This window comes from Chelmon rostratus, chromosome 20, assembly GCF_017976325.1.
Source record: "Chelmon rostratus isolate fCheRos1 chromosome 20, fCheRos1.pri, whole genome shotgun sequence".
Lineage (NCBI taxonomy): Eukaryota > Metazoa > Chordata > Actinopteri > Chaetodontiformes > Chaetodontidae > Chelmon > Chelmon rostratus.
The window spans coordinates 62,501-117,500 of NC_055677.1; the positions used below are offsets into that span (position 1 = coordinate 62,501).

The 55,000-nt window shown below is 43.8% G+C and overlaps 3 protein-coding genes across 6 annotated transcripts in view; 2 read left to right on the forward strand and 1 right to left on the reverse strand.

Annotated features, from left to right (window-relative positions):
• Positions 1 to 913, forward strand: part of lama1 (laminin, alpha 1) — a 45,449-nt gene extending 44,536 nt beyond the window's left edge. The window contains exons 61-63 of the mRNA XM_041961286.1: positions 24 to 157; positions 313 to 526; positions 640 to 913. Coding sequence (XP_041817220.1) covers positions 24 to 157; positions 313 to 526; positions 640 to 794 — 503 coding nt within the window. The 3' untranslated portion in view covers positions 795 to 913. The remainder of the gene's footprint in view (positions 1 to 23; positions 158 to 312; positions 527 to 639) is intronic.
• A 5,659-nt stretch (positions 914 to 6,572) lies between these two features.
• On the reverse strand, positions 6,573 to 35,950 carry epb41l3a (erythrocyte membrane protein band 4.1-like 3a). The gene is made up of 25 exons (XM_041961041.1): positions 35,861 to 35,950; positions 35,591 to 35,770; positions 32,676 to 32,780; positions 32,552 to 32,594; positions 32,331 to 32,406; positions 32,118 to 32,239; positions 30,836 to 30,932; positions 30,641 to 30,728; positions 24,054 to 24,098; positions 22,272 to 22,424; positions 21,688 to 21,785; positions 21,148 to 21,323; positions 20,090 to 20,167; positions 18,476 to 18,580; positions 18,226 to 18,377; positions 17,323 to 17,370; positions 16,823 to 16,852; positions 16,545 to 16,739; positions 14,550 to 15,032; positions 11,760 to 11,855; positions 9,956 to 10,033; positions 8,891 to 8,935; positions 7,395 to 7,493; positions 6,914 to 6,994; positions 6,573 to 6,683 (listed from the first exon to the last, which is right to left on the reverse strand). The coding sequence occupies exons 1-25, from the start codon at positions 35,948 to 35,950 to the stop codon at positions 6,573 to 6,575; spliced, it is 2,874 nt and encodes a 957-aa protein (XP_041816975.1).
• Positions 35,951 to 50,472: 14,522 nt separating this feature from the next.
• LOC121623840 (piezo-type mechanosensitive ion channel component 2-like) overlaps positions 50,473 to 55,000 on the forward strand; it is a 53,278-nt gene continuing 48,750 nt past the window's right edge. For all 4 annotated transcript variants that reach the window (XM_041961319.1, XM_041961322.1, XM_041961320.1 and 1 more), the window contains exons 1-2: positions 50,473 to 51,125; positions 53,911 to 54,006. In XM_041961319.1, coding sequence (XP_041817253.1) covers positions 51,062 to 51,125; positions 53,911 to 54,006 — 160 coding nt within the window. In that variant the 5' untranslated portion in view covers positions 50,473 to 51,061. The remainder of the gene's footprint in view (positions 51,126 to 53,910; positions 54,007 to 55,000) is intronic.

A 55,000-nucleotide genomic window follows, 5' to 3' on the forward strand; every position in this document is an offset into this window, starting at 1 on the left:
GTTGTGTGTGTGTGTGTGTGTAGTGCGTGATGGTTATAAGGTTGGCTCAGATGTGTCAGTGTCTCTGGAGTTTCGAACAAGTCAATCCGAAGGAGTATTTCTGGGAATCAGTAGTTCTAAGGTCGACGCCATCGGACTGGAGATGATCAATGGACAGGTGAGCAGAGAGTTATCTGTGTGTGTGTGTGAATAATGATTTAACTGTATTGTTTATTACAAATAATTCCATATGTGTGTGTATATATATGCACACACACACACATATATATACATGATATGATAATAGAAGGATTTACCTGTGTTTTTCTGTAGGTGGTGTTTAATGTGAATAATGGGGCGGGTCGAGTGTCGGTGCGTTCGATTGGTCAGATGTTGTGTGATGGACAGTGGCACCGCCTGCTGGCCAGGAAAACTAAACACACCCTGAGCCTGACTGTAAATGAGCGGAGTTACACCACACCCAACCCTTACCCACAGTCCACCTCTGCTGAGACCAACAACCCTGTTTACCTGGGAGGCTATCCAGGTGAGCAGTAACTCTGAACTGTGTCACTCAAACATAAATAGAATCATTATGACGTGCGTTAATGGCTGATGCTACCTTGTTTGTCTCTCTCTCTACCTGTCTGTCTGCAACAGTTGGCGTAAAGCAGAACTGCCTTTCGATAAGCTCCAGGTTCAGAGGTTGCCTGAGGAACCTGCAGCTTGTCAAGTCTCACCTGACTGACTCGCTTGACCTGAGCTCCGCGCACTTCCGTTTGGGTGTCACTCCTAACTCGTGTCCTGTTGCCTAGCAATGCTCAGACAGGCTCTGATTGGTCCACAGACATCCACAGCTTCAGTGTTTCTCCACAGAACAGAGAATAAAGATGAATCTGTAGTCTGAAACATTTCGTAAACAGCCGAAGGTATTTCCAGCTTCACTGTGACTCTGATCTGTTTCTGCCAAATCATTAAAGATCATCTGAGAACCCATTTATTCAGTCTTCTCAAGTTCATTCATTAATTGTCCAAGCATCACATTCATTAAACATGAACAAGCAGAGAAGACGCTGTCTCAAATAGACAGCAGCAGCAATGAAGGCTTACAAGACTCATGCCTGAATGTCTGTGTTCCTTTTACAACTTCTTCTAACTGAACACAAACCTCAGTGGCATCAGAAATTACTTGACCAGATACTGTTTCATGTATCTTCTTGTTGTCAAATGCAGATGAACAAGGCCAAGCTGGTTAAGTTCAATAATTCATTAGGACAAACTGACAAATAACAAAGAAAGTGAGGCAGGTGAAGGTCAAAACCAAAATAAAAGCCTAATGCAGCAAACAAAATCCTAAACAAAAGCAGTCCAAATATAAGAAAACCTGGAAAACCAAAACAGAAGTCTAAAATCTCACAAATACTGCCGAAACACTCTCAAAGGTGCAAATGCTTGAAACGAGTGGCAGGAAGCCAATCTGGGAAAGACTGAGGGAAACACGTGTGAGAGCAGACTAACCAGGCACAGGCGACAACTAACACAGGAAGTAAAGCAACAGATGACACATCGAGCAAACTTTCAACATAAAACAGGAAAATGATACCACTCCACCATGAACCATGACACGTCGAAAGACTTTTCTGTTAAAGGATTCTTTAGTTTAAATTATTTTCTGTTAAAGGATTCTTTAGTTTGTGGATTCTTTTATTTACTGATTGTCCAGTTAAAGAATTGTTGTCTTTATGGATATATCTCTGTTCAGGGAGTCTTTACACACACACACACACAGTAAAAAGTTATTGAGTAAAAAGGTCAATAACAAGAGGGGAGTCACCTCAGAGACACAGGAGAACTAAAATTAATAAAAGTTCAGTAAAAAGGCTGGCCAATACAATTCGGGATAAAAAACAGGTTGTCTGTCGTCGACTGTGCCCGGTCTGTTCTCTCACGGCACCCGGAGCTAGCGCCCTGCTATCCTTGCGCGGCGGCGGCAGCGGTCCTCTCGGCTTGCCGAGTCATCAGCTCCCCACTCCGTGGTGTCCCTCCCTCTCCTGCTCCTCTGCTGCTGCTAAAAAACGTTTCTATCAGTACAATTATAACTATATAACGACATAAGACAATAAGACAAGCTTGTCAAAAAACACAATTTCTACTTGGAACCCACTCGACCACCTCGGGGTGCCTACATGCACTTCATTTTGGCCAAGATGCCCCAATAAATTTGTATTTATCAAAGGCCAAAGCAGCCTTGCCCTAAAATGAATGAATGCAATACCTGATGGAGTTAATGTCCTGGTTATCTGTATCTTACTCTCAGTCACTTACTGTTTCCTTGTTTCACTGCTTTCCATCCTGAGTCCATTCTTCGTCATTGGTAATTTGTGCATTATGATATCAACACAAGTATGGTGTTATTATGCAGACTGCGGAATTATATAAAACAAATAATTAGAGTGTCACATCTAACAGTTCCTATTTAATGGCATATTTCCACATACAAAAATACATTTATTTTTCTCGTGTTTTATCTGTTGACTGTGTCCACAAATCTGCAGTGTGCTAGACAATATTATCCAACATTAGCCTGCAAGGTACCATGATGATTCATGTCAAATGCTAACAGGACAGTTTGTATGGTTGGGTGAAGATAGAGGCAGGGACTGCTTATATTCATGCAAACTTTATAAAGGCGAAGGTGTAGGGTCACATCTAAGCCAATGTAAGGGATAGGGGAGGGAAAAATGTCTAATTTCAATGAAAAACAAGGTTTTTAGGGGTTTAATCACTGCCTGGAGAGGAACTTTCACTTTAGAAGGGCCACATGAAATAAATATTTTTCCCTTTCATGTGTGTTGGGAGCCATCAGAAAGTCTCAAACGTGCATGCTTGTGCTACTTTCATGGGAGTAAAGGGGCTTCCATCTTTAAATGTGGTATCCAGTCTGTGGCTGGCTCTGTGGTTGGGTAATGTAGGTGTGACCGTCACATTTAATGATAAAACCTTTTTCACTGCACTGACAGTCATCTGAGTGAGGAACACTTCAGTGAAACCAGTAAAACAAACACAACACAAAGGAAATAACATGTAAAACTGATTCCTGATTAACTTGTATTACAGACGTATTACAGAGTGCACGTGCAGAGTAAATGCAGAACAGTTACACTCAGGGTCCAGATCTCTGATCCACCAGTCATATCTCTGCTGTGGATCTTCAAAATAAGCATTTTTCTGCTGACAGAGAGAAATACAGAAAGTCAGGTCGTTTATTTATCGTTTTATTTGATTTTAGTGGGTAAAGACACATTCAGCAAGTTTTAATTTATCAGTAAGAAAATAAGACAGGATTTTTGTTGAGTGACAGCAGGGGGAGTGGTCAGTCTATAATATGACAGCAGGGGGAGTGGTCAGTCTATGATACGACATTAGGGGCAGTGGTCAGTCTATGATACGACATTAGGGGGAGTGGTCAGTCTATAATATGACAGCAAGGGGAGTGGTCAGTCTGTGACATGACAGCAGGGGGAGTGGTCAGTCTGTGACATGACAGCAGGGGGAGTGGTCAGTCTACAATATGACAGCAGGGGGAGTGGTCAGTCTATAATATGACAGCAAGGGGAGTGGTCAGTCTATAATACGACATTAGGGCGAGTGGTCAGTCTATAATATGACAGCAAGGGGAGTGGTCAGTCTGTGACATGACAGCAGGGGGAGTGGTCAGTCTATAATATGACAGCAGGGGGGGTGGTCAGTCTATAATACGACATTAGGGGGAGTGGTCAGTCTGTGACATGACAGCAGGGGGAGTGGTCAGTCTATGATATGACATTAGGGGGAGTGGTCAGTCTATAATACGACATTAGGGGGAGTGGTCAGTATGTAATATGACATTAGGGGGAGTGGTCAGTCTGTGACATGACAGCAGGGGGAGTGGTCAGTCTATATGACATTAGGGGGAGTGGTCAGTCTATATGACATTAGGGGGAGTGGTCAGTCTATAATATGACAGCAGGGGGAGTGGTCAGTCTGTAATATGACAGCTGGGGGAGTGGTCAGTCTATAATATGACAGCAGGGGGAGTGGTCAGTCTGTAATATGACAGCTGGGGGAGTGGTCAGTCTGTAATATGAAACATGGAGGAGTGGTCAGTCTGTGATGTGACAGCAGGGGGAGTGGTCAGTCTGTGACGTGACAGCAGGGGGAGTGGTCAGTCTGTGACATGACAGCAGGGGGAGTGGTCAGTCTATAATATGACAGTAGGGGGAGTGGTCAGTCTGTGACGTGACAGCAGGGGGAGTGGTCAGTCATTCTAGGATTACAGACAAGCAGACCAATAAATATATAAAAAGACAAAAACCAATAATTATGTAGACAAATGAGTAAAATAATTCATATTGAGGGCTTCCATGGTGAGATGAGATAATGGCACATTACTATTGCATTATGGGTAAATACAGAGCTGAATTTTACTGCTATACAGTGAGTGGTTACAGTGCTAGCAATCATGCTATTTTACATGTCAGACAGGAAACAATTTGCACCAGACTGTCAGAATAAAAGGTCCAGTTCCCCACCAGGTGAGACAGATAAGAGTCAGGAGACTCCACCAGGAGAGACAGGTAAAGTAAGAGGTCATCATCACAGATCTCTCAGATGTGATTCCAACTGTTACTGAATGTTTCACAAAGCTGCTGTCTCCCATCATACATAATCAGGATCAAATACACCTGAGTCAACAAACAATCAGATGTCTCCTTTATCCTGTCAGGGTGTCAGGCGTATGTGAGTGCGTGGCTTGTTTAAGTAGGAAGTAAATACAGCAACAGGTCAAGTTTTGGTGCTTATTTGCAGTGAAAGTTCATCTGAGGCTGAGTCCAGCTCTAGTTGTCTGGTTGCTATGGGAATATACTGATGGCATCATAGCAGCACCCTCTGTCTGTTTCTCACCTGTCTATGTTGTATAAATGCTTTATTCCTGTTCCTATTCCTGAAAATACCATTATGACACCTTCAACTAAATCTAATCACACAATCAAACTAATGCTTTGGAGCTAGCTTAGCCACTGACCCTGGCTCTGGCCAAACAGACAGGTGCTGCTGTGTATGCACAAGTGTGCATGCATATATGTGTGTTTGTGTGTGTGTGTATATGTGTGGCCATAAATCAGTTCCAATATTATCCACTTGGTGTCGCTGCAGTGTCTTTGTTGGCTCAGTAGTCTGGACTATAACTCCCAGCAGCGGCTTCGACACTCAGTCCTGAAAGAGAGACCAAAGCAGCTATAAGAATAGATAGAACAGAACCGAATATATTGGTCTATTAGTCGTCTAAAGGTCTTAATCTTTGTCATGTGATCTTCAGGATCATATTTTTACATATTATTTAATTATTCTGTGATGTTTTGGTGCAGCTCCATGTTTTTATGATTACATTAATATTGGAGAAAAAAATAATCATGAAGACATTGCTTCAAATGTGAAAGAAAATAAAATGCTGTTGTATACATCCTGAGGGACAGAGTCGGCCTCTAGTGGTGACATTCCCAATTCGCAAAAAGTCGGCATTTAAATAAATAAATGAAATGAATGAAACAAGTGACAGAAAATCAAAATTTACAGAAAACGTAACTTTACACTTTATTTTGATTTGAGTGAAATTTGATTCAGATTTTATAGGTGCAGGCACAATGTTTTTCACATTTTTCATTGATCAGTTTCATAATAACTTAGAGCACATATCCTCATATCCATCACACAGGAAGTGAGAGTAAAGAGCCGACTGACACTCAGCTGTGACAACAGACCAAGTGAGCTCAGTATTTCAGGGTAAAACTGAAGCAGCTCAGTACTTTCATAACAGCTGCCTAGCTAGGCTAAGATAGCTAGGACAACTCCATGCTCATGCTAATTAGCATAACAGCACAGTACAACAAGCTTCAAAGCATGGTCCAGAATGCCAGCATGTTAATGTCACCACTGTCCTCTTAACAGTTTCTGATGCTGTCCAGTGATGAACTTCACATCTGGATTCAGTTTTCTTTCTTAAAATTATGCATTTAATTCCTGAACACTGCAGACTGAGTTTGCATAAAATCAGTGGTGGATTGAGGTGGACAGCGGGGGGCAGGGCCACACTCTCTGATTTGAGCTAGAGAATTATGCCACACTTGAGAGGACAGTGAAACTTGTTAACACAGCACGTTAGCATAGCACTAATGGTCAACAGTTATGTTGACCAATAATGTCAACATAACTGCAATGTGCTGTGGTGACTCATTAGTGATCCACTTGATTGATTCATTGCTGATCAAGAAGGTTTTACATTTCCTCCTTATGCTTAATGAAGCGTGTAGTTCCTCCAAAGCATTTTATCCAATCACAAGACTTCTTTTTCTGTGTTCTCCTAACCAATCAGAACCTCTGAGCTCCTGGTCATCCAGTGTTTGTCTAACTTGGTTAAATTTCATGTTTCTAAACACAAAACATGCAAACACAATGCAATGAATGCTGCCATGCACCAGCCAGCCAATCAGCATCCTGCTTGAAACTCCACCTTTTGGGGCAGGGTATGACCCTTCCTGTTACCTGTGATGTCTCTAATTAATCACATGATCAGGAGTGACCTCTGTTTCTTTATGGACGACAACTCGCGTGACGGACAGCTCAGGATGCTGCCGCCGCGCCTCGCTGAGCGCCGCTGCCAGAGCCTTCAAGAGAGACATGAGGGTCAGAACCTGGTCCACGTCAGGATTAACCCAGGACACACTAGCCCCTGGCGTTGTCTGACCAGAACTGCCCCATGATAATCTAGGTCTGTCCCGGGTTAATCTAGGGCTGTTCCCTTTTAATCAGGTTTGGTTTCATTGTTTTCTGTGTCAAGTCTCCTTTACAAAGGTAAGTAATAATGATGTGTTATTGTGACGAGTCAGACACTTACCTGGTCATGGTCGATTTCCGTGTCTCCAGAAATCACGATTCTCTTCTCTATTCTGGTTTCTGAAATTCCTCCTTTTACTGTCTGAAGAGAGTCCGAGACAGTGAAAGTCAGACAACAGAATTTGATATAATGAAGCATCCTTATTGTATCCTCTGTCTGAGTGCTGCCTCAGTTCTACTTCATGTCTTCCAATATTCTCATAGTTCTAATCCCTCGATTGTCTCTTATTTATCTAATGTCCAGCAAAAATCACGTGGTCTGGAAACGTCTGATTGACTGCAGTGCCACTGTAGTGGTTTGTGTTATTGTGGTGAGATAAGATAAAACTTTATTTATCCCCAGCCGGGGAAATTTGGGCATTACAGCGGCTGGAAGAAAAATAGCAAAAGAGATAGAGAAATTAAAAAAAACTAAATAAAAAAAACTATATACATGTTCATATTATACAATAGGTGTGTGTTACCATGATGACAGGTGTTACCTTGGTAATGTGTGTGGTGGTGGTGGTGTTGGAGGTCTCTGCAGTGAAGGTCTGGGAGCTCAGCAACAAACCAGCAGGAGGATCAGAGTCCACTTGGCTCTGAAACACACAAACACACATGTTGCATATGCATAGGTTGAATACATGAAGAGAATGAAAATGTAAATTTGTGCAAGATATTTCGTGTATGTGGTTGTAGGCTGAAGCAAACATAAATCACACATTAGTGCAAAAACAGTCGGAATATGGACTCAGTGCTACATTATCCAACGCTAGAGTTGAACACAGGACTTGCGGTAGCGGAGCAAAGTGCCAGGACAAGAGAAGACAGTATAAACCATCCATACCGTCTCTTATTATGTGGAACGTAAGAAAAGATGGAAGAGCTAACAGTGCTAACCAGACTGCAGTGGGAGTACCGGGAGTGCAGTATCATGTGCTTCATGGAGACGTGGCTGAACGAACTCCTGCCAGACAAGCATGTCACCTTGAACAGATTTCATCTGCTGAGAGCGGTCAGGTGAGCGACAGAGAGCGAAAAGTAGAAGGTTGGGGGTATGGTGATGTTTGTGAACAACAGATGTGTAACCCAAGGCACATCAGTGTTAAGGAGCAGCGCTGCACGAGAGACATAGAACTGATAGCTGTTAGCATTTGGGCATGTTACTTCCCAAGGGAATTCTCAAACGTCATCGTTAACGGCCCCCCTCGGCCAAAGCTGCAGCAGCAAGGAAGTTCCTGCACACTGTAGCTTCACAGCTGCAGACATCAAACCCCCAGGCCTTCCTTCTCAACTCTGGAGACTCCAATCATGCTTCAACTCACTTCTTCAACTCACCCCACCTTCACCCAGTATGTTAAATGCCACACAGGAGACAATAAAACACTGGGCTTACTGTCAGCAAACACTAAGGATGCTAAAAGGTCTTCACCCCTCCCCCCACAGGGCCGATCTGATCACACGCTGGTTCATCTACTCCCTGCCTATATACCCTTGGTAAATAAGGTCAACCATTAGGCATGTGAGAAGATGGTCAGAGGAGTCCAGTATTGACCACTGACGGGGAAGTCTGAGGACAAAACTGAGCTAAAGATGGTGCAGAGGGAGCTGAAGAAGGAGATTACGAGAGGCGAGGACAACTACGGGGGGAAGCTGGAGGAGCACCTTCAGGGGAACAACGCCAGAGAAGTTTGGAGGGGCCTGAAAACCATCTAAGGCCACAGCAGTGGCAGCGGCAGGGGCCCTGAATCTGGTGATCAGGAATGGTCAAATGAACTGACTATTTTTCAACAGATTTGATTTTGCATCACTGACACCAGCAGCTCTGTCCTCACACCCCTTCACCCTACTTCACTCCACTCCACCTGTTTTTGACAAATTAATGATGTTTAAAGGAATTATTAATTATCTTTTCATGATCTACTCTCATGAATGATAGTAAAACTCATCTGTTACATGCTATACAAATAACAAGACACATAAAGACTGTCCTCACCCCCGGAGCTTCATAGGTGAGAGTCTTCCTCATCACTGGGACCTCCTGATAGTGAAAGAGAGAACATTTATAAGTCAAAAAACATTTTTTATTAACTTCCTGATTAGGTTGTAATTCTTAAAATTTCCTAAAATTACAACTGATCTGTACTGCCTTCATATCATCAGCAGATGGGGCAGGAGTCACAGGGGCAGGAGTCACCTGGGCAGAAGTCAATGGGACAGGAATAGCTGGGGCAGAAGTCAATGGGACAGGAGTCACCTGGGCAGGGGTCAATGGGACAGGAATAGCTGGGGCAGAAGTCAATGGGACAGGGGTCACCTGGGTAGTGCTTAATGAGACAGGAGTCGGGTAGGAGTTGCTGGAACAGGGACCACTGGGGCAGGTTTAATTTCGGCATGTTTCTATCTTACGTGTTACCTCCTTCAGAGGTTCAGACTCATCGTTATCGTCGTCACTGTGGTCGGATGGCTGTGTCTGATTGACCAAACAGGGAGAACACCTGGAGGTGGGCCGGGGTAAAGAGGGAGGAGGGGAGTTTTCTCTGAACCACCACCCTCCCTCATCCTCTGAGTCATCGGCGACCTCGTCGTCATGGTAACGCTGATTCCCAGTGGGTTGACAACCCAGAACAGAACGGGTTCCGGTGCTGGGGCTGTTGTTAGCTTCCAGGCTAGTTAGCTCCTGCTCACTGTGACTAATTGCAAAGTTAGCATTAATGCCATCCTGATTAGCATCATTAACACCTAGGCTATGAGCATGTCTAACAGCAGCCTCCATGGCTTCCTCCACTGCTGCCTGTGCTAACACACTGATAGCATCTTCACTAGCATCACTAGCATCGTCATCACTAGCCTGGCTACTAGGCTCATCATCACTGACATCAGCATCAATGATGTCATGTTTTTCTGTAGGACTGTTAGCCTGGTTAGTATCATTAGCACTGTTCCCGTCATCACCACTAGCCCATTCTTCTGTGACTTCATCAGCATGACTCATGCAGGCCCCCGGTGGAGGAGGCGGGGGGGTACTGGGGGGCAGGCCCAGAAGATTTCCCGTTGCTACCTGAGGCTGGTCTGCCATTGGCTTGTCCTGGTCACATGGCTCCGTCATCAAGAAGACCGTTTCCATCTTCTCCGATGTCTGAAAAAGGAAGTGAAAAGAAGAACAAATTGTTCAGGTACACAGGTGGTAGGGGGCGGAGCAACAGCTCATTACCACTCAGGGTTTCACAGGCACGCACTTGTAATATTAACCAGGGTTTACTAAATAGTAAGCACCAGTGGGTACTTACCCAAAGTACCCTCACAAGTACCACAAAGCAGGGTTAATGGGTTAGCAGGTTTGTTCAGCTGTCATGTCGTCAGGTCTGTTGATGTGTCTGTTCACAGCGTCACGTCTTGTTATACACTTCCTATTTTATTGTGAAACCCTAACTCTCCTCTCGTTTCAGACCCTTGACTTCCTGGTGTCCTTCCCGCCTGTCTGATTGTCTGCCCCGCCCTGATTGTCTCCACCTGTTCATTGTTACATCATGTATATATAGTCTGCGTCTCCCTTTGCCCCTGTTGTTATTGCTACCCCTGTCATAGTGTTACCAGAGTCTTGTCTTGTCCTGTTCTTTTGCCTTTTTGAACCTCAGTGCCTTTTGTTGTCTGATTTTTGGAAAGAACCTTTTGTGAATAAACCAGCCTGTGAGCTCGCCTTTAATTCGTGTCTGTGTTCTGCCTGTGAAGCCGTGTGATCCCAGCAGAACAAACTGAAGCTTCATGTTGTGGTTTTTAGTCACAGGAACCTTCATCGTTCAGTCGTTGATGCAGAAAATCATTTTTCCTGTTTGCTTCAGGTGATATTAACACTTTAAATCTGACTCAGCTGATCTTCAGCACACTAAAAGAGTGACGAAGGCACAGAAACTAGAGAGCGCTTTGGATCCTGGTTTATGTTTGGTCTGTTTTACACTGCTGGTGCTGAAGCTGCTAGAAGACCGATTAGAAAACCGATGAGTCTATTGATAATAATCACAGATAATATTCAATCAATAAAGTTCATTTCACTTTGACTCGTGCAGAAACCGAAGCGACCTCCTCGTGTCCTCCACTAGGGGACAGAGTCAGACCTGAATCCAGGTCCTGAGTCTCATGTTTAAATGTGCTGCATCAGTTGAAAGCCTCAGAACGTGCAGTTAGAAATAAACAGGAGGCTCTGAGAGCGACTGAGAGCTCAAAGAAACAGATGAGCTGATGAGTTTCAGCAGCAGCAGCTTCCTGACACCCCCCCCTCTCAGATTACTGACAGCAGTGTTGCTGTTTGCTCTAATGACTCTTTCTGTTCTTCATCGCTCTCCATTATAACAACCTGTTCCTCTGGCTGAAGGAGGCAGCTCGTGACTCTTTATATGAACACACACACAGTCTGATGAAAAAAAAAATGGGTTAACAAAGAAAGTTGATGGCCTCTGTCCTGATACCATCATCTCTGACTGTGTCGTGGAGATGCAGTTCATGAAAGCCTGGCTATGTTGAATTTGCTAGCACCCCCCTCAGTCATCATTTATCTAACAACAGTTCTAATTACAGATGATTTTTAACATTTTGCTGTTAATCCTCTTCAAAAACAGATCACACTGAACACTGGAACTTACACAGTCTTTGCCAAATATTAATATACTGTTTGTGAAAATCTGAATATCTAAACATGTCCTGACCTGATGTCTCAAGGATGATAGTGAAGCACAGAATTGTTAAATTTAGCTCCAAAGAGTTTGTAATGGATGTGTTGTGTATGAACAGCTAGACCAGGATCAGTGATGTATCCATGCTGCTGGGACCTTTAGAACACACAGGTAGACAGACAGTTAGACTGGCACCTTCAGCAGGTTGTGTTCTCTGAAGGTTTTTTGTTCTCTGGCCGACCTCAGCAGAGCAGTCAGCTCAGGAGACATTTCATCGAATGTCGGTTTGGGCTGCACACAAACACGCACACAAACAAACACGAACAAAGGTTAGAAAGACAGAAACAAGAGGCAGAAACTTAGGATCTATTTTTGATTCTCAGTAGAAACTCAGAGCCAGGCTGCAGCCATGCAGGGGGTGTGACAATAGGGGGTGAGACCAAAGGGACATGATCTGATATGGCGTTGAGCGTAGATTTGTTAGTTATTAGTCTATAATTACTAACCAGTGTTTGTTAGTTGGCAAGCTATAGTGAACGAGTGTAATTCAAAACTGATTTTACGATGAAGACGAGGCAGATCGCAGGGTCCGCTGGACAGCGTGCCAGACCAGCCCCCCTTACTAAACTAAGAGAGGAAATCCCAACATAAAAGTAGCTTCTAACGGAAAACATCCAGAGTGAAGACGCGCTCCCACAGCTTATCCAGCAAGCCATTTCATAGACATGCATGTCTGCCCTTAGTCAAGGCCTCACCAACCACACAATGTAATGACTTCAGCACAGCTAAATATGAACAAAAATTCTATGAGGTCTTCAACTCCCACCTCAGGAAGAATTTGCCATGCATCCCGGGGAAGTGTGGGAATATGGAATCCAAATTAGGCCTTTTCAAAGCCACCATTGTTGAGGCAGCTGGGGGGAGCTGTGGTCAGAAAGTTGTTGGTGTCTGTAGTAGCAGCTACCTATGAACCTGCTCATGGACACCAATGGTGAAGCAGACCGTCAAGCTGAAGAAGGAGACCTCTGGGGCTCGCTTGGCCCAGAGGTCTCCTGAAGGAGCAGACATGTACCAGGAGGCCAGAAGGGCAGCAGCTTCGGTGATCGCCACAGCAAAAATACTTGTGAGGAAGAGGTTCAGGGAGGCTATAGAGAAGGAGATTTAGTCGGCCTCAAGGACGTTCTGGAAAACCGAGACGACACAGGCAGGGAAAGCAGAGCTTGGCTCAGGCTGTGGTCAGTCGTGGAGGAGAACTGCTGATCCTGACTGGGAATATTGCTGAGCTGGGGAAAGAGCACTTTGAGGAGGTGTGGAAGAGATTTATCCTGAGCTGAAGGCTCTGGTTTCTGTAGGGCTGACTTGGTTGATGTGCTTCTTCATGGAGGTCAGGGGCAGAGCATGTGACGTGGCAGACCACTGTGGTGGTTTTTAAAGGGACGGTGTGCTGCAATTATTGAGGTATCACACTTGCTCAGCCTCCTAGAGAAGCGGTTTGTCGTACCTGGATTGCTGTATCTGGAAAGTGTTGCTGAGGAGAGAGATGTCTGGACAACTTTCCTTAGGCCAGCCCTGTTATGTTGTATTGATCCATATTAGCCAATGCCAGTTTAACTAACTAGTCTTTTTGTCATAACTTGAGTCGAAGTCACATGTCTTTGCGTCTACACCTCTGGTTGTAAAAACAAAGATCTGAAGCATTGTAGATCAAGGTTTACAGCTGTATCTTCTAGCACAGGGTTAGGGGTTAGGGTTAGGGGTTAGGCTCTTTCATCCCTCTGATGCGGCTCCTAATTAATGAGCATTTATTTAAACTGTATTTTATTTTAGTCCGTTGGTTTCTAAACAAATCGCTCACGCTCACAGATGACAGCTTATGATCCTGTGTAAACATTTTATTTGCCTATTATTTAGCATATATTCATATTTTTTCATTGTTCAGTGAAATAGTTCTTTTATTATTCAGGTTGACGGCTGACTGCACGCAGGATGACGGCACGCAGAGAGTGGACGGCAGACATTGAGAATTTTACTTGGAAGAACCTTCAACCCAACGTCTTTTTGTCGGACTTCAAAATGTTTTAGTTGCACTCAGAAATGTCATTTTGTTTTCTCTGCAGTCGTTCAGTGATTTCATAGATGCAACACATTATAGTTTGTTTGTACAAATCATATAAAGGCAAAAAACGTTGTCTGCAGTGTTATTTCATTTTAAATGTCAAAGGGTTTTGTGGCTCCCAGTGTTTTCTTTACTGTGGGAAACGGGTCCAAATGGCTCTTTGAGTGGTAAAGGTTGCCGACCCCTGTTCTAGCCACTGAGAATCGAAGATTTTCTGGGTTCTTGAAAACCCTTCAAACAATGAAAAAAGCTTAAAGCCAAAGGAACCAATCAAAACAAATCGACCGACAAGGAGTGAAGTGCAGTACAACAGAAATAAGCCCTGCTCAGCAGCCAAAAAACTGCAAAAAACACTGGATAAATGAACCCAACAAACAAGAGAAAGCAAAAAAGACATGAACAAAATCTGTTGTTGCTCCCTTTGCACCATTTTGATCAGAGGAGGAACAGAAACAAAATGGTATCTGGGAGAAAGTGAAGGGGGAAGCTGCTGGGAGTTTAAACTGAACACTGCAGTTCCACACTGCCCCCTGCTGGAGGAGAAACACTGACGTCCAAACAGCAGAACAGGATGTCTGAAGTCTCACTGTTCACTGACTGATGAAACCTCTGACAGAAAAACACGTCTTCAGATTAAAGTGCTGAAAGTATTCACGTGACCAACATGTAACACCTGATGTCCACCTGGTTTATCAGATTCCTGCAGTTTTTTGGAGCTGAGGTGTTCAGTTTGAACTGGCTCAGATGAGCCTTTGTTGAGCCACATTTCCTGTTTTAGCACTGCGGGGGTTAATGTGTCACTGCCAGGTCGCTGTATTTGCTCCTCATGCTTGTTTCCATGCTGACCAACAACCAACAAATCAGCGTACCACTCTGGAGAAGGAGGGCGATGTCCTGCCTGTCAGACCTGGTGAGGGAGCAGGGCTCGGGTTTGACTCATCCAAGGGGGATTTAGGAGGGACGGGTGGGGTCAAACATGAGATCACAGAGGCTCCACCCCCATGGAGGTCCAGACTTCTGACTCCACCTCCTCTAGTGTCATTCCCACTAGTTACATCATTGATGAAGTCACTGACACCGAGCGGTAGCTCAGACGGAGAGGTTGGCGTCTTCACCTCACGGATCGTGATTAATGGTCCCCCTGTGATGACATCATCGGCAGTCGACAGTGGAATGATTCTGACCTGCATGTCCATCTCGATGCTCCCTGTTGTCGTGGTAACATCAGAGCTGTCGTCCCTTGTTGTCATGGTGATGACCCTGCCAGAGGTAGTGTCATAGCTACGCCCTACAGTATAGCTCTTCTCTCTGATTGGCTGAGGGAGAACTAGGTTTGTTATGATTCCGCTCTCCTGGAGTGCACAGGTGAGCAACATCAACACACACACACACACACACACACACACACACACACACACACACAACTCAGTGGACCTACCGTTGTCGGGCTGCTGTCCAGTGGGATGGTCTGAGAGGCAGGCATACAGACATACAGACAGAAGACGGACAATACAGATAGACAGAAAGACATACAGGCAGACAGATATAGAGGTAGACAGACAGACAGACAGACATAGAATAAGGATAGACATACAGACAGGCAAGCAGACAGACAGACACAGAGAGAGACAGTCCATAAATTCATTGACTTAGAACATCTGGTTCTGTTCCAGAATTAAGACTTAAGTCTGTGGTTAGTTCAGGTGTCTGTAATAACAGCAGAACAGACAAATGTCCCTTCTGTCTGTTAGTCAAGTGTCTGTGGTTAGTTCAGGTGTCTGTAATAACAGTGGGACAGTCAAGTGTCTGTGGTTAGTTCAGGTGTCTGTAATAACAGTGGGGCAGTCAAGTGTCTGTGGTTAGTTCAGGTGTCAGTGATAACAGCAGGACAAATGTGGGTCTGTGTCTAGTTCAGGTGTCTGTAATAACTGTGGGACAAATGTAGGTCTGTGGATAGTTCAGGTGTCTGTAATAATAGTGGGACAGTCAAGTGTCTGTGGTTAGTTCAGGTGTCTGTAATAACAGTGGGACAGTCAAGTGTCTGTGGTTAGTTCAGGTGTCTGTAATAACAGTGGGACAGTCAAGTGTCTGTGGTTAGTTCAGGTGTCTGTAATAACAGCAGGACAAGTGTGGGTCTGTGTTTAGTTCAGGTGTCTGTAATAACTGTGGGACAAATGTAGGTCTGTGGATAGTTCAGGTGTCTGTAATAACAGTGGGACAGTCAAGTGTCTGTGGTTAGTTCAGGTGTCAGTGATAACAGTGGGACAGTCAAGTGTCTGTGGTTACTTCAGGTGTCTGTAATAACAGTGGGGCAGTCAAGTTTCTGTGGTTAGTCCAGGTGTCTGTAATAACAGTGGGACAGTCAAGTGTCTGTGGTTAGTTCAGGTGTCAGTGATAACAGTGGGACAGTCAAGTGTCTGTGGTTAGTTCAGGTGTCTGTAATAACAGTGGGACAAATGTGGGTCTGTGGTTAGTTCAGGTGTCTTTAATAACAGTGGAACAGTCAAGTGTCTGTGGTTAGTTCAGGTGTCTTTAATAACAGTGGGACAGTCAAGTGCCTGTGGTTAGTTCAGGTGTCTGTAATAACAGTGGGACAAATGTGGGTCTGTGGTTAGTTCAGGTGTCTTTAATAACAGTGGAACAGTCAAGTGTCTATGGTTAGTTCAGGTGTCAGTGATAACAGTGGGACAGTCAACTGTCTGTGGTTAGTTCAGGTGTCAGTGATAACAGCACTCCTTTCTCTGGTTATATCTGATAACATCAGTGAAATTGCAGCACTGACTGAGGTGGTGCATTACATTTATTCACCAGTAGATGGCTCTGAGTTCATATGTGCAGATAAACAGAGTCACCCCTCTCCTCACCTCATCTAGTTCCAGCGGTTCAATCATCGGGGAGTCATCTACTCGTCGTAGGGGTGAGGAGGCAAGACGTTTCTCCCATTCTGTCATCCCTCCACCTGCTCCTCCTCCTCCCGCTCCTCCCTCTAAGAAGGAGCGTCTGAGAGCGCTGATGGTGCTCTGAGGTTTTTGCTCCTCCTCTGGACTCCCCAACGTTTCCTGAGGATCAGCAGCAGAGAGAAACACTGAGTCTCTATTAGGAGAGAAGACCAAAACATCAAGAAGACTGATATCGGTCTTACCTGAGTTTTCAAGTCTTCATCCTGGTCAGACTGACAGACAGACAGACAGACAGACAGACAGGTTAGTGTTAGGAGAGTTTTCCCATTTATCTACTAACTAGTTTAACCATTATGGTGCTTCCAGACATAAAGTAGTTGCCTCCATTGCTTTCAATGTAAAGACAGTAACTGCAGCGAAACTATTGGAAAGGCTGATTTTACTGATCTGAGTTCACTGAATGATTCGTGTCTTCACCAGCAAAGAACAGACAGAAGAAGAGAAACATCAGCTTCAGCCTAATGATGAGACAATGAACATTGTTTATAATACCACTTAGTTTAATTGATCATATCATATTGCTAATCCGTTCATATGTTTTAAATGATGCCCTGCTCTGTTTAGCTCTGTGATGAAACTATAGGACTTTGTTGTTAGGCTGGTGGGATCTGAGGGAACTGATGCTATTGGGTGGCAGCTGCTCGCCGTCTGGAAGCAGCTTCACTGTACAGGTCAGCAGTACCTCAGTAACCGTCAGGTCTCCATCCAAAGCTGTATCGGTCAGCTCAGTCTTAAAACAAAACCACACAAAGGTTAGTTTCATGTTCAGTGTGACAGTTTACATTATCAACAGGTAGCTTCAGTTTTATTAAGTGACACTAAAACCTCACAGAGCTCACAGCAAGCAGTGATCGATTATAACTCATCTTCATCATTTGTATTTACTTTGTTCCAAGTCAACAAACATGGGCTGCTTCAAGTGAGACAGGTGAGGCAGGAGAGACAGGTGAGACAAGCCAGGTAGGAGAGACAGGTAAGGCAGGATAAACAGGTGAGGCAGGAGAGACAGGTGAGGCAGCTGAGACAAGCCAGGTAGGAGAGACAGGTGAGACAGGTGAGGCAGCTGAGACAGGTGAGGCAGCTGAGACAGGTGAGACAACTGAGGCAGGTGAGACAGGTGAGACAACTGAGGCATGTGAGGCAGGTGAGACAGGTGAGACAACTGAGGCAGGTGAGACAGGTGAGACAAGTGAGGCATGTGAGACAAGTGAGGCAGGTGAGACGCATGAGGTAAGTGAGGCAGGTGAGGAAGGTGAGATGAGTGAGGCAGATGAAACAGGTGAGGCAGCTGAGACAGGTGAGGCAGGTGAGACAGGTGAGGCAGCTGAGACAAGCGAGGTAGGTGAGACAGGTGAGACAACTGAGGCAGGTGAGACAGGTGAGAAAACTGAGGCATGTGAGACAAGTCAGGCAGGTGAGACGCATGAGGTAAGTGAGGCAGGTGAGGAAGGTGAGATGAGTGAGGCAGGTGAGATGAGTGAGGCAGATGAAACAGTGGGGATAGGTGAGATAGGTGAGGTAAATGAGGCAGATGACACAGGTGACAAGTGAAACAAGTGAGGCAGGTGAGTCAGGTGTTAATTACCTTGGTGTCATGTTTCTGAGGCGTCAGAGGACTCTGCTGAGAAGTCTCTCTGGTCTCCTCTTTCTCCTCCTCTTCCTCATTCTGCTGCAACTCCTCTTTATGCACCTCCATCCTCTCCTGCACCTCCTCCCCTAATACCAGAACGTCCTCAACTAGGAGATTGAAGACCAGGTGAGGAGAATGGGGCGTTAGTTTCACAGTTTCAGTCACCTGGTCGAGTGTTTTCCATCTGATTGATTGTTTTCTGCACCTTGCTCCGCTGTCCTCTCCTCCATCCTCCTCTCAGGTGTCACCGTGGTGATGAGGTCACTAACAGCAATGGCTTTAGACGCGCCATACAGCCCTGTACCCATGTCTACACACACACACACACACACACACACACACACCAGCTGTAATGTCAACAACCACAGAAAGAGACCACTGTGATGCTGTCAGCCAAGCTGTCCTCGTGTTTATCAGCAGCAAAGCATCATGGCTGCTCGTTGCCAAGGCAACGGCATGTTCAGCCAATCGGAGCTCAGGGAGCATGCAAAGCAGCCTGGGTGAATCAGCCAATCAGCATTCAGAACCACCACGAAGCCATGACCTGTTATTACGTTACATTATTATAAGATACAATATATATACAAGTTTAACGATGCTAGTTACACTAAAGATACTTATAATGCTAACATGACCCTTGAAGGTCAGACCTCCTTCCTGTCAAGTTCACAGAAGAGCAACGAAGGTCGACTAGGAAGAGGCAGAGCTAAAATTAGGATATAGAAAGGTGATTCCCTGCCCCACGGACAAGGGGGGGCATTTAGATATTTGTAAAATGCTGAAACATGATACTGAAGTGTTGGAAAAGGAGGCTGTGCTTCAACAAAGGGGTTCTTGGTGGAGTGATAAATCCAAAATCCAGTGAGAATATAACAAGAAGTATGAAAAGGTAGCACATCCCAAGTTGTCATGTTTATTTGGCTCACATCACAATAGAAAAGTGTTTACACATTTCAGCACAGGGCCCTCATCGGGCATTTGAAGTACACTGGTTCAGTTCAATAATACATGAAAGAGCATGGTTAGCAGACAGCTGGGAGTCGGACCCAAGAATTTAGGAACCAATCACTCTTCTCACTTTTCCCATGGCTCTAGATATAAAGATCAATCACAAATATTTAGTTAAATCTAATTCAAAAGCCATGACATGCAATATGAAGCACTACAAAACAGTTTGTGGCCATCATTGATTCACTATTTGAACCATATTTGTGAGTATTATTTCATTAGTGCATAATAGAATGGCCTAATAAATCTACAGAAAAGTCCGCCACGCTGCCTTTTTAGATATTTTCTGATATTGATGTACTTTGTCAATATTTCATTATAAGTGATGGATCAGACTGAAAACACCTGGTTTCTTTTTAACTATGATCATAACCTGTCACAAAAAGTAGCATTCTGTCTGTTCAGGACACCCCAGTAGCTCACCTGGTGGAGCTCCAGGATTGATTCCAACCACAGGCCCTTTACTCCCCCCCCCCCCCCCCCCCCCCCCCCCCCCCCTTCCTGTCTCTCTTCATCTTCACTATCTAATAATAAAAGACAAAAACATCTGTCGGATTATGTTATTGATGACAGGATGGAGGTCTGACTACCTAATCACATGAGCAGAAACAGAGGACCTGATTGGACAGAAATGAACATAGCCTATCCCAGGTGTGTCTGAATGAAGCAGAGCCCCTCCAGCCAATCAGGACACAGCATTCCCTGGCAAGCTGAATGAAGCGAAGCATTCAGTGCTGTGGCCAATCCCAGTGCAGTACTACTACAGTACTACTGCAGCCAGCAGCTGTGTTACTGCAGTAATGAGCTCTACCTGTGTGTGTATCACCATTGGCTTTGGGGGATAGTGTGATGGCTGGAGAGCCAATCAGAGAGGACGTGGCCCTGGAAGCTGAGGACCAATCAAACATTCTGGTCACCAACAAGTACAAGAAAGAACTGACCTATCAAAGAGTGGGACTCTGGAACATGGACTCTCATAATGCTACCACTGAGAACAGTATAACTATGAGACAACAACTACTACTGCTACTGAGACCAGAACCACTACTACTGAGTCCAGAACCACTGCTACTGAGACCAGAACCACTACTACTGAGACCAGAACCACTGCTCCTGAGACCAGAACCACTACTCCTGAGACCAGAACCACTACTACTGAGACCAGAACTACCACCAACAAGCTCAAGAAAACTGCTGGAACCAGTACCACAACTACTGTGACCAGTACATCTATTACTACATAGGGACACGTAGCAGCATGATGCCTACTGCTGGCTCAGTATTACTAATACTGGTCCGAGTACTTTGACAGCTGGGACCAAAATTAAAATGGTGGGGACCAGGAATACCACTACTAGGACCAGTACTACCACTACTACTGAGATAAATACCATTACTACTAGGACCAATACTACTACTACTACTCCAGAGACCAATACTATAACTACTGTGACCAGAAGTACAATTAGTGGAACGAAGTACAGCAACTATATTTCTGATACTTATACCAGTGCAATAACTACTGGGACCAGAAACTAGGACTACTGAAAGTAGTACTATGACTATCAGGAGCAGAACTACTGTTACTACTACAAGGACTACTAATATCAGGTCCAGCACTACTAGGACCAGAATGACTGATACTGCAACCAGTACTAGGCCTACTGGCACCAGAACTACAACTACTGGGATCAATACTACTACTACTGAGACCAGTACTTTAACTACAGAAACCAGAACTGCTACTACTACTGTGACCAGAAGTACAACTATTACTGAGATTAGTATAAATACTACTGGAACAAAGATTATTAAAAATAGGACAAGTACTACCACAGGCACCAGAACTAGCATGATCAGTACGAGTACCTCCATCCAGGCTGCGGCTCAGCAGGTTCCTCTTGCTGATGCATCTTGGGAAATGTGGTGCAGGTCTGGAGATCTGAGCGCTGGCTCTGCGACTCTGGATCTGAGTTCGACCGCTGTAGCGAAACTTTGATCCCAGAGACAGCAGCTTCTTGGGGGTTTCTTCTGGAGACATCAGCCTGACAGACAGACAGGGAGGTGGAGGGGGGCAAGAGACAGACAGGGAGGTGGAGGGGGGCAAGAGACAGACAGGGAGGTGGAGGGGGGCAGGGAGTGAGAGACAGACAGGGAGGTGGAGGGGGGCAGGGAGCGAGAGACAGACAGGGAGGTGGAGGGGGGCAGGGAGCGAGAGACAGACAGGGAGGTGGAGGGGGGCAGGGAGCGAGAGACAGGGAAGGCAAGGCAGACAGACAGTTGTCAAATCTTGTGACAAGTCATTTCAAGTCATCAGGTCATGTGACATCATGTCATGTGACATCATGTGACATGTTGTGTTGCATCACATCATGACCTTGAACACATCACAGACTCCGACTGACTGACCTGAAGAAGGAATGATGCTCCACACAGACTTTCCACAGCCTTTTAGCTGCTCTGTGGTTTAGCAGCTTGAAACCAATGGTAGACTCAAACTGGTCAAACTGGAGACATACAAAGAGACTCAAACTGGTCAAACTGGAGATGGACAGACAGATCAGTGATTCATTGACAGCTGTGTTTCATGATGTTAGTGAAATGTCTCTTCTGACTCTCATCAGCTGGTTTATATTTATCTTCACATTTATTTTGTAGGAAATGATTTTCATACGTTCTGGAATCGGTGGAGGCCAGAAACTGTTTTGAGAAGCTTCATATTGAATGTAAAGAGGTTAAATTAGATTAAACTATACACTCATGATTCAGCTTTATATCTAGAACCAATCCATAGGTCCATAAACAATGAGTGTCGAATGATTTGGGTCACTTCTGAGCCCCTCTTCTAGCACCACCATCAGGTCAAACTAGTTTGTTACACTTAGAGGAAAGGTGTGTGTGTTGGAAACAAACACACCGGGAGGAACTTCTGATGGCACCGTTCACGTCTGAACTCTTCCTCTGTGGTGTTGTGGTGCGTGTTGGCGTCTCACCTCTCCAGGTCGGATTTTGATGTAGAAGTTGTTCCGTTTGTATGAGATCTTCAGGATCTTGGGCCATGAGAATCTGTTGATCCTCAGTCTGTCTCTGTAGACCAGCAGACCACTACTGCAAACGCCCAGCATGATGGCCACACCCTCTGAGTCCTGCACACACACACACACACACACATGCACACACACGGCCGTGTTCCCATCATTTTAGAGGACATTACTTACCTGAACCATAACCACTACTTGCTGAAACCTAACCTTACTCAAGTAACCCAAGTCTTCATCCTGAAATTGCATTACAACATCATCATGTGTTCCTACCATGTGACGGTGTAAACAGATTTGTGTCCCCACAACATGAGTAATACACGTCCACATTGCATATTCGCACGCACACACACACACACACACACACACAAACACACACACACTCATGAATGACTAAAATGGAACAAGCTGTTGCAGTTTTTGCTCATTCCATTGTAAAGTCCTTTAAGGTCCTTTAAGGTCCCTAAAGGTCTTTTCCCCTAACATTTACCACGATTAAACACAAGTATATTTTAGTCAGCAGTTTAGTTCACTTCCTCTTTTCTCTTCATTTCCTCTTTTTCCTACAACAAAACAAATTTTCATTATTTTTCTGATCGATTAAATTGTGATTTTCCCGTCACCAACTCGTAAAGCTAATGTAGCTCCTCCTCCTGCTGATGGTTTGAATCTCAACACGGATCACAGCCGAGGTAAGATCACAAGTTATTTCTTTCTGCCTGCCTCTCATTGGAAGGATTTGCTGTTTCTACTCTCTAAGTAGTAGTACAGTCACTAAGACATAGCCATGCTAATGTCACAGTCAGACTGAAATACTCGTGAAATGTACTTTTGTGGTGTGGCCAAAAGCAGGAAGCTACAGGATACAGTCTAGGAAGGATTATAAACATAACCTGCAGGAGCTATTATGGCTAGCATGCTAATAACAGCAGTCCAAGCTGTGAATTATAAAGTATTTTATCAAGCATTTTATTGTCAATAACTTGTATCAGCCAATCAGCATTATTCTCTGCTGCTGTATTATTTCACCTGTCGTAATAGAGAACAACATTTTTTCATGAATGAGAGGTCATCCCCTCTCTCTGAAGTCTGAAGTCTGCAGACCACGACCACAGTCGAACGTGTCTCGCTCCATTACACAGAGAAACAAATGTCTGACTGTGGAGTAAGACTCCTCTGTGTGACGACTGGATATCTGACTGCTGGGTGTTTGTGTCTTTAGTCCAGACCATTAAAACTGAAGTCAGAGAACAATGAAACGACAGTATTCAATATTAGTCGTCCTGTTATCTCGCTGTTGTTTCCATTAAGAGTCAGCTGTGATTTAACTTCAGTGTCACACTTCAGTTCTCTGGATGCACAAAAAGTCTGAAAGAGGAAACAGTTTAAACCTTCCTGTTGAATCAGACTAAAATTCAGAAAACTGTGGGAAAAACACAATTAAATTCAAATGAAAATATTATTTCACAATGTGAAACGATATCTATGAAAGTTTGATATCTTTCCACAAGTTAGTGAGTAAATTTCAAGTCTAAAAAATAATGGTTGACAGATGGAAAGAGTACACAGTCCAGGACAAAAAAAAGACTTATCAGGACTGGACTGAAGTAAACAAATAGAAGTGTAGACTAAATGAAGGAAACACTGAATGACGACGTCTGCAACAATATGAATACTCACACAGTTGACACAAGCACATAAAAACACACCTACAGACAGAGGAAACAGTCTTACCTCTGACTTAGCTGAAGGCAAGCAATCAAATCGGCTTCCTACCATCTACTCCAGTCAGACAGACAGGTAAACAGACAGACAGACAGACAAAGCAAATACAGAAAAGAACAGCTGGTCTAAATGGGAAAATTGCCCATGCCACTCAAAGATAGCTAACAGCACTATGACACAAGCAGATAAAGAAGATAAATAAAGAGACAACAGATTTTAGTGCATTATTGTGATTGGTTATGTCAGAGGGAAAAAACCTTCACCAACACTTTTCCATCTGGGTGTCGTGTATCTGGGACCAGATTGAAAAATGAAGGGAAACCCAGGCTCATGTCATTTGATGGCTCTGTCAGTGAAATCTGAGCGGTTGGGAGACCAATAATTTTAGAAGCAGCAAACAGGGGGAGCATTAGAGTAGTATGGACTGAATCAGTAACATTAATGTTTGTTGGCACTATTTATGTCAATTAAAACTGAGTTTATTGTGTGGTTCTGATGTATTTTATGCTTTAGCTGTAAAGGGTCCTGTAAGATTCACAGCAGAGTGAGTGAAGAACAGGAGAGAGCTCCATGGCACAGTCTTTGGATAGTCCTCGACAGCACAGGTCCTGCGGTCTTGCCTGGCTTGCAGCATCCATCCTCCTGCAGGGTGCAGGTGCAGTGATTCTGGGACAATTTGAGCTCTGAACAGTGCTTCACACTCAACAGCACAGTTAATGATGTCAAAACAGGCATCACACTCATTCAGGGCTATTGCTAAAGCGACAGGGTCTGTAATTGTGGAGATGGTGGGTCTTGGGTCACTCTCACTGAGTGTCTGAAGTTCATTTTGCTAAATTCCTGTTCAAGCTTATCTTTGTATCTGAATTTGACTTTAATCGTGTCAGTTTTAACCCAGCAGCTCACGGATGTGAAGGACTCTTTGTTTGTCACTCCGTGCAGGCTAATGCTCCCTGTAGCGGTGCAGTTACATTCTCTCACCACCGGCTGGTGCTGTCGGTCTGTGGCTTGTGATGCTCGAGTTCCTGTTTGTCATGTGGAAGGAGGAAAATAACTTTGTGATCAGTGAAGCCAAGTGGAGGGTGAGCCTGGACTTGTGCTATGATAACATTGTTGTTTCATAAGTCCAGGCTTTTTCAAGCCGGTGTAAGAAGCTAAACGAGTGTATTCTGAGAAACTCCAACAGCAGTTGGACCTGGTTCTGCCTGGAGGAGGTGCAGGCAGATTACAAACTACAAACCCGAAGCCCTCCACTCTGTTAATGACTCGGGCCTGGCCAATAAACTGAATGAGTTCTAATGTCAGTTTGAAGGTGGGTCAGTCATCCTCTATGACTTTATCCACCGGCTCTAGCCCACCAACTGCACCTCAGCAGGGGCCTGGGCCTCTCCACATCTGCACACCTCAGAGACCCCTCCTCCCATACCATTACAACAACTCTCTCCATTTTCGGGGGAGGGAGGTCAACAGGCTTTCCATGAGACAGAACCTGACCTGACCCTGTCTGACAGGAGGTAGTACGTGAAGCTGGGGAAACATGTCTCAGACTATCAGCAAGGGTCCCGTGGTTGCATCCTTTCCCCTCGGCTCTTCTCCATGTGCATCAACAGCTGTCCCTCCAGTCATCAAACCGTCATGCTCCTGAGTTTCATGGATGATACCACCCTTACTGGACTCATCTCTGGTGTAGATTAGCACATCTACAGGTGGGAGATTGACCATCTCGTGACCTGGTGCAGGCTGAACAACTTGCGGCTCAACTCTCTAAAGACAGTGTCCCACCTACCCCCTTCACCCCGTGTGACTCCTCTGCTTCCTGAGCACCATCATCACCCAGCTGGACATCAGCAGAGGATATACATCCTGCAGCAGGGGTAGAGGTCCAACTTGCAAAAGACTATGAAGTCTACACTGCCATCATTGTGTCCACCCTCACCTCCTACATCACCATCTATGATACTGCTACCACTGCCAAGAGCAGACGCAGCACATCATTCAGTCTGCTGAGAAAGTGACTGGTTGAAGTCTGCCTTCTCTCCAGGACCTGCACCCCTCCAGGACCTGTCCTGCTCCGGGATCCTGAGGCATGCAGAAAAGATTGTGTTCGACCTCTCCTCAGATGCTCACCTTCGGCTGGAGGCTGCAATCACCACCACCCTCTACACCAGGGGTCGGGAACCTTTTTGGCTGAGAGAGCCATGAACACCACATATTTTTGAATGAAATTCCAGGAGAGCCATACAATATATTTAAAACTAATGTTAAATACTAAAAATACGTGTGTCGAAGTGCCTTTATATTTGACCGCTTCATAGATGCAATTTTATCATTGCATATTAGACACACCACAGAACCAGCTTTCTCCACAAAGGCAAATTCCTCTGTCCATTCCTGCTGAAAAGTACGATACTCGTCGTCTTTTTTTCTTTTAGCCATCTTCTCAGAAGCGTGTCAAAAATTAGTTAGCTGACAGAGGGATTAACGACAAGCCGTAGCGCGCCCCTTTGCGCATGCGCACATCGACCGCTATTTTCGACGGCAAAATACGGCAGCCTCACTTAAACAGTGCCTGTCACTACCCGATCTGCGTTGCCTCGTCTGCGTTGCCTTTGTGATTGATGGATAGATAGATAAATAGATAGACACAACGACATGTATGTTTGCCACTTTCCCACTGAAATGACTGCGAACCGGCTTTCTAGTCGCTGGCTCGCGCGTGCGCAAAGGATTTGTCTGCGAGCCAGATGCGGCCGTCAAAAGAGCCACATCTGGCTCGCGAGCCATTGGTTCCCGACCCCTGCTCTACACGTCACATTAACATCCAGTCTACACACCTGGCTCAGTGCGTTACATTAACATCCAGTCTACACACCTGGCTCAGTGCGTTACATTAACACACCTCTTGGACTCCGTCTTGCACATTGTACATATTCCTTAAATTAATTCTGTGAACTTTTGTTCATTCCCACACAGAACTGAACAACCCTTTCATTTAGAAACACAGTCCTGTTTTCAAATTGTTTGTATTGTTTTTACATTTTTTAATATTTTGTTGATTTGCAGTACTGGATTTTCTCACACTGTGTTTATTATTCACATTTAAAAGTCCCCTTTAATGAACAGTGGTGCTTCATGGCTACCATACCATGAACTGCTTTGAATTGCCCTGCTTCTGTCGTGATGTCACGACTAGGTGGAACTTCAGTATCTCAGACTGCCTCATCAAGCCAGGTGTTAGTCACGGCACAGATGTAGGATGAAGGGTACCCCTCTACCTCTTTCCCTCAGTCGGTTGTCTGATGGGAGGACAGCAGCTGGTTCACTGTTGTAAGAGGAAGAAGACCGGAGGAGGAACAGCTCCTCTCGGCTGTAGGTGAGCACTGTGTTGCACAGACTTCCAGTCGTAGCACAAAACTGTTACTAATAATCCATAAAATCACAAATATGATCCAGATTGCCTTGTGTAGGTCTACCATCTTAACTTAATGGCAGCAGTAGACAGCTTTAAAAATAGGTTGACATGGAGGCAAGTAGCTGCCACTTCTACAGTGACAGATGAAGCTGTGGCAATCAGTTCAACTTAATCCAATTTTATTTTTAAAGCGCCAAATCACAACAGCAGTTGTCTCAGGACACTTTCCACATAGAGCAGGTCAGGACCAGATTCTGAATCTAGACCGAATAATTCCCCCATGAACAGCAGCCAGGAAAAACTTCTTTTTGACAGGTAGGATTTAGGGAATTGCTCCTGTCAGGGTTTTAATGAACACTCTGTTTCTAATCAATCTGCTTCTACACAAACTCCTCAAACTCATTTATTCACACCTACCATTCTTCTTCTGTCAACCAGGTTTTCTCAGTGAATTCCTGATTTTCACTTGCTCTTCCGCCCGTCCACACACATCTGCACCTTATTGGAGCCTGGTCCCATTCCCAGAGCGTCAAATACCGATGCTTTGTTATGCCTATTAGCATCTCATACAGACACAGAAGGTACTTGTTTCACATCTGTATGAGACACACCTGGCTTTCAGCTAACTCCACTGTAAACTGGTGCTTCCTAAATTCTCTAAAACCAGAATGGGAGCCGGAGCCTTTAGCTATGAAGCTCCTGTTCTGTGGAACCATCTTCCAGTCGTTGTCTGGGAGGCAGACACCCTCTCTACAATTAAGAGCAGGCTTAAAACTTTCCTTTTGGATATAGCTTAGGGTTAGGGCTGGCTCAGGCTTGCCTTGGAACAGCCCCTAGTTTTAGGCTGCTGGGGGACTCCCAATGACACACTAAGCTCCTCCGTTCTTCTCTCCCTTTCCATCTGTATATATTCCTGTCCTACCAAGGCGTCTTTGTGTTTTCCCTCGCCGCTGTCTCCAGGTGTTTGCTCATGAGGGACTTGTTGGGTCTCTGTTGATGAAGAGTTTGGTCTGTAGCTCTCAGTGTCCTGAGACAACTTTGGTTGTGATTTGGAGCTATATAAATAAAACTGAGTTGAATTGAACTGAATTGTAAATCCATCCACAACACTTACAGATGCTCGGCGAGAGGTGATGTAGTACACAGAGCAAAAAAGTTCTTAGAGGGGTGTGACAAAGCCAGTTATTTGACACTCTGGGAATGAGAATAGGTTGCTTATTATTACCCCGTTATTCCCACAGTGTATTTTCCTGCTCAGTTACAATGACAATGATTTTCAAGATAATGTTTTTTTTCAATGGATCTCCCCGCCTGCCTGGTTTTGTGTCTCTGATCCTTCATTTATTTTTTTTTACCTGTCTCATATCTTCCGGTACTATCCCTCTCCACTGACTGCCTACCTGTTGCTGACCTGTATCCTGCTTCTTGAGTCAGTAAAGTCTGCTTTTATCTAACTGCTTCGGTTTATCCAGGAAGCAGAATCATTGCTGCCACACTGCAGAAACACTGAATGCCTACTGGATTAGTTTTAGAGTTTAAACTACTGGAGGCATTTTATTTCCTTCCAGAGTGTCACTGTGAACTGTGATCAGTGTGATCAGTGTGATCAGTGTGATCAGTGTGATCAGATCTCTACAGATAGAGTCACATCAGTGAAGCTTCAGGCCTCACTCTGAGTTACTGAGAGACTGAATCAATGGAAAGCAGCCATGATGGAAAAATCATTACTGTCACCCCTGAACACACACACACACACACACACACAGATGACTGATCACATACAGGAAGTGGGTCATGTATTGATGATTGATGACATTGTTGAGAAGCAGGATGCAGAACAAAAGACTGGGCAGACACAGCGAATGTATCTGTACTAATAATTTACACAACCATGAAGATTTCTAATAGAAAATAAAAACATTGTTCGATCAAATGATGTCAAATAAGATGATTTGAGTGAAAAGATGTTTGAGGGAAATTTAAGGGAAAAACCAGATTTTAAGGGTTCCTTAAGTTTTAAGTAGCTGATCAAAATAGTGTATCCATGTATAAATGATTACATGTCTCCAGCTATAAAGAAATATATTAATGAATAATAAGATAATAAGAAAATTTATTTAAAACTGTTTGCACACGTCAGGTTGTAACTGAACTCATGCACATCTCTTTCTTTATTGTCGTGCTAGCAATGCCAACCATCACCAGGTTCTCAAAGTTAGTTAGTCTCTACAATGTAAAGAGGTTCAGACCTCGACCTGCAGAAAAGGGGCTGAAGAGCATGTAGAGCAACAAAGTGGAAGTGAAAATGTTTAATACATCAAAACTCCAACAAACCGTCTGTAAAACTGCAGCATCAACCACAACTAACCAACAAATCCAAATATGACAGAAGCAACAATGAACTAAAACTAGAAAACTTGTTTAAAACAAAGCCCTTACATTTAATTACACAAAAAACAAAAACAGACTAAAAATGATGATGACGATGATGATGATGATGAAAAACATATAGCCAAAACAATATAACATCTGAGCCATGAAAAACAAAGCAACATGGCACATGTCAATAATTTCACACTGTATGTAAACTAAATATAGAAATATACTGGGGAACACTAGACTGTTCCATCCCATCCAGCCACAGCAGCAACCACAACTTCTCTGCCTCGTACCTCAATACATAAATAAATAAAGCCCGGCCATTTTCTGTGGCCTGCCCCCTGCAGCCCCCCACTGTTCATCACTCCTAAACCAGTCTGTCTGTGAAGAGTCTCATTCATCCAGGTCATGGTCAGTGCGTCCAAAGGCAACTGGACATGCTTGTGATTCTAGGAGAAGGTCTGCCTCTCGTCCAAGAACGGACTAGTGGGAAGTCTCACCGGTTCAGAGACCTGCTTAGCGCCCATGTGAGTCATAAGGGTTGCATTATGGGTCGGCCTCAGATCCCGTCACATATCAGTACATATATGGCATCTATACTTTGACTGACCACACTTACGATGGAGGCTTCAGTTAATAGAGCTCTGGATTGAAGTATTGCATGTTTCGCCCCATTTGGGAGGGACAAAAGATTTCTAAATGATTTCTTATTGTGTTTTCTTTTTTGTTGAACCTGCCTAAATGTAGTTTTTTTTTACGGTTTATATGTAGTTTAAGGTTATCGTCATGTTTTGTGTGTCTTTACCTTTGCGTGATGCAGGTCAACTCCATACATGGAAAGCTTCTTTACGTTTTCCAGGAAGTGCATCTCTGCTTCAGCTGGTGTCATTCCTCTGAAGACACAATCACATGTTTTAACGTTGGCTTGCTTCTTCAGCTTTGTTTTACTGCGTAAAACATTTACAGTAAATGTATGTTTTTTATGTTTAATATACAGAACCTGTATGTTTTGTGTAGCTCCATGATCTTCTCCTCCATTTCTTTTGTTTGATTTGGGGCAAAACTGAGTTCACTGACATAATCTGAACCACACTCTTCTGAAAACAAACAAGTAAATTAATAAATATATGTATATGTATGTATAAATATATGTACACACACATATATACACACGTGTAGATATACAGTATATATACAAGTGTTTATACGTGTGTGTATATATACAGTGGATATAAAAAGTCTACTCTGTTAGAAAGATGAAGAGGAACTTCATCTTCAGCACGACAATGACCCAAAGCACACGTCCAAATCAACAAAAGAATGGCTTCACCAGAATAAGACTGAGGTGTAGGAATGGCCCAGCCAGAGTCCAGACCTGAATCTGATCTAACATCTGTGGGTGATCTGAGGGGGGCTGTGGACAGGAGATGCCCTCACCATCTGTCAGATCTGGATCGGTTTTGTAAAGAAGGGTGGGAAGATATTGCCACCCCAAGATGTGCCACGCTGACAGACTGACAGACCCAACAGGACTGAGTGCTGGAATAAAAACCAGAGGTGCTGCAGCAAAGTGTGAGTTTAACGGTGTGTAACCAGGCTATTTTAAGTTTTCTATTTTTCCCCTTTAAAGGTTTCAGTTTTTCAATTGCGTTGTAGGTCTCATTAAAGGTGGAGAAAGCTGTGAAATTATTTATCTTGGTGTCATTTTTTACATCACAAAAACCTGGCACTTGAACAGGGGTGTGTAGACTTTTTATATCCACTGTACATATATGTGTACACACACACACACACACACACACACACACATAAATATCATATTTAACAGACAGGGAGATCAGACTTATCTAAAGCATGGAAATTCAAACATTCTAAGGGCAGTTAGTTTTTTGTCGTTCAGCTGAATCTGACATTACAGTTCAGTACTGAGGTGATGGGATGTTATCTGAGCAGGTTACTGAAGACGGCTATGAGATGCAGCCAAATGCTGCAGACAAAAACTAGTGAGTAAACCTTGATTATTCAATAAGATTTCTGAGGTAATCTTCCATAGTTTAGCACAATGATGCACAGGAGAGCACAGTAGACTAAAGTAGATCAATGTGAGTTTTCTGTATGTAATAAATTGTGTTCAGTGTTTATCATTTGTCTGATTGTTTTGCTCATTATTGCTGACTGTGCAACAAATTGCACCTCAGTTACAATCAAGCAAATCAGGTTATGGTAGGAGCAGCAGGGTGTATTGGGGCATAGAAGGGTATTAGTGCAGTAGAGTTCAGTACCAGGATCATAGTCTCCGAGCTCTGATTGGATGGTGTAGGAGCCGAGGACGGTGTGAGTTGCAAATGAACATGGAAGACGACCAGAAACTATATCCTGTCTGAGCTGGAGACAAAGGAAGTACCTGTAGACAGGCAGGAAGACACCGTGTTACTCAGGTGTGCAATGATGTGAATGACGGTGTTGAGCTTTGGTTGGCAGGTAAGTGAAACTACCTGGAGATGTCCTCAGACAGCTGGGCTGGATCAGGAGGGTAAAACTTGACATTGAATGAGAAATTCCAGGGAACACCTGGCAGACAGAGAGGAAGGAATAATTTCACACTGACAGTTAACCCGATGTAACCAGTTAGCCAGTTAACCGCTGTGGAAAACTGACCAATCAGGAACAATCTTATAATGTCCTGCCTCCTGAGAAAGGGGGCAGAGCTACTGACCTCTGACCTGCTTCTTCATCTCTTTCGCTGGATCCAACCAGTTCTACAACACAAAAGAGTAAAAGTCAGAGATCAGACAGACAGACAAGTAAACAGATGAATAGGTGAGCAGACAGACATGTACTTTGTTGTTGTCAGCATCCCTGAAGGACAAAGCGAAGTAGTCTCTCTCCAGCAGGTTGATGTGTTCACAAACCTTCTCAAACAGCTGAAGACCACGAGCACGTTTCTACACATGAAAGAGAGGAAAGCGTTAATATTTTGCTTCTGTAATATCAGTAAAAACCCTTCTGACGGAGAAATTCTTCTGTTTTTCAGTGTTTATTGCTGTACACACAAATACTCAGGGTCACGTATGATAGTCTTCCTGAGGCTCGAGTGTCTTTGTGGCCCTTGGGTCTGTGCCTGTAAGGCAGCCATAACATAAGATAAGATAAGAAGATTTTATTCATCCCCAGCTGGGGTAATTTGGGTCTTACAGGCAACAGGCAATAGCAGTTGGAAAAAAATAGCAACAGAATACAAAAAAAGTACAAATTAAAAGCTGACTGTATATATGTACATTTTATACAAAGGACTATATAAAAGAAAAAAATCTAAAAATATATTTTGCCAAATAGAACTATCAGAAATATTGCCATAAAAACAAACTGCCAAAAATTCTATAGAATTGCACATTTTTTACACAGATTGCACATGGTGGGTAGAGATAATGAAGTACAGCATTTATAATATTGCACAGTAATAAATATATATGTGTCCTAGTAGAATACCAGTATGTATTGATAGGTTGAGTACTCAATGAGAGTGAAAAAAAACTAATATTGGACAAGGTAATTCGTATCATTAATCACACATCAGTGCAAAAACAGTCTGAATATGGACCCGGTGCTACATGAAGCAACGCTGGAACTGAACACTGATAGGTTTTGGTATGAAGAACCTGCAAGCGTTCCTTCTTACAGAGTGAATAAGATAAGATAAGATAAGATAAGATAAGATAAGATATACTTTTATTGTCCCCGTGGGTAAATTTTTCCTGGTCTGCAGCTGCAGTTTACAGGTGTAAACAGAAAAGAGAGAACCAAACAAGAAAGTACAGCAGCGACATACTTCACAGAAGTAAATATATATATGTATATACACAGAAGTATATTAAAATATATATAAATACACATGTACATATATACACACATATGTATATACATATATACATATACACACCTATATACAAGAGAGATATAAACAGATTATGTTGCACGGATAGGAATTTATTGCACCATGTATCTTAGAGCACTGAGAGGTGCTGTTGGTTGTTCAGCCGTCTGATGGATGTTGGCAGGGGTCCAGTTTGCTGCTCACCAGGTGACAAAGGTGGTTAAGTATAATCCTCTCCAGGGTCTTCATCAGGTGAGAAGTTAAGGCTACCGGCCTGAAGGGGTTGGGCTCCCAGGGATGCACAGTCTTGGCACTGGAACCACACAGGAAGTTTTCCAGGAACTCTCTCCAGATTGAGGCTCATGTTGAAGTCCAGAAAGACCCAGCAGAGCTGATCTGCCCAGTCCCTCGGTAGTCTGAAGCTGATACCATCAGGGCCAGTAGCCTTCCTTGCCTTCATCCTCCTGAGCTCTTTCCTCACCTGATCCACTGTTATGGATGGCTGGGTGGGGGACTGGGGAGTGGCTCCTGGTGGGTGAGGTGGGGGGCTGGGTCAGTGGTCTGCGATGTTGATTGGAGGGGGGTGAAGTGGTGTGAGGACTGAGCTGCTGGTGTCAGGGATGCACAGGAGAGAAGAAGGGGTTGCAGAGATTTAACGCCGTCTGGGCTCTGGGAGTGGGGATAGAGTCAAACCTGTTGAAAAACAGATTCAGTTCATTTGCCCATTCCCTCTCTCCAGATTCTGGGCCCCCTCCGTTGTCACCACTATGGCCCGAGATGGTTTTCAGGCACCTCTCTGGCGTTGTTCCCCTGCAGGTGCTCCTCCAGCTTCCTCCTGTAGCTCTCCTTGCCTCACCTGATCTCTCTCCCTCTTCAACTCAGTTCTGTCCCCAGACTCAAAAACCCTCTTCTTCTCATTCAATAGTTCAATAGGCTTTTCAGATCAGGGGACACCCAGGGTTTGTTGTTTGGGAAATACTGCACCTTCTTGGTCGGCACAGTGTTGTTCACACAGAAGCTAACATAGTCCATGATGCATGTTGTCAAACTGTCAGTGTCCTTCCTGTGAGGACTGCACAACACTTCCCAGTCGATGGTGTCAAAACAGTCCCTCAGTGCCAAAAACACTAAAACAAAGGAAAGCAGTAGAAGATTTGTTTATGTAGTCCACGTGAGGTGGTGTTTGATGATGTCTGAGTTTGCGGGGCTGTGATTTATCTCCTGTAGTTGGTCCAGGTCTCTGAGTGACACAATGCAGATGTGAGAGGCATTTTTACACACTTTAATGTCCTGGTCCTCAAAAACTCGTGTCCTGAGGTCAAAATGACACAGACTGAGACAAAACCATTGACCCTTTGCCCTAAATGTATAGACTGTAAACCTGTTGTCACCTGATGAAGATCCTTCTTCCAAGCGTAAAAGTAACAAAAGTGCAGAACCTGTCCAAATCCATTTCCAAATAGCTAATCACAAATATCATTGATAACACTTATTGTTTCACAATAAAGGCCCACCACTGACTTCACATTGAAATGCTTTTATTGTGAAGCACAAGCAGAAACTTCAACTCACATCAATGGTGATGTGAAGTCATGATCTTTTTACACCTCCTCCGTCTGTCTTCACCTTATTCCATCTCTCACCTCCACTTATGTCTTGTCTCACATGGTTGCACCTGCCCACACCTCTCTCTACCTGTTTGACCTCCATCTGACCTCCACCTGTCTGATATCCATCTGTTTCCACCTGTATCAATTGCCTTCACCTGTCCCAATCTCTCTCCACCTTTCTGACCTACACCTGTCTGGCTTCCATTCGTCTGACCTCATCTTTCTTCACCTGTCTGCTCTCACCTGTCTCACCTATCTCCACCTGTCTCACCTCCACAGTGCAGGTGAACAGTGAGCCATCCAGTAGGGTCACTTTGGTCTGCATCGTCCGGAAGCTCAGCGGGTTTCTGGCTGGAGAGCGAGCGATCCAACTGTTGGATGACAGGTGACTGGTCGAGTCCTCAGCCAATGAGCTCTGAGCTGGGGTCTGGGACGGCCTGACCTCCCCTCCCTGAGGACACGGGAAGCAATGTCACATTTCACAGTCCTGATTAATAATCTGTTTATTGATTGTTCATTTCATTCATTTTTCATTTTTTACCTGTTTAGGTGTGGAGTGGGCAGCAGCTTCAGGGAAAGACTCTGCCTCTTTGGGCTGGTCCTCCTTTGGCTCACCTGGTTCTGTTGTCATGGTGATTCACCTGAGACACAGTGACCATCCCGGAGATTAATGATGTGATGTCAGAACTGGTGAGACTCATGATTGGCTCCTGACATAAGAAATCAAACAGAGCTGGAGGCTGATTGGCTATCAGGGTAACACTGCATTCGTGTGTTACTGAAAACAGGAAACTTGTCATTCCAGTCTCCTTCACATCAGCTAAAAGGTCATTTCAGTTTAATTTGTTGTGGTAGGAAGGTGGTAAATCCCAAAGCTGCAAATCTTTCATAGAAGTTGAGTGACAAAGACGTCATCTGAGTAAACCAGCTACAGTAACCCTGCGTTCACAACAGTGTACAAAGTATATGATACAAAGTAGTAGTCGGTCTCTGGCCTCTAATGAAGCTGGAGGGCTCTATCTGTGTTAAACATGTTATTTACATACTCTGCTCTGATTGGACAGTTGTTTTCTGATGGTTCTGTCATACAACACACAAGGAAGTATGTGTGTGGAGATTCTCGTTCATCTTGGTCAGGCATGTCAAACTGATTCCATAAAGGGCCGTGTGGCTGCAGGTTTTTGTTCCAACCAAGGAGGAGCACACCAGGCCAACCAATCAACATCAAGGGATCAGTTAGTTATCAGCTGAAGACTGAGATCAGCTGATTAACTGATTCCAGCCAGGTGTGCTGCTCCTTGGTTGGAACGAAAACCTGCAGCCACACAGCCCTTTATGGAATCAGTTTAACATGCCTGATCTAGGTCATGGTACGTCTGTGGGCTTCCAAAAGACAACTGGACTTGTTTGAGGTTCTAGAAGACTTTTTCCCTTTCATCCAAGAGGCTTCTTCAGTTCTAACTGACTGGTGGGAAGTCTCAGATATATATCCTCTTGCAGGGTCATGGACCTCCCTATAGCTACCAGTGGGTGGGTCCTGGTGTGAAAGGGTGGGTTTTCCTGCCTGACCATCATATGAGTCATCGGGGTCACCTGAGTCTTGGTGTGAATGGCTGTTGAGCTGCCTGGGGAGGGGACAGAGGACAGCATTGTACGTGGCTGATAATTGGTGTTGTGGGCCACCCCCTCAGTGCAGTGATTAATGCATGGCATAAATATATTGTTCCATTTTTGGTCCTTTTCTACTCTTTCTGTTCTGTCTTTTCGCAGTCGTGATGAAGGCCCAGTGAGGGTAACCACACATTGTAAGGGCCTGATGTGTGTTTTTTTTTCTTCTCCTTGCCTTCTGTCCTCGTGGGCACGTTCTGAGCCTGATGGTGTCATGCTCTGATAGCTTATGTGTCAGCGGACAGTGCGAATCAAAGAGCAAATATTCATCTGTGTGCGAAGGTTTTCTGCAGACTTCGATGTGGAAGCCTCTGTCATCCTCAATGTGCAATCCAGAAAGGCCAGACTGTTTCCTTTAACATCCTCCCGAGTGAACTTTATGCTGCTGTCCACTGCATCGACATAATTGACTGTCTTCTAATTTTGACCCCGGTGTCGTCCATGTACCTAAACTGGCTGGGGGCAGTTTCTGTGAAGGAGATCAGGGCTCTGCTCTCCACTTCTTCCATACAGAGATTGGCCACTACAGGGGAGACTGGAGACCCCATGGCACAGACATGCTTCTGTCTGTAGAAGTCCTGGTTGTACTGGAAATAGGTGGTACAAGGCAGAGGTCTAGCAGGGTACATATATGATCTGGGGTGAGGTTGGCTCTGTTCAAGAAGGTGCTGTCCTTGCCTGATGTAGACATCACAAACTTTTACAAATCACATCAATGCAGTGGACAGCAACATAAAGTTTACTCAGAAGGATGTTAAAGGAAACAGTCTGGCCTTTCTGGATATCGCAGTGCACACTGAGAATGAAGTCTACAGAAAACCCACGCACACAGATCAATATATGCTCTGTGGTTCGCACCATCCACTGGAACATAAACTGGGGGTGAAGGAACAAAAACACACCAGGCAAGCACTTAGAACATGTGGTTACCCAAACTGGGCCTTCATCAAGACTGCAAACAGAAAAAGGTAGAAAAGTACCATAAACGGAACAATATTGTTATATGATGCATTGTGGGAGTATCGGAAACAAACACCACATCCCTGTGCACGTCAAGCCCAGTAACACCTTGAGGCAGAAACTTGTCCCAGTTTATGCACAGACTTGTACATTGGGTAGCAAAACAACCGCTCCACAAGCACATGGCAGAAGAACCAACACCCCAGGTCAAGACTCAGCTGTCCACCTACATCTGAAGGACAAGGGACACTCATTCGAGGACAATAATATACATATTTTGGCCAGGGAAGACAGATGGTTTAAAGGGGAGTGAAAGAAGCCATCCATGTCAAAGTGGAAAGACCATCACTGAACCCAGGGGGCAGCTCAACAGCGATTCATACCAAGACTCAGGTGACCCTGATGAGTCATATGATGGTCAGGTGGGAAAACCCACCCTTTAACACCAGGACCCACCCATTGTAGTCCATTGGCCCATGTGACCTTAATGACTCTCACATGGTAGCTAGGCGGGTCCATGGCCCCGCAAGAGGATAAATACCTGAGACTTCCCACCAGTCAGTTAGAACTGAAGAAGCCTCTTGGATGACAAGCAAAAAGTCTTCTAGGACCTCAAACAAGTCCAGTTGCCTTTTGGAAGTGTTAGAACCACAAGAAGTTCAAATGTAGTTCAGTAAACAACTCAGTTTGCAAACACACTGTGTTTCCTGACAACAGTTTCCTGAAGTGTTCCTGAGTCCATGTAATAATCTTCTTTAACCAATCATGTGTTCACAAAGTGGTGAACCTCGCCTCAGCCTCATGCTACTATCACCTGTTACCAATGAACCTGTTTACCTGTGGAATGATCCAAACAGGTGTTTTTGAAGCATTCCACAACTTTAGTTGCTCCTGTCCCAACCTGTTTGCGACGCATTGCTGCATCAATTTCAGAATAAGCAGATATTAACAAAAATCAATGAAGCTGATGAGGACAGACACAACATCACAACTTTTTCAGAATCAGAGTTGCATAAAGGTTTCCTCTGTAGCTCGTTGTCACCAGGCTGCAGCAGAATCTCCCATTCATAATAAACATCAGCCTGTCACTGAGTCTATATGTGTGAATGGACACGTAGTATTAATTTGTTAATTTTATCTTGTTAACTCTTAGCTTTGTTTGTCTCAGTAGCAACAAGAAAGTCGATGATGCATGTTTGCTCCCCAGAAAAACTGCAGTTTGAGCACTACTCAATCTTTAAGGAAATATACCAATATCACAATGTACAAATACTTCACAAGTAAAACCCCTGTTTTCTCTAATGGATATTTTTCTAATATGTTAGATTATATATAAATTACAATATGTTGATCATATTTTTTATATTTAATGATTAATATGTGTTATCATTTAATTCTCCGGTGAAACATCTTCAAATTAATTATTTTGTCAAATACATTTAATTTGTAATATATTATTTATTATTATTATTATTATTATTATTATTATAATTATATACAACTCTATAATATAAATAGAAGCAACAGTGATGAGAAGCCAATAAGAAAAATCAGTTGTATATGAATGCAGGATTAATTTTATAACCCTTCTGTGTGTATTTGTCAATGTCACTATTTGATGATGTCATCACCCTGAGCCCTGTGGTTGCCATCTGTCCAGTGAAGGGTTGCCATGGTAACAGAGGGGATGGGGCAGAGAGAGATTAGGGTGGAGAGACAGTCTAATGTAATCTGGTTTGGATTCAGACAGACAAGGATGATGATGATGATGATGATGATGATGATAGAGAACAGAGCAGAGAGCATCATTACTGGGTAAAGTTAACCAAGTTATTTTGTTAATGGTGTATTTAGAGCTGTGACCCACTCATGTTCAGAGTCTAATTGTAGAATTCATACTGATATTTTTGGGCGATCACGTGTTTGGTTTTGTGTGTGTGTGTGTGTGTGTGTGTGTGTGTGTTAATCTCTCGTGCTGCTGGACCCATCAGATAATATTTTCTATCCACATTTGCCATGATATGTTCAGGGACCTCTCACATTTTTGAAAACCCAGTTTGACTGACTGCTGGCTGGTCTGCTGGAGTCTCCCACTCCACACCTAAACAGTTTAAAATCTTCAGTCTTGTTCTGCTAATAACAAACACTGGACACGAAGCCTGCCCTGCACCCCCTGTTCCCCACCCACATGGCCAGAGACAAACCTGGTGTTTTATATTCTAATATATTTTTATTTGAGTTGTTTATTCATTTTTACGTTTTTGTGTGTAAAACACGTGTCAGTGTGTTTGAAAACATGCTATATGAGTAAAGCTTTACTTTAGTTGACCTCGTCATGGCAGCTGACTCTGGCCTGCTTTCCATACTCATCCTCCTCGTGCAGCCTTTGACACCATCTCTCACTCCATCCTCCTCTATAGACTCTCCTCCATTGGCATAACCGACACACCCCTCGCCTGCTTCCACTCATATCTCTCTGGCCGTTCTCAGTTCATTCAACTCAAGTCCTTTGAATCCCAACCCTCCCCTGTCACCTCTGGTGTGCCCCAGGGTTCTGTGCTGTGGCCCCTGCTCTTCATCACCTACCTCCTTCCCCTTGGCAATATCTCTCGCAAATTCAACATCAATTTCCATTGCTATGCAGACGACACTGAACTCTACCTATCTGGCAAACCCTCTGTCACTCTCCCTCCCCCCTCCCTTACCACCTGCTTATCTGAAATCAAATCCTGGTTCACCTCCAACTTCTTAAAACTTAACAGTGACAAAACTGAAGTCCTCCTTGTAGGCACCAAATCCAGCCTACCCAAAGCTGACAGTATTTCCTTTTCAATCCACAACTCTCCTGTTTCCCCCTCCCCTCAGGTTAACAGCTTGGGTGTCATACTGGATGGCTCTCTATCCTTCCCCTCCCATATCAATAATACCACACGGTCTGCTTACCTTCATCTATGCAACATAAACCGTCTCCCCCCTCCCTCACCTCCCACACTGCCTCCATCCTCGTACAGTCTTGACACCTCCCACTTTGACTACAGTAATTCCCTCCTCTTTGGTCTCCCTCAAAAATCCCTCCATAAGCTCCAACTGGTCCAGAGCTCAGCTGCTCGTATCATCACTTCATGGCACCACGTCACTCCTGCACCTCAGCATCTCCACACGGTCGAGGCCATCCACAGTCTTGCCCCTCCCTATCTGACTAATCTTCTCCAAATTGCTGTTCTCTGTCGCTCCCTCCGTTCCTCCTCCTCCATCCTCCTCACTGCCCCCTCCCCCCGCCTCAGTACTGTGGGGAGTAGAGCTTTCAGAGGCTCTGTTCAAATCCAGACTCAGAACTCTTCTGTTTCAGTGATTCACTTTGACTTTTTGAACTCTGCTTTGTTTTCTCTTGTTCCTCTGAGTTTTTAATGTGTCTTGTTTTTAATATTGTTCGTCTTTGTATAGTGTCTTTAAGGCGCTCATGAATAAAATGCATTATTATTATTATTATTTAGTTACTTAACGTATGGATATTACATCTGCTGCACATATATAACACTATTCATTATACTGTGATTACACAATATGTACTTGATTATTCAAAGCTCAAAGACTCTGAGTGTAATTTAAGTGATAAAAGTCAAATGTAAACTTGTACTTCTCCAACCTTTTGTTTTTCGACATATTCATTCCAGTTTAGTACTTTATTCATTTATTCAGACTGCCGCAGGAGTTCTCGCGCACCGTTGTTGTGGTTGTTTAAATACCATCCACTGCCTTCATGAACTCGACTAACGTCACCCCCACAGTCGTCAGGGGACTTCAAACACAACTTCGCCCTTCTGAAGATCAGTTGGGATTTCCATTGTGTCTCCCTCTCTCCGTCCAGACAAACTTTAGACAATATGTGGTCTGTGCAACACAAGGCACAAACTTCTTGGACCTCCTGTGAATGTGAAGGGGGTGCACAGGCACACACTCTTCCCGCCCTCAACTGGAGAATCAGACCACATCCTGAAGCCGCTGGTGAAGCCACATGGACTGTGCAGGCCTCAACCAGGTATAAAAGGGAGGAGTTCAGGTGAAAGTTGTCTTCTGATGACTCTCCTATGAAGGTCATATTTGTGCAGGTACAGTAAAACACTGCCCCACCACTCCAGAATCTGAACAGGTGCTGAATCTTTATGAAAGTCTTTTGCAGTCAAACAGAGGTTTTGATTTGCCTTTCAGTGTTAAAAGTTTGTCTCCATTTCAGTAATGTCTGGGTTACCTGCCTCCCCTCTGTCCAGGTGCACCCCCACCACTGCCACAAAGTCTGAAGGGAGACTGGGGGGGGGGTGATGTTAGGGTCTAGCAGGATTCCTCCCTCGTCTTCAGTGTTTCTGCTGTTTTCCCCTCCCTGGGTGTCCTGTTTGTCTCTCTCTGTTGTATGGTGACCTAGTTTCCTCTTTCTGCCTCACCTGAACACCTACCGCCAATCCACTCCTCATCTACACCTGGAGCTCTGTGTATCATAGTGGTTCTACATCTGACTGATTCTCCTGGTCCTCTGCAATTTCCTCCTGCTGTCTTTGAACTTTCCTGATTCTTACCTGTGCTTCAGGTCTATTGTCTCCTGTATCCTGATTTCCTTGCGATGCCCTGATCCTCGTCAGTCTCCAGCGTTCTTCCTGCCTGCCCTGCTCTGCTGTTTGCCTCTGATCTACAAAACATAATCCAGCCAGCCCTGCTGCATGACTCCAGACTCCCATCACTAACTAATCCTACAGTAAATTGCTCTTGGTTGAACTTTTAAAGGTTCTCCGACTCTGAGTTCTACTTTTGGGTCCGGAGTAATCACCTAAAACTTGTTTAATCCTATCATGTATTAGTGAGGTGTACATTGTTATCATAGACTTCTTTAATCACACTACTTTCACTTAACCTGTAATTTTGTCTACAAATGCTCTTGTATACTTTCTATTTGTTTATTCTTCTTATTTTAATTATATATAAGATAAAATAAGCCTTTATCAAAGCCACAGCAGGGATGTTTGCTGTGTTACAGCCTTGAAATGGATAATGCAATTGTAAGATGCATCAGTTTAAAAAAGCAAGATATGACACCTTAAAAATCAACTAATAATATATCCCTCCATCATTTATTTCTCTTAATTTTCATATTTAAGTTTTTCTATCATTGTGGTGCTGAAACAACCAAACTGTCCCTCTGGGAGTCAATAATGGTTTCTCTTAACTTATATATTATTCAGACTATATTAAAAAATATCTTTAATGTCACCTGCATAATTTATTTAATAATGAATAATCTTGTATTTGTTTGACTTACATGATTCAAATGGTTGTTTGTGATTTCTCTAATGTTAATTAACCGTCAGGCATCAATTAAGTCTGATCACACTGACCACGTGATCTTTAAATGCTCCCATTACAAACAGCTGATCACAAGAAATGAATCATGAACTGTGATCTGACATCACAGGACAGTCACACAGGAGCCACAGAGATACTGGATAATATTCATGTTATAAAGACATGAAATAACGTGAGAAATGTGAATTTAAACAAAAACATTAAATATTGTAAAAAATATTATGTAAACTGGCGACTTTACGGATATTAGATGGAGATATTACAGATATGGAACAGAGACATGATGCGGTAGTTTTTCAGGTCGGGAGTGTTTGAGTCTTTGCCGTCCTGCAGCAGGAAACACCCCGCTGCAACACACACACACACACACACACACACACACACTGAGCTGCAGTGTGATGAAGCAGAAAGAAGCTCTCTGTCTCTCCAGCTGTCTCTCTCTCTCTGTCTGTCGCTCATTATCGATAATAAACTTACAATCACTTCCATCAGTGAACAATAACCCTTCTTCTTCTCCTGTGAATTAAACGATCAGCAGATCATTACCTGTCCTCGTGCAGGACGCTCGCCCTCTTCCTCCCGGTAACGGACGCTTTTTTTCCCTACGTCATGTCTCTCTACGACAAAGCGCACGGCGGAGGAGCTGGGACGTCATGACGCACTGTGCACAGACAGCTGTTTATATTAAGCCGGATGGTGAAAGTAAAAACCTGGGGTCGTATTCAAGAAGATTTCCTCGTGCAAAGTCACCCTTAATAACGAAATTCTAAGAAAATTCGTAGAATGACGACGTTTTCTAAGAATTCCCCCTCACAGTTCAGAGATCAAAGTTATTCACCGCGCGTCTCACGCTCAGAGAGCTGCTCAGGTGACAAATTGTGAGGAGGAAGAGGAGGAGAAATATTCCCCAGACGCTGAATGACAGTGAGTTAATGAAACTCTACAGCTCAGATGGATCAGGGATGATGTTTGTGGTCCATCTCCCACCAACACAAAAACACTATAACACACAGTAACACTCAGATATCTGACAGCAGCAGCGGTGATGACTTGGGTCTGTCTCAACCTTCATCAGCAGAGTGATCACACAGATAATTACAGCGCTGTCACAGCCTCATGCTGAGGCGCAGTTCATCTCGTGTCCACTGGGTGTCTCCACCTGCAGGTCACTCATGGACTCGGCGGCTTCCTGCTGTTGTTGGTGTGACTGATGGAGTTCTGTCAGTGAATACAGCTGCTTATAAACTGACCAACAATCACTGAAACTGATGGAAGCTGACACATTTTTCCTCGTTAACAGGCTGATCAGATTGTGCTATAGCAAAGGTAAGATAATGAACAGAGCACCTGTCAGCGTGTGAACAGGTGACTGCAGGTAGGTGTGAGTGTGTGTGTGAGAGAGAGAGAGACTCACCAGTAAAGTGGAGACAGGAAGTGGTTGATCCAGGCAAGAAAAGAAGAGGAAAACACAATGTTAATTTCACTCTCAGTGTATCAGATATGTACTGTGTGTGTATAAATACAGTACACGTGTATACTGTATGTGTGTATGTATGCATGTGCTTGATTTGAAAGCAGCTTATGATGAAACCGGAGTTTAAAACAGTAAAAATTCATATTTTCAGCCTCTCTGTGAAACACGGAGCCGATTCATTGAACTAATCATTATCGATCAGTGGCCAGAAGGCAGCAAGCGTCTTTTTGCTGTTCAGAACCCAAACTTTCATGTTTTCAGTATGTTGCTTCACATTTTCATATCCCAAACAGAGAAGACATTTTTTAACAGGCACCATCTTTTTAGTACAAGTTCACTTTCAAGAATCTGCGATATTATTCTCTATTAAGTGAAATAAGATATTTAACTTCTTTTTATGGACATGAGCGATGTTTAAAATCCAGAAGATCAAATGTTGGAGATATAATCGTAACAATGAGACGTCTGTTTAAAGTCTAATAAGAAATATTGTTTATAATAAATCCAGTCAGACTTTAGGTTGATGGGTTTGATGATGTGAAACCTCCAGTGAGCAGAATGAACTTTGTTTATTCATCTTTGTGTGTTTTTTCTCTGACATAGCCGTTTGTATAAAATGTACATAGACTGTATGTAGTCGGCTTTTATTTGATTTATTTCTCTATTTCTGTTGCTATTTTTTTTCTAACTGTCATTACCTGCTGCTTGTAACGCCAGAATTTCCCCAGCTGGGATTAATAGAGTCTATGTTACCTTATTTTATCTTGTCATTAAGAGTCTTTGTTGAATCAGATGTCTGATGATCGAATACCAACAGAATCAGAGAGGCCCCCCCCTCTGGAGCTGGTGGTCAGGCTGAGTGACAGTAACTTCCTGTAAACAAGGCACCTGAACAGCTTGTAAGGACTGTAGTGCACCATGGGAACTATTTGATCCAAACATACATCAGCAGAAGGCGTGGCCTCTGACAACCAGCTGACACGAGTCTGAAAGGGTTCTCCAAACATTCAGAACATGTTCTGCTTCCTGTTCCTGCTTTACTCAAACGCTAATACTAACCCTAATGCTAGTGCTAATGCTAGGGTTAGGTCTTGGGGTTAGGGTTAGGGGGTCAGGCTTAGGTTTTAGCCTCAACTGGAACTGAACCTGTCAGACTTCTCTGAAGTCACAAGACACAGTAAATAACACGTTTTAGATTCACCAACATCAACGTGTGGTGTTCAGAAATCAACACAGTATGAAAGATGTTCCTTCAGCAGACTCCCTTTTATCATTTATTTGTTACATACACTGGCATCAAAAACAAATGCACCTTCCTTGAGTAGGCAACTGTGGAAGAAAATAATTACAACATCCTAAAATCATGTAATACTGTAAGAAATCGATGGATCAGACGTAGCTGATCGTTAATGTTCATTATTTCAACAGAAACCAGCTGTTTGTCTCAGCAGTCACTGTGTTTAACACGCGACCCGTTCCCGGATTAGACAAAGTACAAAAGTTGTTCATGACCGAGATGGCCGGTGTGACCCTCCGGCCCCCCACCGTGTTTGCTGTGGTGTTCAGTCCTGCAGCCTGCCGGTCGTCGGGGTTTAAACAAATATAACGTGGTCTCGTTTGTTTCGACTGAACCTTCATCAACGAGTTGATTCATACAGAAGGAAGCGAGTGTTATAAATGTATAGAAATACGAAGGACTGCATCAACTCAGACATTAAACATTTCACTGATTCTTCTTCTGATTAAAAGATTCAACTCAAACATGCAACAAGATGATGATGATGATGACGATGATGGAGGACAGATCAGACGACACGAAACAGCGACATCACTAAAACACAGGAACTAAACACACACCAAGCTGGCGTTACATAGGAAGACGTGTTTTACCTGTGCAGGTGCTCAGATGTCTCAGTGATGAAGATGATGAAGATTAAAAACTGCTTTCAAATGATCTCTGTTATTCCTCTTTCTCTCTCTCCCTCTCTCTGTCTCTGTCTCTCGTCCGGTCTGTTGTTTGGATGGATTAGTGATCTTTACTCTGTCACATCAAGCCCCACCCATGCAGATTACCCCCCCCCCCATCACAGCTGTCAATCAAAAATGGGGGTGGGGTTTACAGCTGTCTGGACTCACTCATGATGTGCTCCCTGCCGTGGATTATGGGATTTGTAGTGTTTAGATCAGCAGCGGTGGATAAACAGCGACCTGTGGACTAAATTCAGACACGACTGAATTCAGGACTCAGAAACTGAAACTACAGAATCTGGAACGGACACTCAGCAGGACAAAGACTAAAGCCGCCTCAGGTGGGCGCAGGAGAGTTTAAGGGGAGGCCAAGAGACCACGAGAGGTGAATTAGACTCAAAGATCTCACATAGAGACATCAGACACACGTTGATCTCATTCACGGTGACATCACTTCCTGAGGAGATCATTATCTCTGATGGTCCAGAATAAACCTCAAGAACTCCTCTGAGGAATCGAAACAGATTCTTCGAAACCTGAGAACTATCACGACTGGCAGTTTTCTTCAGTATCACAGGAACTTTTAACCTGGTTTCATGTCCCGTAACTGATACTGCAGTATGAACCTGCTCCGGACCAGGTTCTGTTCAGAGCTTCAAAATGTGATTATCAAGTAATCCTTTGAAAATAGCATCAGTCTGTAATCAGTTGTCTTTATGAGTGAGTGATTCTCAGCTGAGGGAACATGTCTGTGATAACAGAAGTGCTTCCTGCATCTGAGCAGGAACATTTCAAAAGTTCTTCTTGCTCTCACTGAACTTCTGAATGTGTTTGTGTTTAATGCCATTTAGCACACCGGACAGAAAAGAGGCCTCCTGTAAAACCACAGAGCAGACAGTAAAAGTTCACTCTGTTATCAATCAGTATGACATTTAATAAGAAATGTGGTATAATCCTTCAAACCACACCAAACATCAGTACTTTGGATTGTGGTTTTATGTTTGGTCCTAATTTGCAGACTTTAACCTTATACTCAGGACCTGGATTCAGGTCTGACTCTGTCCCCTAGTGGAGGACACGAGGAGGTCGCTTCAGTTTCTGCACGAGTCAAAGTGAAATGAACTTTATTGATTGAATATTATCTGTGATTATTATCAATAGACTCATCGGTTTTCTAATCGGTCTTCTAGCAGCTGCAGCACCAGCAGTGTAAAACAGACCAAACATAAACCAGGATCCAAAGCGCTCTCTAGTTTCTGTGCCTTCGTCACTCTTTTAGTGTGCTGAAGATCAGCTGAGTCAGATTTAAAGTGTTAATATCACCTGAAGCAAACAGGAAAAATGATTTTCTGCATCAACGACTGAACGATGAAGGTTCCTGTGACTAAAAACCACAACATGAAGCTTCAGTTTGTTCTGCTGGGATCACACGGCTTCGCTCGCTGACATCACTAACGTACCACTCGGCAGGTCTGCAGGTAGAACGGATCCCTCAGCTCTGAGACTGAGACTTTTACAGCTGATTTAAACCTGAAGCTGGAGCAGGTTAGCTGTGCAGCATCAGTTACCGTGGAGATCTGGCCAGGTTAAAAGAGACACCTTCATGACATAAAAAACTGACTTTAGGTTCAACATACCTGCTAACTCATTGATCTCATATTTTAGTACACCCCTCTGGTGTTAATGTCTGCTGTTGCTGAGGTTTCTGTTGAGTATTTGTCTCCCTCTGCTGGTCCCTGTCCTCAACTGCAGCTTTAAACCTGATTTAATATTTAAAAAAAGACTTCTACAGGTGGATAAACCAGAGGACTGATGGTGTCCCTGGAGGATCAGGGTCCAGTGAGGAGGCAAACATGGTCTCCTGCAGGAGACTGATGTAACCTGGTGAAGAGTGTAAATAGCTGAGAAACCGCTCTGCTCATATCCCCCCCCCCGGGAATTCTTCATTCAGTACTTCATCATTTAAAAAACTGAAATGCTGTCATTTAATTTGCATATTGATCATCAATATTGATGTTAGTAGCTGTTAGTAATGAGTGTCGAGTAGAAACAAACATTTAATGACACACACACACACACATACACACACACAGACACTCTGTCTGTCTCTCTGTCTGTCTCTCTGTCTCTCTCTGTCTGTCTGCCTGTCTGTCTCTCTGTCTGTCTCTCTCTCTGTCTGTCTGTCTCTCTGCCTGTCTGTCTCTCTGTCTCTCTGTCTGTCTGTCTGCCTGTCTGTCTTGACTTGCTGGCTAAACAATGCCGACGTCCTGATGAAGAGACATTTTACTTCATATAATAAATGAACAAAGTTACCACACTGAGGAGTTCTGATCCTTTCTTCTCTTTTGAAAAAGATTTGAAGAGTTGTTTTCCTCTAACTGAAGCTGAACGCTCCATCATGTCTCCTCCACCCTTCCTGTCGTCCCTGAGCAGAAACCACGATGTCCCCTTTAGTGAAGCTTAGCATAGCATAGCGTAGGTCTTCCAAAGAACAAGGCAGTGTGCAGCGTGTGTGTGGTGGTGCAGCGTGTGTGTGGTGGTGCAGCAGAGTGATGGTGGAAAGGGTCCGCAGTCTATGTCCGTCTGTTGGCCTACGTTTGACTTCCTACTCTGTACTACTTTCATAAAGAGGCTGGCTAGTATTGAGAAACTGGTGACCCCAGTCATGCTTCTGTCTGCAGAAACCCTTGTTGAGCTGGAATAGGTGGTTTTCAGGGAGGGGGCTTGCAGGGCACATATGTGATGTGGGGTGAGGTACTGTTACACAGCTACCTCTAGGCCACATACAAGTACCAGCAACAACACACAAATGCCAATATGCTTTACATAATGCAGATAGCGTGATGCAACTGTGCAAAGAGCCAATAATACTAAAGTATGCATGACGAACAACGTCATGACATCACATTTACCTGTTTTCAGATTCTCAAAATAAATAATACCTGCACAAATCTCTGCTGCACACCACTTTGTCATGTGTGTGGACCACACACATGAAACGTGCACAAACACACATCATCAGCAACTGAAACTAGATGAGAGAGGCTGGTGAGAGCTGGGGGTGGGAGGGGGCTGCAGGTGCAGTGTGATTGACACTTTCCTCAGCAGTTCATTGTAATCCAGCAAACCTGCACTGCTATTGGTTACCGTCACTCCATGATTTTTCAACTATTGCTGTGGATTTCTTATTCCATTTGATTTCTTTAATGATCCCCTTCACTTTCATTATTATTATTATCATTATTGTTGGTTCAATGAGTCAAGATATGAAGGTCAACAAACACATTACACTTTTAAAATATTATTTTGTAATTTTTTACCCCCTGAAACCACACAGATTATTAATTAACTGTATCTTAATTATTATTCCTCTAAGAGACCATTTAAATGACCTAAATTGAATCATCATTATCAGAATAATTAATTAGACTTTAAGGAAAAGAACCAATCAAAAAACAGAACAAAAACAAAACTAGTCTGTGCAGAGAACTGTCCACACACTTTTGGCCACATGATATAAATTCACTGATAAATAATTCGGTCTTATTGTTGTTTTTTCAAAATGTATTAATTTATTTTATTTTAGAACGGGCGTGGTCTAGTTTTAGCCATTTAAAGCTGAGCTTCTCCTCACTCTGCCCTCTGATTGGCCGAGGCAGCTGGCACTCTTCGTGGGCGGGACTTATGTGCTCCCGCAGATCTTGAGTCAGCCTCTGAGTGTCGAGGTGTTTTTCAGCCGAGACACTGAGAACAGAAAAGAAGAGAAGAAAAAAGTTAAAAGATCCACAAGTTTGATTTCTTTGCTGAAGAAGAAGAAGAAGAAGAAGAAGAACAAGAAGAAGAGGAAAAAGAAGAAGAAGAGGAAGAAGAAGAAGTTTGTGACGGTTTTTTCTGCGGGGTTTTAATTGGTGGTGTGGGTTTTTTTTCTCCAAAATATGTAACTTGTGGTGCCGGAGAGGCTCCAAACCCTGAGACAGGACGGAGAGACAGACAGGACGGAGAGACAGTCTTCTCTCTGTAGGTGATCCTAAGCTGACTCTTGGCATCTGTCTGTCTGTCTGTCTCCCTCTCTTTTTACCTGCCTGTCTGTCTCTCGGGCTGCCTGTCTGTGTGTCCCGGAGGACGGATGATGGCACCGGGGTGTGTCGCCGCCCTCAGACGGACCCGCGGCTGCTCCGGCGGGCACACAGACCTCTGACACATTGCTGCTGTTGCTACTAAGGACAGAACCAGAACCGGACCTAGGACTGGGTCTGTAAACCTGGAATAAAACAGTGGATCCGGGCCGAAGTGGACTGAACTGGATTAGCCTGGTTCAGAATGTCCTCAGAGGTGGCTGTAGGTGTGGTCTTCAGAGTTCTGCTGCCCCTGAGTTTGACTGCAGGTAAGATCCGGTTCAGTTTCTTTTCTTCAGGTTGTTTCTGACTCACTGAGTCAAGTACTGATACTTCACTGTAGAAGTACTCATGCTCTTCTCCAAAAGTATTATCAGGAAAATGAGCTTAAAGTATTAAAAGTGTCTGCAGTCATATGATAAACTGAAGCTGTTAAGCATCATTACAGATTATTGTTATTGTTGTTATTGTTGTTATTATTGTTATTGTTGTTATTGTTATTATTGTTATTGTTGTTATTGTTGTTATTATTGTTATTGTTGTTATTGTTATTATTGTTATTGTTGTTATTGTTGTTATTATTCTGTCAGCAGCATTTCAGTGTAGCAGCTGCTCATTTGAAATAATTAACATTGTACATTTTTCTATATTTAATATATATTTAATGATAGAAGATCTGATTTATATTCTCCATTAAATCAACTGATTGATTGTTAGCCCCCCCCCCCCCCCCCCATAGTGGACGCAGACACACCGAGGAAAGGTGACCACGTTTCCGTCCTGAGCAGCTGCACAGCGGGGCGCTACAGTGACACCCCCCCGAGAGTCTTTTAGTGAACTTGGAGCTGTCCAAGGAGGGCTGGAGTCTCAGGTGTCTCCCTCTGTGGGGTCCTACAGTCAGTGCTCCTGGCTGTCTCACTGAGTTAGACTGTCTCACTGAGTTAGACTGTCTCACTGCGTTAGACTGTCTCTCTGCGTTAGGCTGTCTCACTGCGTTAGACTGTCTCTCTGCGTCAGACTGTCTCACTGCGTTAGACTGTCTCACTGCATCAGACTGTCTCCCTGCGTCAGACTGTCTCACTGCGTTAGACTGTCTCCCTGCGTCAGACTGTCTCCCTGCGTCAGACTGTCTCCCTGCGTCAGACTGTCTCTCTGCGTCAGACTGTCTCTCTGCGTTAGACTGAATATACTAGAGGGCTTTTCTTGTGTTTGTGTGTTTGGAACAGCTGGAACAGTTTCTGTCTGTGTGTTTCTGGGATGGGGTGTTTGTTGCATGGGTTTCCTGTGTCTCCACTGTGGAGGCTGCTGTCCTCCTCGCTGTGGACAGCACAGTCCAAAAAGGCAGAGCTGCTGTTCCTGACATCCTCCTGTGAACCTGATGTTACTGTCCGCTGAGTTCATGTGTTCAGTGATGGTTTGTACCTCCAGGGTTTTGATTTTGACCTGGTGCTGTTCCTCTGAAGGACCTCGGAGCTCTGCCGGTTCAGAGAAGTCGGCCACAATAGAAGATACTTGTGAACCCGTTATCTGTTGTGCTGGCAGGAGGTGGTGTCCAGACACACACTCGGTCTTAGCTGAGCTTCGGTCTGACACTCGTCCACAGGAAATTGACACGTGTGAAATGTTCATGGTGTATTTTCTGGAGTCAGTGAGTAAAACATCAGGCCTGTTTGAAAAACTCAGGAATGTGGACGCTGCCTTCACTGCAGATTAACTGAAGGAGCAGAAGTAAAAGTTAGTTAGGGTTAGTTAGTACTTAGTTAGTCCTCTCTGCTTGGGTTAGGGTTAGTTAGTAGGGTTAGGGTTAGCTCTGCTTGTGTTTTTATGGTCTCTAAGACGCAGCCGATCTTAAGTGAGAGTTTTCTGTTCATCACAGAACGAATGAAAGAATGCAGACGTTCTTGTGTGATGGGCCAGATGTTTTTTTATTATTCCCTCCATCGACCTGGTGGTGACTCTTCATCTTCACTGATGAAGAGTCTGATCCTGTAAACGCACTGTTTCCTGTTTATCATAAAGTCGATATGTTGGAGTTACAAGGTTTTCTACTGACAGCATTGCTGTGTGTGTGTACAGTCGGTTTAAATCAGCAGACGGTCGACACAGACAGTAAACTGCAGCGTCAACACTTAGCGACTGCAGCGACGGTAGATTTATTAGATTCAGTCACACAGGAGACTGGATCACATCAAACCAGCCAGATAAACTCACATTAGATCAAAACCATTTCATCTAGAATCGATGTCTGGATCATCAGGTACTTCAAATACTTTCAGATATTTAACAGAAGTACTACGAGCCTGCAGTTTGTCCTCATAATGAGCTTTTATTTTCTGAACTCCCAGAATTCCTCTCAGCGTCTCGTGTGCATCGTCCAAATTCAACTGCTTCAGAAAGATAGAAAACAACATTAATCGAATTTTCTAGAATTTGGACATTAAACAAATCAGATTAATCATCTCGGCTGACAAACTGGTTTCAGACCAGTTTCAACAGGACACCAGTTCTCAACATGAAGGTTTTTGCTTATTAGATAAAAATGTAATTCTCATTTTTTCATTCTCAGATCATCAGCTCGCTGATTGTTGACTCTCTGAACAAACAAGTGTTTCGTTATTAAAAAACATCAAATTCTGACTTGTAGAAAAAAAGGATCTTCAACGGTTAGCGGTTAGCGTCGGTTAGCATCGGTTAGCATCGGTTAGCATCGGTTAGCATCATAGATAATTCAGTAATGACTGTTCAAACAAATCAAAGTATTCCCACACTGTCGACTGCAGGCTGTGTCTCTGCTGGAGATGCCACTGATTTATCCCTGTGTAGCACGAAAACCACACATGATAGATTATTGATCATGATCATTTCACGTCATAAAACTGCTGAGAGAACAGAGGGCAAAGCTGCATCAAAGCTAACGTAGGCTAACTGTGAAGAGCCTGAAATATCAAACATATTTCACTTCTTTTACTCCAGATTCAGAAGGTGCATCCAAACCTTGATGCGTAGTGTAAATACTGATGAGCTGATTGATTGACGGCTTGAATGTGTCCACAGCTTGTGTGTTGCGGTATAATGGATTCTCTCTGGTCTACGTCCTGCTGCTGCTGCTGCTGCCACTGCTGCCTGAACCCTCCGCCTCCTCCACCTCAGGTACTAATTCTGATCAATACTGATCAATATGCCATGACTTCTGTTGAAAACACATCTCTGAATGAATGATTACAGCAAAGAGTTCGAGTCTGACTGTTGTCTGAAGTTGTTCTGCTTGAAGGCGTCTCTCTGCTGGTTTCCATGAAAGCTACGTCAGCTAGCAGGCTAAATAGCACAGAAACAGAGCCGTCCAATCACAGCTCAGAGCTGCGGGTTCGGACAAACAGAACTTCTAAAACTGTATTGTTACAATGAGCAGAAGTCACCAACGAGGAAAACTACAGTCTGTAATATTCTCCTGTTTAAACTCTGTCTGAGTGATATTTCAAAATAAGAGCATGATCTCTGACGTGATTGGTCGCCCTCATCGGCCTGCTTTTATACTAATTGGTAATTTATTTTCTCTGATGATAAATTTTAGGACCAGCGTTAAAAGTGAACTTCCTCATCATGTAAGTGAAACATGAAGTAAAACATCTGGTGTTTTATTCTCAGTTTACTGGGAGCTGGTTCACTTCAGTCCACATCCTGGATCCATCTGTGACAGAAGGTCTGAGAACTTGTAATACTTCATGTTTGTAGTAATCACAGTAACATGTTATTTAGTGATGATGTCATACCTGCTGTGGACTGACTGACACACAGGAACACACAGTGGTGTCATTAATACCAGGAAATAGACCAGACCCAATCGGTGTGTGTGTGTCTTGTGGAGGGATAATCTCTCTGTTGCCTGAGGCACACACACACACACACACACACACACACACACACGTCATTCTGTGTTTCCTCAGGAAGACGCAGCACATCCTGAGATCTGCTGTGTGTGTGTGTGTGTGTGTGTGTGTGTGTGTGTGTGTGTTGACATCACTTCCTTTGTTGTAGGTTTTGCAAAGGTTACCCAGTTTGTATGAGTGTGTATATGTATATATATATATATATGTATATTGCATATATACACACACACACCAAAGTGGTGAAGGTGGTCAGCCGA

What these genes read in the sequence shown, in the direction of transcription:
- epb41l3a (XM_041961041.1), bottom strand. Translation starts at nt 35,950, where the DNA reads ATGACAACAGAACCAGGTGAGCCAAAGGAGGACCAGCCCAAAGAGGCA. An exon ending in GAGCCGCAGCCTGGATGGAG is followed by an intron (nt 20,168 to 21,147) that starts GTACTCGTACTG and finishes ATTGGTCCTCAG; the next exon opens with CTTCCAGGGCCACGTCCTCT. An exon ending in ATGAAGACTTGAAAACTCAG is followed by an intron (nt 16,740 to 16,822) that starts GTAAGACCGATA and finishes GCTGATCCTCAG; the next exon opens with GAAACGTTGGGGAGTCCAGA.